Here is a 65,497-nt window from a genome sequence, read left to right as displayed (position 1 = left end):
TGAATTGAAATTGAATCAACAATATTTAAGATAAATAAATTAAATGAGAACTAATATTTCAAATTAAAATTTAACCATATATAGTTAATAAAAATATATTGTATTATAGTTATTAATTTTGATAATGTTAGGTTTTATAACGATTTTTTCCATATTTTAATGATTTCTATATATATTTTTATTTTTATATAATTAAATTATATTTAAATTACAAAAATAACGCAAAAATAACGCAAAAAAAAAAAAAAAACAACAAATAATTATCAAACAAATTTTTGTTTTTATTTTTATCTTAAAATAAAAAGAAACACAAATATTTATGAATAGTGCCTTATAACTAAAAGTAAAATTTCATTGGTGCCATTAGCAACAAATAAAGTAAAAAAATCACAAGTTAAAGAATAAATAAAGTTTTAGTTTAAATATTAATTTTAGTCATTTCCGAACTATTCCATAATTCTTTTAATGTAACAGTTTTAACCATTTTTTTACTACGATTCCAACAAAGCAATAACATAATATAAAGTAAGTGAAAATATTATTTTAGTGTATATCCCCTAATATTTGTTTAATTTTAGTTTGTGTAATTTCAAAAATTTAACTGTAGTGTTTATATTTTTAATGAATATTAATTTTAGACTCTCTAAATTATTATTTTTTATTTATCAAATTTGGTTAAATAATGATGATAATGTTTATGGAAAAGAATAAAATATATTTGTAAAATAAATTGTAAAAAATGTCAGAAACAATTGATCAATAAAAAATCAACAATGAACTAATAATAATAATTAAATTTAATACTAAATAGAGGTCCGTTAAGTAAAATTAAACATTTAAAAGCATAGGTTAGAATTAAATAAATTTGAAGGTACCTAAAACAAAATGAGTTACCCTACAAGATATATGCTCTTATACATAAACATATCAAGTAAACAAAACTTTAGAAAAACAATATAGAAAACTATAAAAATTCAAAATTAAAACACTTGAAGTGTGTTTGAAAGTGATTTTGATCACTAGAAAAAATGCTTATCTAATACATAATTTTGTGTAAGTTTTTTATAATCTTCTAATTTGAAATATTGGAACAAGAGATATATGCATTGTCTGTCAATAAATCATATGCACGAGATTTGGGTCACAACCACTGTACCAAAGTAGAATATTCTAAAAATAAGATATTATTTGAGATATATTGTAGTTTAACACTCAAAAATTAGGAATACAAGGGACGTGCCTCCTAGCCCCTTAATAGATTCGTCCATGTTTTTACCATAACTATTTAGTTAAATAATTATTTATCAAATATGAAAAATAGCATATTCACTTGCGCTATTTTATCTTGTTTGCAAGAAAAAAAAATCTCTCTCACATTGGGTTTGTCTCTTATCAACGACCCCTCTCTCAATCTCCTTTTCTTTTCTCTTATAAAACTCAAAAGAAAAATATTCAAATAATTGCAAAAATGCCATAATTACATCCAAAAATTTAAATTCAAATTGGTATTTAAAATATATATTTTATATTATTTAATAAATTATTTAAGATATAACAAATTTGAAAATATTGTATATATATTTCCCATTATTAGGGAGTTTGTTATAGCAACAAAAATAGTCGGTTAAGATTTAGCAAAATTGAACGCTGTTAATAAAAGGTTAAGATTTAGCAAAATTGAACGCTGTTAATAAAAGGACACAATAATTTGAAATATAAATTGAAATAACGATGTATTATCTAATAATTTTTTTTAAAAATAATTTAAAATATAAATCACAATTTAGGGATTAGATTTCATAATATTTGAATTTAAAACACTATCAATTTTAATGGAAAGTTAAAAATCTTTTAGCAACTTTGTTGGAAAAATATTTATTAAACATAAGTTTTATGAATCAAATAAATAAGCATTAATTAATTTAATTTAAATACTAAAAATTCAAAAATTTGTAATAAATTATAGACATATATTCAGAAGATAGCCGTAAATACCATAAATTAGTTAATATTTTCCAAACGTGATCGTAGTTTACAAATACACTGTATATGTATCTGTGTGATATTTAACAAATACACTAAAACACATATTATCCTAACATAAATGGTATAAACAGATAATTTCTTTTTTAAACATTATGTAATCATCCGTTTTTAATATTGTTCAGATTTGCTATTTTTATACTAAATTTTGACATTCTCACGGTCACATGTTTTAATCTCCTAATCACACTTTAAAATTGAAATTGGAAGCCCATGTTTAACTATCTAAATAAAATATAATATAATAACTGTTTCTATAACTACAATTAAGTAAATACTATTTAATAATCTCTCTTTACTAAATATTGGCTATTTCTCATTTATCATCTCCAATCATCCCAAATTATAATAACTATCATTTTAAAAAGAAATTGATGTACATCATAGATATATTAAAATTATGTTTTTAACTATAATCATAAATATATACATTTTTTTCAAAAGTTAATAAATAATATAAAATATTTATACTTATATATAATATTTTTTTTGTTTCCATTAGATGTAAATAGATTGTCAAAATTTTTATATTTTACAAAAGTAAAATTATAGAAATTCTGATAAAATATTTAAGAGTAAATAGTTTATCGATTTTGGAAAAACTTTCTTATTTTAAAGTTTTCTATTTATAAATGCAAGGTATTATTAGTTTGTACATCCAAGTTATATAAATTAATTTCATTTTTATCCTTATTCTCTTAGAAACACTTAAGTAATTTTTTAAAACGTAGCTTTTAAACTTTCAAATGTTGACTTATATATTTAATTATAGAAAAATGGAAGCTTAAAAATTAAAATAGTCCATTTCTAAATTTTTATAGAATAAAATATACATTTTAAAAGTAACAAAAAAATAACATATATCTACGAGAAAAATGAATTTACGAACATGTACATTTTACAAGCCCAAAAGAAAAAAAAGATATAAAGGAAATAAAGAAAAAAAAACGAAAGAAAAACCCTAATTGGAAATATATATATAAAAAGAAGTAAAAAGAAAAATAGGGAGAAAGAAGGGCAGAGTAGGAGAGAGAAGAAGAAAAAAAAAAGCTGATAGTGTAAATCTCTCTCCCTTTCTCTCTGTTTCTCTCTCTCTCTCTCTCTCTCTGTTTATGTAGCAGTCTCTTTGATATCTCTTCCTCTATAAATATCAAACCAAAGCCATCATTTACTCGAACAAATTCCTTCCTTCCTTAATCTTCTTGCCTCTTTGCTTCTAACGATTCACAGCTTTGCATCGTTTTCTCGTACCAAACTCCAATGGATGCTTATCCTTTGCACATGGCCGTGGCGGCTCTGATAGGAGCCTCCGTCGTTGCTGTTTCCGCCTATTATATGCACCGGAAAACCCTAACTCAGCTGCTGGAGTTTGCCAAGACTGTTGAGAGAGACAGAGAGCGAGATGATAATAATTTCGATGCTGAGTCACCCAGGCATTCCAAGAAGCAGCGTGGAAACTATGTGCGCCGGAAGGGGACTGGTTATAATCGGAGAGCATCCGCTTCGTTGCCCGATGTTACTGCTATTTCCGGTGGTGCTGATGGTGATGATAAACGAAATGGACAGGTTCTGTTGGACGTGATTCCTGCTGGGCTCCCGAGGTTACATACACTCCCTGAAGGTATGGATTCTATGGATATCTGCTTTGAATGCTTAAAAACTATTCGGTGGTGTATAGTGGTTTATGTTTCATGGTTTTGTTGGATTTGTACGGGAATGCTTTGTTGTTGTTGTTTTTTTTTTTTTTACTTGTACTGGATGCTTATATGGTGCCTTTGGTTGTAGAATAATCGAGACGGATGGTTGTCACTGCTTTGTTTCAATTTATACGGCTGATGTATTGCTTTTGGCTTTATAATCATGATTAACTATTAAGTTCTGATGAATCTGTTTTCTTAATACGATTCCATATTTGGGAGTATTTTGATCTTCATATGATCCACAATATTGCAGATAGCGCGATTCTATAAGGTCACAAGCTTTCTCTTTCCGTATTTGAGGGTCTTATTCAGTTGATTAATTCTTAGGCCTTGTAATCCAAGGAGTCTCGTGTCGCGTGTTTCAGAATCCCGTTCATAACTCTTGTCTTTCTATAATTTTCTGCATGTCTGTTACATAACCCGCTAAACTTGAGACTATATGTGATTCTTCCATGCTTATCTTGATAATTCTTTTCTCGCTTCTTTTGGAACAAAAACGGGTTATCCTACCATTTAGATTATTGAAAGACTTTGATATGATTATTCTAATCATAGAAAATGGATCGTGATAAAGTTTTGACTTTTTCTCATTAAAGAGATAAAGCCTGAAGCTTTAACAAACTTGGTAATCTAAGTTTTCCAGTCAATGTGTTGAAAGATGGTATTGGTATTGCATCAACTTTGTCAATGTTTGGCAGGAAATCACTCATAGGCTTAGGAAATTTGCTCCATTTCGTTTCATTCTGGAAATATAATTTCACTTTATTTTTAGTCTTTGTTTTAAGAAGTGCCAAGGATATGGGTAACCCATGGCTTTTCAACTAGGCTGAAAAATAGTTAGCATGAATATGTTAATTCAACTTTTTTGTTTTTGGCTCAGGTATTTACTACTCCAACTTCAAAACCCATGATTTCATTCTGTCAGGAGGACTCCAGATTATCTGAATTATCCTTGCCATTATTCTGACTTTATTTTTCACCTATCAATATTAAGATTGAAAGGCTGACAACGTTTATTAATATACTTATCCTTCCAGATAATCATTTGTATCAGGTAAAAATTCTACCAAGAGATCAATGAGGCCTACTTCACCGAAGTCCCCCATTGCAAGTACGAGCGCATTTGAGAGCGTTGAAGGGTCAGATGATGAAGATGATAATATGACTGAGGATACTAAACTAGGTTCAGGATATCTGCTTGCTAATGGAAATGCAGTGAGTACTCAACACCCTTGCATGCTCTTATTTTTGTTGACACCTAATGGTTTTTGGTGCTTGGCAGTACTTACAGTGTTGTGTTTAACTCCCATGTGCAGGGTCCAGAATGTAAGGGTATATTTGAAAATCTTCCTGATCACATTAATGCCAATGGAGAGCAGATTGCTTTGGCTGCTTCAAGTATGATTCGATCACATAGTATATCTGGCGATCTACATGGTGTTCAGCCCGATCCAATTGCAGCTGATATTTTGAGGAAAGAGCCTGAGCAAGAAACTTTTGTACGGCTCAACATTACCCCATCTGGTATTGCTAGTTGGAACTTTCATGTGACTTGTTTCTTTATTTTCCCTTGTATTTAGATAATATTACTGTACAGTCATAATTGTAAGGTGCTTAACATGGTGGCATGGTCTTATTTGTTTGTGTTACGTATAAGTGATTGTTAGACGTAATATTATGTCTTCTATAGTTGAGGTAAGCACGCCATTTTTTTTGTTGTGTTGGATGGATTATTAGGGATTTTGTTCATATGCAAGCTCAGCGGTCAATAGTTGAAGTACAATTGAATTGTATTTTTCTTTCTGACATCCATGCAGATTTGATTTTTAATATGCTTCTATTTGTCTGGTGATTTTCTAGAGGTACCGTTACCTGATGAAGTAGAATCATATCTGGTTCTTCAAGAGTGCCTTGAGATGCGGAAAAGATATGTATTCAGCGAAGCTGTTGCTCCATGGGAGAAAGAAATCATATCTGACCCCAGTACACCAAAACCTAATCCTGATCCATTTCAATACACTTCTGAGGGAAAGTCTGATGTGAGTGTTTCATCATTGACAAATAACTCTAGTATGTCGGGCTGCATGTTACTAATTTTGCTTCAAACGTCCATTGTTCTCATAGTTATTCATGTTATTCTATTGTTCCTCTTATTCGGATTTTTTTCTTTCTGCAGCATTATTTTGAGATGCAAGATGGGGTCATTCACGTCTATGCAGACAAAGATTGTAAGAACATGAGAGTCCACACAAACTTTTGATGTCTCTCTCTCTCTCTTTTTTTTATCTTATGAGTTTCATTTAAATTATTTGCAGCAAAGGAAGAACTGTTTCCTGTTGCTGATGCAACCACCTTCTTTACCGATCTTCATCACATACTTAGAGTCACTGCAGCAGGAAACATTAGAACTCTGTGCCATCGTCGACTGAATCTTCTTGAACAGGTATATGTCCCATAATGCTTTAGTTATTGAAATGTTTGTTAAATTTTCCATTTTGCATCCTTGAAAATAAGCCCATATTTATGTCATTCAGAAATTCAATCTCCATTTGATGCTTAATGCGGACAAGGAATTTCTGGCTCAAAAAAGTGCTCCACACCGTGACTTTTACAATGTCAGGAAAGTTGATACTCATGTCCATCACTCTGCTTGCATGAATCAGAAACATCTCTTAAGATTTATAAAGTCTAAATTGAGGAAAGAGCCTGATGAGGTAATGAATAGGACTTTTGATTTATTGACTAGTGTTCTTCCTGTTTCTATTATGATTGTAAGAATTGATGATTTACATCTAAGTCATTCGGTAAACTGCTTCTAGGTGTTCTCTTTCTTATATTATTTTTCTCTACCTAGGTTGTGATATTTCGGGATGGTACATATTTGACCTTGAAAGAAGTTTTTGAGAGCTTGGACTTATCTGGGTAAGTTTTTTCTTATCCGTTTTCTTTCATAATGTATAACCACTTATATTCAACTTCCAAAAAAGAAAAACAAGAGATAGTGATTTCATCAATTTCAAACTTCTATTAAGTATGTCCCAGCCTGGAATATTGATTTCTTTTGACATATGGAGCACAGGTATGACTTAAATGTTGACCTCTTGGATGTTCATGCTGACAAGAGCACATTTCACCGCTTCGATAAGTTTAATCTTAAGTACAACCCCTGTGGTCAAAGTAGACTAAGGGAGATCTTCCTAAAGCAGGACAATCTAATTCAAGGTATATGTTGCTTACTTTATAAACTATTAGATTTGACATGAGAATATTGTGACGTTTGATTTTGTTTGCACAATCTTCTTTGTTGCATATTTGGTTGTCAATTTAGGGATTTGGGATTCTGATTTACATACTTGAAATTAATTTAAGGAATAAGGAGAATTTATAATCTGCAAGCCAAAACCTGCATTTGCAGTAGATGTGATGGTTTTTTTCAATGGTTTGATGGAAGTTCTTTCTCTTTCTTCTTTTGCCTGTGGAAATTCGATGGTTTTTAAAGCTCGAGGTGCAGTGAAGTGCAATAGTTAAGCTCAAGATGGGAAAAAAGTATGGGTTTCTTTTATGAGGGGCACAATAGATAAATGTAAATTAAACTTTATAAAAGAAGAAATAATAAGCCTTTAGCCTCAATTTTATTCATCTGCATTTGGGGGGTGGGTGGGATTCAAGAACTTCCTAATCTTTCCCTAATTCTCCAAGAGACCAATTACAAGATAACTACTCCTCCCCACACCAAAATATATAACGGCATTGTAATTTCATGGATTATAAATCTTGTTGGTTGCAAAAAGGAAAAAAAAATTACATGACCTTACTTGAACAGGATCTGGTGTTAACTAAAGATAAATAAATGATTTATGAAAATGAAGTTTTTATTTGAGTGTAATAATAATATTCATGCGTTTCTTTCTTAAAATAACTTCATATTCCCTACATGCGCATTATGACTCTATATGTCCTTTGTCCGTCTGTTCATCCTTTCATCAATAGATCATGATAGCATGCAAGTGTTTTGTTGCTGGTTTTAATTACCCAAGATGTGGCTGTAAATATGGTTCTGTAGACTACAGTGTCATCCATTTGGAATTCTTAAGGAACTTTCCTTGACTGTTCCATTACGTAAGTTTTTTATATTTCTGATGGATGTCTCTTTGAAGGCCGTTTCCTTGGTGAGCTGACCAAACAAGTATTTTCTGATCTTGCTGCAAGTAAATATCAGGTGCATCATTCTTCCTTCTTTATAGTTAGATATACTATTCCAAGTTCATTTTCTTTATGGTCTGGATTAATTTCTAGCATATTCTAGGTATATTTTCAATCTTTCTCGTATTCACAGTTTGGTAAATGTGTACATAGCATGATTTTTAGAGGAAGGGAAAATGCACTGATGGTTCGATTATGTCTCTGCTTTTAGTAATGTCCAATGTCAGCTTCCTACGTTCGATACATTAGCCCCAACGTGATACTGGTTGGGGCTGGTAGAAGAAAGTAAATACAACCAACACAAGTTACAAGAAAAAGATGTAGTAATTTGTAATAAAAGAAAAAGAAAAAATCACAAAATACTCGGAAGAAAAGACCAAAATGGTGGTATCCAAACAGCTAGATTCCAGACATCCTCCAAGTGTCCTCTATGCGTCATAAGTTCTCGTTTGTTTTTAATCAGATGTATCTAAAGGTTGATAGAAAATTGGCATGCCAGGGTAACTTTACTTCAAAACTGGAATTTAGACTTATTTCCATGGGTGGGCTGTAAGTCTGACAATTGGAGGGATACACTTGGGAAAACCCAAAAACATCCGACTATTATGGTTTTCCAATTCAGAGTTTAGGGGATTCGTATTTTGTTGAAAAACGAATGATTTCTCAGGTGATGAAGCTTGCCTGTCTAGTTCATCCTCAACCAAGGAACCCAACAAAAAATTCAACCTAAGTTGTTACTCTTAAAGAGAAGTAAAATTTTACTTCAGCCTGCTCTAAATACTCATCTTTTCTTCGATTTTGATTTGGTGAAGTTCAAGTATCAATGGACAAGACATTTCCTAACTCATTTCACCATTCTAAATTTTGTATCTACAGAGCACCCTTTGGACATTTAACTAGTCGTGGGAGCTTTGGTACAAAAGAATAGGAGAGTAATTAATATTAGTGATATGTATGTCCTGGGATCGTGTACGATAGTTGAAAAATTACATGTTCTATGATATGAAGTAAGCATGTGAGTGGGTTTGTATTTCTGTCATTTAAAAAGAAAAGAACATGGAGAAAAGCAGGAATGGGACATACGGATCAACTTAGAAAAAAACATTGCTGTTCCTTGATACTTGATAATTGATCGGTTGCACCATCCTTCTTATGCATCAGAATATCCTCGATGGGTTGTGAGCATCTATGGAATAATTAAAGATGCTCATGAACAGTTTTTAACAGCCAGTTTTATGGCTCCATATGAATCTTTAGATGATGTGGATGTATGAAAAACAAACTCACGATAGCTGTATCGAAATTTAATGTTGTTGAAAACAATACATTGTTCGTCCTACTTTCTTTTAATGTTTGAGGTTTTTCTCTGCAGATGGCTGAATATCGGATATCTATATATGGAAGGAAGCAAAGTGAATGGGATCAACTTGCAAGTTGGATAATTAACAATGATTTGTACAGTGAGAACGTCGTATGGTTGATCCAGGTAATGCAGCCTTCAAAAGCACAAAAGAAAAGGGGATCCTTTTGGCTTATCATATATGCCTGCCTTGTCATGTCAAATTTGGTTCTGGTGTACTGTAATTGTTTTCTAAGTGGACTAAAGTTGAATTATTTCTTCAAAAATTATTAATCACCAACTTTATGTCATAGTTTTTGACTTTTTACCATACACTGATTGTGAAAATTTGGTTTCTGTGGTTTATAACTTTTATGCTTCATTAAGGAACTGTAAATTTTCTTCATTGGCATCCTTTGAGTTTCACTAATCTTTTAGTTAGTAAGTTTAAAAATGGCGTTACTATATTATCTAGCACCCCTCTTTCTGTACATGTCAACAAGGACACTGAGAAGTGCTTTCTTTTCAGAAACTTGTTACATTTTTGTATCCGATGGTCTAAATTTAGATGCTATTGTTTCTATCTTATTTTATTATGGTTTGCATTTCAGCTGCCAAGACTTTACAATGTGTACAAGGAAATGGGGATTGTGACATCATTTCAAAACATACTTGACAACATCTTCCTTCCATTATTTGAGGCCACGGTGGATCCAGATTCACACCCGCAGTTGCATGTTTTCTTGAAACAGGTTTGTTATCTCCCAAAAATATTTTCAATTTATCTCACTGGAGCTTATCATTTTGTTCTTTAAACGACAGTGTCTAAATATGTTCTATTGATTTCGGTAACGTTATATATGAAACCATTCTCAGCAAAATTGTTTTCTCATTTATTCTGCCATTGTAACTTATGTTTTATGTATTTTTATGAGGAAGTAACCTATGTTGCAGGCACCATAAAAATCGTTGACTTAATGTGCCAAAAATTTCAAATTTATTCTTTTTTATGAACGTTTCAGGTTGTTGGTTTGGATTTGGTTGATGATGAGAGCAAATCTGAACGACGCCCTACCAAGCACATGCCAACGCCTGCTCAGTGGACAAACGTCTTCAATCCTGCATTCTCATACTATGTCTATTACTGCTATGCCAATCTCTACACTCTAAACAAGGTTTATGACGCCAAAATGTTCTTGAACTCGTTATCTTGTGCCATATCTTTGATCAAATTCTGAAAGTAAATGACAGTCCGTTACTTGAATGTAGTATAAATATTCCATTTAAAAATTTTGTACTTGCTTTTACAACTTTAGACGAGTCTGTTTTAAAAATAAATTATATGTATTCTGTGCGGCACAGTATAAATTTGTTTTTATGGGTAGCGTTTTACATGTATTTCTATTCCTCAGTCTTATTGGGCTTTCTCAATGTTTCTTGCTTTTTACATGAAGACCGAATGCTATGGTTTGTGCTTTTTCCATGCTAAAGCTTTTTAATGGTTATAATATAATTGTTCGAATTTTCTTTTCAGCTTCGTGAATCGAAGGGCATGACCACTATAAACCTTCGTCCACATTCTGGGGAGGTACGTGGCAAATTTATTCAAATTCAATGCAAACATTTTTTTTTCTGTTCAACTAATGCATAGGTTCCTTTTTCAGGCTGGCGATATTGACCACCTTGCTGCAACTTTCCTAACTGCGCATAGCATTGCTCATGGAATTAATTTGAGAAAATCCCCAGTGCTTCAATATTTGTATTATCTAGCACAGGTAATGAAGCAGACACCAATTCCTTCCCATTAAACTCACATGACTTTTATTTTTACTGTCTTATTTTGAACACGCATGCATCAACAGATCGGTTTGGCCATGTCTCCGCTTAGCAATAACTCCCTCTTTTTGGACTATCACCGGAATCCATTTCCCGTGTTCTTTTCTCGTGGTCTAAATGTCTCTCTTTCTACTGACGATCCTCTTCAAATCCACTTTACAAAAGAGCCTCTGGTCGAAGAATATAGCATAGCTGCTTCGGTGAGTTTATCTTTCCTTGACCTCTTACCCCTTCTAACTTTCTTCCGAGATCTGTATATAAGGTGGTTTCATTTCTATACTTTCATGCATCACAATATGGACCAGATTTAATGAAGGCTTTTGTTTTTGTTTTTAATTGTTTTCCTTGTACAGCTCTGGAAGCTAAGTTCTTGTGATCTATGTGAAATAGCTCGCAATTCTGTCTACCAATCAGGTTTCTCTCATGCTCTGAAGGTACATACAGAACTTTGGAGCTATATATATTATTTTACTTAATCTCCCACCCATATAACATGAATTTTTGAGAGAAAATACTCTATTTAATTCCTCCACCCACCCGCATATGGTGCATCCAACTGTGATCTAAAATATGTTCAATGGACAACATCCATATTGTGATCTCACTATGGAGAGAAGGACAACCAGCAGCAACGGCCACAAATGAATAGGAACTATTTTATCGGTTGGGTTTGTTTTATAGGTTGTAAAACCCAGGCTGTAGAATGACTCCTTTAGAAGCAGTTGATTAGTGTAAATTGAGTCCACACTTAATAGTTAATGAGATCACCAATACGTTTCCTAGTGAATGTGCATTTTCTCAAAATTCATATACATAGAATCATTGATATCTTCAAATTTCTTTCCTTTCCTGGACCCATTTGCAACAATTATCAATGACTGCTGGAATTTAACCTTAACCTTTTTGTTGGCAGTCACATTGGATTGGAAAAGAATATTACAAGAGAGGACCTGCAGGAAATGATATTCACAGAACGAATGTGCCACACATTAGGGTCGAATTCCGTGACACGGTATATACCTTTTTTTTCTCTTTCACTGCCCCTCTTTTTCCCCCTCATTTAAAAGATTTCCATTATCACCTAACACTTTCATGCCCCTTTTCTTCTTCCTTCCTCTCTTTAAAAATATTATATTACAAAAAACAAAGATCTGGAAAGAGGAAATGCAGCTGGTTTATCTAGGAAAGGCCGACATTTCAGACGAGATTGAAAAGTGATGAGCAGTGGAGAAAAACTTCAGGAGACCACACTGGAATATGTGATATTTCAGGTGGTAAGTTCGTCGATTATTTGGATTAGTCATTTGGTGATTGCCTCAACAAAGAAAGGTGTATTTCGATAAATTCATGTGGTTTGCGCGCCTCAGACGACAAACTCCGAAGTTGGGGGAAGGAAAAGTATATACAAATTGGAAATGGTAGCCTGAGTGAGGGGTGGTTTGTCTAGCCGAAGCTTTGATGTGGACATAATTTTAACGTTGGTCGTATGACAAAATAACAATTATTGGGAAGAGATCGGGCAGTTTAGATCCCTAAGACAATCTACTAAGATATATATATATATATATAATATATATATATATATATATATATACATACGTAGTAAGCCTAAATAAATCAATTATGGTGGGAAATAATAAGAGAACGTGATAATAAGGTTAAAGTGTTTTTTCTTAGTTGGAAGGGACAAAGGGCCCCGTCTCTAAAATCCAATTTTGACTTTCATTGGATTTATATAAATCTATAATTTAAAGCCTTTGGTTATGATTTTGTGGTAATGTACAATGGCATTACTGGATGAACAACTTCCTTTAATGGAATTCTCTAATTTCATTTACCAATTTGGTTGATCTCAGACGTGAAGTGATGAGTTTTGCCTTGCCTCTTATCGTTAAGTAAGCATTGGATGTAAATGTGAAGGAATACATTATAACAGTTAAATAACCATGTCTTGATAAAAGTTGAGATAAATACTCAAAAGATGGGATCTAGTATTTATGGTAACCTCAAAATGCAAAAAACTGGACTCTAGTTTTTGTAGCAAAATAAACTCTACAAACTTATTTTACTATAGAAATTATATGAGTTTTATAAAATAGGATTAGTCTTTACTAAGAATAAGATCTAGATTCTAACTTCTTGTGGATTTATTCATTGTCTTCACCAAGAATAAGATCTACATCTTAACTTTTGTCGATTAAGATCTAAAATCTTTACCAAGAATAAGAATCTAACGAGGTTTATTCAAAATTAAGATTCTAACTTAAGAATTATTAAATAAACAAGGTTTTAAAATATTGATGAGATTTAATATGAATGATGTTTCTTAAAAAAAGATTGAATGATACAAGCGTTGTGGTGAGTTTTGAGGCGATTTTAGAGAATACTGAAAACATATTTTGGAATGGTTTTGAATGATTTCTACAAGTTTTAAAATTATCTTCGAACATATTCACATATGATCTGAACTTGGTTGTAGCTCTTTGAGTGTTTAAAATAATGTACTACCATGAGCGCATTTATGACCTATAGATTAGTTGAATTTGGTCAGTATACAATTCCTCAAATTATCGTCTTTGCATATCGTATCAAGTTTTGGTTGAATAGATTTTAAGAAGTCGAGAAAAGGAAGCGACACTAAATACGGTAGCGAAACTTATTTTGTAGATTAGCAAATAACAAACAAAAGTTGGCTCCCATAGTTCATCTCTAATCCCATAATCGATCAATCTAAGTGGCTAATCCCACAAGTTTTTATACAAATTCTAAACTTTCGCACAAAATTGGTCGACGCATGAAAATTAAGCCGGTGATAGCAATCAAAAGAATAGTGAACTTATTAAGTCATTGAATAACAACAATTCTCTATAATTAATGAAAATCAACTTTCGTAACTAAAGAATGAAAAGCTGAGATTTAGAATATGTAAAAGAGGGGTTTGAATCGCTAACAGTATGCCAATGGCATTATTATCAAAATAAGTCGGATCAACGTTCAAGAAATGCTTGGTGAAAGAAAAAGAGAAACCAAGACAAAACATATATCAATAACTAAGACAAGCCTGTTGTTGTAGATACCATCATCAACCTGGTGAGTCCACAGAAGCCAAGCAATGAAAATACTCGGAGAAAAAAGTAACCAGTTTGAATTATCAACTAACCGTATTAAAGTTGTATAACTGAACTTGGTTGATCAAAATCTTTCTATTTCTTGTACTGCTTTATCTCTTTGATAACACCATCTGCAAGCGAATCAACGTCGTTGTTTTTCCCAAAAAATTTTACAAATTCCATCTTCTCAGGACCCATTAAGTACCTGCACAAAATTTTCCCATTGGATTGTGATAAAACTTAAACGTGTGATGACAGGCTCGATTTCAAGCAAATTGGAAGAACTTGTACTTACATCACTATGGAGTGATCAACAAGATAATCTGAGTCTTCCTCTTCTGTCTTCATATAATAAACTCGATATGCTCGAGCTACATTTCGTATCTCATCTGAAGATCCAGTAAGGCCAACCAAGTCCGGATGGAATTCTGTACCATTAGAGAAAAGATTATATTAATTTGGTATTGTCTGAACAATTGCCATTAGCAGATTGAGAATCAACTCCTACACACCTTTGACATACTCCCGCACTTGTTCAACTGTATCTCTCTCAGGATCAACAGAGATGAAAACAGGCACAATTTTTATTCCTGCCTTTTCTGTGAAATAATAAACAAACATAATTTGCTAAGAATAAATCAAATGTCATAACAGATGTAGAAAGTTCAGCAGAAAATTGTCACAACAGTGTAAGAATATTTGAGAAAATAATAAAATGGGTCTTGTTGGAAGTATGAAGGATGCGGGAAATAGCTCTTGTTGGAGGATATTTTTGCCAATCAAAGAAAAATATCAAATGATAAGCGGCAGTCCTGAGCTAAAAGCCACGCATCTTTATAACAACTTACCCAAAATCCAATAAAAGGAACGGTCATTAAGATGTCCCAATAAAACTACACTAAGAACTTTTCATTTCTGCCATCATAATATTTTGTTAATTGATGAAAGACCAATGCATTTTATGGAAGACTAGCTGAGAAAAGTCCCCTGTTTTCAAAAAAATAATATGAATTATTTTGAGATGTCTATTCATAAGTCCATAGTTTCGATTGCAAGAAACAAGAAATATGGAACAATAAGCTGATGAAAATAGATGTTTCAGGAAAATTTACTCCAACTTAGTTGCAGTGAGCTTTACTTAGAAAGACGAGAGTATTTTGAAACTCGTTTTGCAGACAAGCACTGAGAAGAGTGAAAGAACAAATGACTAACTGATTTTATCAACTGCGGCAGCTAGCTTTTGTAGCTCATCTGGGCAGATATCAGGACAGTGAGTGAAGCCAAAATATAACAATGTCCATTTCCCAAAAAAGTCTTTTTCTGTGACCTGCTTCCCATCATGATTGACAAGTTTAAACGGACCCCCAATAGCTGCTTTTCCAACTGACGGTCCTTGTTTCACTTCTGTGGAAGCTTTGTTTATTTCTGTTAATTTCAGAAGAATGTCAACCACGAATGCAGATTAAAAGGAGCAATATTGAAATAAAACTGCACATGCACAATCTAAAGCAAAACATTATGCCCTAACTACTAAAAACAACCCATTAGTCTTGCTATTGTGTTGCATTAAATTTTCCAGTGACCTGACCCTTAATAGTGGGATAGTTCCAGCTCCTAAAAATTAAAACGACTTACAAATATGCACTCAGAGCTAGACAATAGATGATATCAAATAATGAAGCTGGAAATGAACCATGAAACTAAATAACTACCCAAATGAATGCAGCAACGTAACAAAAGAAACTGGTCAGGTCAGTCAAGTGTCTCATTTCATATGAGTAGCACATGCGTAGAAAATACTAAATAGAGCTAGCTCACGTGTCTGTATTAGAAGGAAAAATTAATTGAAAATTCTTTACTATATAATACTAATAGTTATAAGTCACGATATGCTTTGATAACAAAACACGAAAAATAACAATAGGAATATACAACATATTAAAGGGCAAACTCCCACATTTTGTTTGTTCAAGAGACCTCTTCGAATAAACATTACTTGGAAGATTTTCTTCTCTTAGAAAATATGGGGAAGAATATTTATTCCACTCAGGCACTCACCATAGTAGTCTACCTTCAATATGACGTTTCTTTTCCCTGTCATAATAGAAAACCAATCCCGCTCCAGTGGCAACCAGCAAAAGAAAACTCAGCCATGATACCGGCTGCAAAGAGAGAATCAATCAACTCCAAACGATCAAATTTCAAGAGAAAGGCTACAGATGATTATAGAAAGCTCATTCGAAAAGAAAAAGGCAACCATACCCCACCACGAACAGGTTTTCCGGCATCCTGGCCCTCATTTGAGTTCCCCGATTTATCCCCTTCACTAGAATTGGACTCTGCCGATTTCTCGGAGGCTGCGCTTTGAGAATCAGCAGTAGTAGAAGTGGTACTATAAAGCCGCCTCATATACGTAGCTAAAAAGTTCATTCCTGGCCCCTAAGGAAGAAGATGGAACCCGAACAGATAGAAAAATACTCATAATTAGAAATGCTATACACAATCTCGTTATATATAACCTCTATAGACGGTGACAATTGAGAATTTATAAGAAAACAAAGAAAAAGAACTCATAATACCGTCGGGCCAGGAATACTATAAAAAAAAATCCTCATTATTTCTTCCCTATCATCAACCAAACATTCTAGGCCACCAAATAAGGTAGCTTACAACCTACAAATATTCACTAACTTGCTGATAGAAGCGAGTATCGTGTAAATTTCACTGAAAACCGACTCCTACACAAACATTATTACAAAACACAGATCGAATATTAGAGCGGATAGTTAATGATTCAACGAAGAAACCAACCGAATGAAGGGGAAAAGCTGGATCATGAAAATTTGCGCCTGCTAGAACAGAGGACGAAGTCGACGGCGAAGGCGAAATAGAATGTAACCTCATCCGGTGCAAAGAGAAACTGAGATTTGCGTAGTGTAAATGCTTCGCACTCCTAGAAATAATGGTCGCCATTGTGAACCGTAAATTCTCGTAAAACCCTGAAACGTGGAAATGGCCTTCGGAAACCCTCGTCGCCGGAATTTGGAGGGAAGGCGGAGAGCTATTTATGTAAATAGCTTTTGGATCATTATGAATGGGCTTTTTTAATGGGCCCGATCCATTTAATTAACGTCTGGTCGAAAATGTAAATTATCCAAATTTTTTACATAAATATATCCATTTGATAGATTTCTAAGTTCTACCAGTGGCATAGTCTATGACTATCTAATTTATAAGTTAGTTATCATATTGACACACATTTCTGTCATAACACAATAACCTATCATTTCTATTACATAATTTTAATAATGATTTTCGACTTTCTAACGGTTTGAACTCGGTTTATGGATAATTTTGATTACGGACGCACGAAAGAGACAATATCAAACTAATTCAAATCCATAAAAAAAGTTTGGTTGTTTTTCATTTCTAGGTAACGTATGACACCTTTATTTATATATAAGAAAATCAAATATATTTGGATATATATATAATAAAACATTTGTAGCAACCTTTAATAAAATTTACAAATATAACAAAGTCAATCGACAACATTGACAGATTTTAAGACGTATAATAAATTGAACTAAAGTTTCTAAAACCTATATGAGTAAAAGAAATTTCTAAACCTACAAGAAAGAAAATTAAACACTTACAAAATCATATAAATCAAATTATAAAAAAAACTCAATTAAAAATATAACCCTTTTCAATAAATAAATAATTTACACATTTTGACAAACCATATTTCAAATTCCTTATCATATACCATAAAAGAAAAAGCCTCGAAAGAAAAATTAATTTGCATTTGATCCTCCCAAGACTTGGTACAAAGTTTTTTCTTTTGCCAAAAGGGACTCAAACTCTTGTTTAATTTGGTTTGGTTTTATAACTTTAATATTACAAATGTGCGAAAAGAATTTGATTCCAAGTATCGGGAACGCCGGGAAGGCACCAGTGGATGCAGTCGGCGTGGTGAAGAGGATCGGCTTTTTGCTCCGGCGTGAGTAACTTGCCGCCGGTTTCGGTGAAGATGGAGGAATGGGCGTCGATACGGTAGTCAGAAAGCTGGGTAATGTTGATAAAAGTGACCGGAACTTTCATTTTGTGAACTATTTTAGAGACCACACTCATTATTCCTTTATCGGCTCCGCTCCCCCAAAATTTCTTGTTTTTGATTGGCTTTGTTTCGTTGAAGCATTTGCTCCCATTCACTCTCCCCCAATCCATACTCCTGTGATTGTACAAATAAAATCATCTTTCTAACACATTGGAAAAAGGAAATGGGCGGAGAAAGGGTAAAGAGAAAGACCTTGTGTGAGTTGGAGACATAGTTGTAAAGAAGACACGTGTGATATTGGGATTGACATTTGAGTCAACCCAATTGGCCCAAGTCTTTAATCCCATTGTATATGCAATTGGTGTATCAAATTCTTCATATCCTTCTTCTCCATTCTCAAACGATCCCCATCTACACATCATTTTAATTTTCTAAATTAAACTTAATTCCTTTTTCAATAACTTAAAAGCAAATGCAACTCATATTATAAATAGAGGGAGAAAGAGAGAGGTTACAAGGATTTAATTCTAACGCCACTCATCCACCAAACGTAGGTATTGAAGACAAGAATGTCAACATTAGTCCAATGCTTGGAGTGGTTTGCAACCGAGTCCACTCTCAATATTCTTTGCCTTGGATCTCCAATGATGGGATTGTCTGAATTTGAGTGCACTAGAAATGGAGCCCAATAGAACTCTATTGTAGCCTTGTATTCCTGAAACCATGCCCCCATCATCATATACATGAATGATTCAACCATATTTACCTCAAATAAGTTTTATTAAAGAGTTGTTTTTAGATATAATCAAATAAATCTAAATATTTATAAATATAGTAAGGATAAATAACGATAAACACCGATAGATTATCATTATCTATCATTGATAGACACGTGTAAATGTCTATCATTGATAAAATTTTGCTATATTTATAAATATTTTTAGTAGATTTGTTATTTACACTACAATTTTTCTATTTTAAAAGTACCAATACTAAAATTGTAGGTTTGAAAGCACAAACACTAAACAAAACAAATGTCAAAATAGAATTAGATGTAGTTTTTATTTGATTTATAACTCTAAAAATGTTACACTTTTAGTTATTTGTTTTGAGTTTGATTTTGATAAAAGGTTCTAAATTTAAAACATTTTTACCATCTTAATTTATAAAAAAAAATCAAATTTTGGTTTAAAGAAAATAAGAAAAGAGAATGAGAAGGTACCTTAATAGTAAAAACAGAGTGAAATCGGCCTCGCTTGAGAGATTTTTGATCTTCAGGAATCATCCACTCAACCATACAAACAAGTGATTGCCATTGCCCACGCTGTAATGAATCCCCAACGAACATTAGCCTCTTCCCTCTAAGCTTTTTCAGTGCAATTTCTGCATTAAATCTGTCATTTCCAAACCAATTTCTTTTAACTTTACTTCTCTGTTTTACTTCAATTCATCACCAAACACAAACTCAAACCTTGGCAATCTGCATTCATCTGGTTGCCACTCCCAATGCCGGTAATCCGAATCCTCCCGTCCGTTCTTCACGCATGACACTTGCCGGTCTAGATACGGGCACGATTCGTCCGTGTACAACGGCTTGATCGACCTGTTAAAGACCCACTTCCCGTTCACTACGCTGCATTCCTCTGGGTCAAACTCGAACCGGTCGTCCATCAATGGGTCTCTCCACTGCTCCTCTGCCTTTGGCTTCTCCCCTGTAAGGAAACTAAAGGGGTCAAGGATGAAGTAATCGTGAGTGCAACTGTATAATTTGACCGTTAGTTGAACTGCAATCATTTTTTTTTCAACTAGAATTATAAAATTCAAAGTTGGTTTACTCTATGTCTATTTGAATATTTACGTGACTCCTCGTTTAGCATTGTATTCTTTCAATTCCATTCATGAAAGAATGCAACTCATAGAATTGAAAGAACTTAACCAAGGAAGAGTAACAATATTTTATTAGGACGATAATAAAACCTACTTGTCTTGAAAGGGGTGGATTTTCGAGGACAGGACTTGAGTTTAAAAATGGAGGCGGAAGAGAAGAAAGTGATGCGCTCGGTGTAGAAGAGAGCAAGGAAGGCAAAGGCACAGAGGACGACAGTGAGGAAGGGGAGGTGAGGCTTGAGTCGGGCGACCGAGGGCGGTTTGGCCATGAGGCCCGAGGGAGAAGACGCCAACAAGCTCATAGAGGGCATGCAAGAAGAAAAGAAAAGAAAAGAAATGTAGTTAGGAAAGGTTGAGGAGAGAATGAAGAAGAGGAGGAGGTTATTTTAGGGGAGTTTAAGGTAATATTTTATGGATGGAGTGTTTGAGTAGGAGTGAAGCTAAAGAAAAGTGTGGTTGGCTTTGAGTTTTATTAGCTCTTCTTTATGGAGGTTAAGAAGGGTGGGGGTGGGTGGGTTTGATACCCTAATTTTAATTTTTGTTTTCATTTCTTCACATCTAATTGGTCAATTTCTCTCTCAAAGCAGATTCTGAATCTTTTCATTTTGGTGAATTTATAAATTTTTATGTCTTTTTTCTCTCTAAAAGATTTCAGGTCAATTTATGAGATTATAGATATGTATAAGACAAACATTCATTCTCTATAATATAAATGTAAATAATAAAAAGAGACACAAACGTACGCCATAATTTTTTTTATTGAGTCAGCAAAGTTTTTCTTCTTTTGGAAATCCTTTAAGAAATTGTTATTTTATTCCTGCTCCAAAATAGTACTCAATTCATTACTTTTATAATTATTCCTTCATTTTTTTCAAAAAAATATTCTCTAAACGAGATTTTTTTTTTATTTTAATGTAGAAAAATGAATTTATATTTCTCAAATTTCAACAATTAAAGTTTTAATTTAATTAGTATATCGGTTTATTATTCTAAGCTTTAATAAGTGAATAGATTTATTAAACAATTTGTTGGCTATTTTCATTAGAATCTAAAATTAAACGAGCTCAAAAATCATTTAAACTCAATATTTCACAAAAATAGCAAAAAAGAAAAAAATATATATTAAGCAATTATTTCCAAATAATTTAAAGAAAAATGGACCAAATTTCACATTTTAATATAAAACTATATATTGATTTTATTATTTCACTCCAATTTACATTTATTCTTGTATTTTTCTTTTTCTTTTTAAGATTTTAATTCAGAATTTTAAGTGATCCAAATCCTTATAATTTCACTTGTTTTTTTATTTATTTTTTAGGAGAGTTATAAACATAAAATTTATGTCTAAAATATTTTTTAATATAACTGAATGCAACCAAAACTTAGAATTTACTATATTTACAATTATTTATAAATATTATTGTACAATTCATTATTATTGTTCTTAAAGTGTAATCAAACGCAATTACGTCCTAATTATTTTTATATATTTATGTGCCGGCACGTGTTGTTTTTATTTTTTCTTTTCTTTCAATAAATGATTTATTTATTACTTTTTTTTTTTAAATTATATGAATTTGTGAATGATGTTAACAGAAAAGGATTTTGGGATAATATTGATGAAAAGATTCAAGAAAATGTTTGATGAAATGTCTATTGAAGAAAAAATGGAGAAATTATGTTTTCAAAAAAAGAAAAAGAAAAGGAAATTTAGGATATGGATTTTATTTATGGACAGTTCTAAGTTTTCATGATTTAGAACCACCAATTCACACTAAAAAATGTAGTGATTTGATTTCAATTCGTTAGTGATGTTTTAATCATGGCTATTAATGAGTACGACTAGAAGATCAACAATACATTAATAATATTTTATTTAATTACTTGAATTTAAAACAACAATTATTATATTGAGACTCCATTTGTATTATTATTATCTAAATAAAATAAATATACACACATATATATATATTTTAACTTGATCACTTAAATATTTTCTTTTAAACACGGTAGAAAGTAGACCACGTCACATATTTGACAGTATTTAATAGGTCGGATATGCTAGAGATTCAAATTTTCTCAACACGCACGTGATGTTTGTTATTTAAACGTGTTAGACTGATTTTATTTGAAGGCAAAACTTAAGTATCATGTTGAACAACATCTCAAGAAGATACATAATATATAGTTGTTGGCATAATAATGGTAGCAAAACATTCTTTTCATATATAATTGTGGAATTTATAGATCTTTTTTCTCAGGTCGTACTTACCTTCTTTATTCTTTTGCAAATAATATATATCTCCAAAATGTATTTTCATAGCTAGCCATATTTATATTGTGTTCTCATAATTTATTTTTAGGGTGAGTTGTCTCATCGGTAAAGTGTGTGAATTGAACGTTTTGAGCTTAAGGTTTGTCTAAGCCTCAACCTTCCTGTATTGATATTGAAAATTTGTGCTTGTTGTTGAGAATTTTGATTCGGTAGCCATTGTAGAACTTGAGAAGAGTTTGATATTAATATTTTATTTTAAGAGGAGTCTAAATATAGTGAATATGAGGGGATCTCACTCTTAGGGCAAGCCTAAGTATATTGTATTGAGGGACCCAATTATACAAAGCTTGAAGAAGCATTTTTGTGGAAGTTGAGAAGCTCAAACTTAAGGGAGCTTAAGTTGAAATGTTGAAGAGCAAACTATGTAGTAATTACTTAAGGCAGAGTCTAGCAGAAAAAATACTTTTGTTGTAATTGCTAAACTCTTTATATAGTGAAGTTTTGCTCCATCGAACACAGTACTGTTCTCCAAAAGTAGGTGATTTTTCATTGAATTAAATTATCATTCTTTGTGTCGTTATTATTCTGTTTGCTTTTGTGACGACCCTTTATTTTTTCATCCACCTCTCTCTGGTTGTCTTTTTTAAAAAAACAAGCTAAACTAGAAAAACATTAAAAAAAAAAAGTAGTTTTTTTTTTATAAAAATTATAATTTAATTAATTAAGAATAATTCAGACGTTTCTAAAAAAAGTGAGAATCATTAGTGGAATCTAGGGAAAAAATAAACCTAAATTAAGAAAAAAAATTCAAATGATGCCTTGCTAATTACCAATTAATTTAGTGACTAACTTAAGTTGATTTTGATGAATCACAAACAAATTCAATAAACACAAAACACTTAGTTAGCATCTTAAAATTAGATAGTTCAATCTCTTAATTACAAAACTCAATCACTCTCTTCAACTCTCACTACAAATGACACGCCTTCATTTAAAATAATTAACATATTTACATCGGAATAGTATAAGAACTACTTGTAGACAACTATCAATTGTGCAATATCATACAAAATACAAGAGGAGAATGGGTTTAGGGTTTAGCAAAGTTTGAAAATAATAACACATGAAGTGTTTAAGAAAAATGAATTGAAGGGGAATAGAAAGATGAGAGAAATAAGTGAGAATAAAAAAGGAAATGAATTGGTAATGCAGCATTGTATAATTAAAAACCAAAGCATTAAGCAATACGCAAACCCCATGATTTCATTTCTCAACAAAAGCAATGATTGATTAAAAGCCAAAAAAATATAGATATAAATATATTCATTGAGACCCCACGTCGAACACACCTTGTGCTCATTCAAAATGGACCAATTAACCCACGCACCTTTCATATTTTTTCTTCACCCAATCTCATTCTAAAGCTTCAAACTCAAGCTTTTCTTTCTTTTGGTTTTCTTCATTGTTCTTTCAAAATCTGATAACGTCATTCTGCCCATCACACACACAAAAAAATCCCAATCGAGCCCTTTAGTTTTGAGCCTTCATTGGAGGCGACCATATATTGATTTGGGTTCAACTTTCCAAAGGGATATATTTGTTGCAGTGTAAAAGATAAAAGGGAATGATCTTGATTTGAGGATTGTTGTTATATTGTTTAGGAACCATTCCAAAAATCACTCTTCAACTATTAGTTTAATAAAAAGGTGTAACTATTATTCTATACGACGGTTTCTCTCTCTACGGAATAATTCTAACTAAGATGAAGATCAAGATTAACTATTAATGCTTCATTAAAAAGAAGCTAATCTTGGATCTTTTAGAATATCATGGACTGTAGAACATCAAACTTCTGATTTCAAAGTTGATAGTACGTGTTTGATGTCAATTGAATTAAACTTATTTTGATTATAAAATTCAATTTTGTGTTCAATGAAAATCTAACTTCACAATCTTATGATTAATATACATGAGGGTAAAAATATGTAAAATTGTAGATCGGTGATCACTTATCTGATACAAAAAACATCTAGTATCTACATTTTTAGAAATTTAATGAATGAAATTGATTGTTGAAGAATGTATTAGACTAATCTTTAAAGTTCATAAACATATATATAAGATACTTTTAAAATTTTATAAGCCAAATATAATAATCTCCAAAGTAAAGGTAAGTTAGACCTTTTTTTCATCCAATATTTTAAAAGATCTCTACTCAAACATTTCTCTTTGAAACGTTTATAAAATACCAATACTCAATTATAAATAAATAAATAAACAATTGCTGTACTTTTTGAACATATAATAATCTTCAAAGGTATTTTCATAATTTAAGCTTTTTATATATATATATATATATATTATATTTGTTTCTTTTTTAAATGATTTATTTTTATCATTTCCCAATTGTGATATCAATTATTTTGACAGACACGTTGATAACTTATAATATACTATATATAAAATCTTGATGGTTATTAATTGGTGTGTTGATATATAGTATGATCATATCATGTTTCTCACTTTAATGGATTTGTCCCTTTCTTCATTTTACCTCTTTTCTTCAAAAAGACATTTAGTACTATAATCGATGTGCTATTCATTTATATTGCCTACAAATTAAGGAAAATCTTATACAATGAATGAAATTTATTATATTGTTAGTCCTTTTCATTGTTAACTGCACTAAAAAAAATAACATGAGAAATGTTCACTAATTCTGACTTAACTTTTTGGAATGGGAATGGAAATGAATTAAACAGGCTGATGAAGATAAAATATTTTCACTTGAGTGGGTGAGGATTGAGTAGTCTATTCTATCTTAGCCATACCTCGTTGCTATCTCTAATAATGAAAAATGGTCAATAATCAAAATGTATTACGACCACTAAGCATGGAACAATCAAGATAAAAGATATCTGAACATGGATGGAAATTCAAAATCTATAAAAGCATTAAAATTCCCTGTAACTCTATGATCATATACTTGCAAAGAGACCTGCATATGCAACTCTTATTAGGAATAATGAGTTAGTCCCCTCTCTAGCTATCATGGGGTATATATGAGGCTAAATTAGCATATAACATTTTGAAGATCATAGGTTTGTATGTATAAGATTGATCCTTAATGCTAGCTCCCATAAAGAAAATTTTGTTTACATGAAAACGCACCAAATGATCATTTAGGTATGTCAAATTATATCTACTTGAGCAAATAATTTAATTATTAAGAAACATTATAGCAAAATTCTAAACTATTATACATTTAACTAAGGAAAACACAACAATTTAAATTTTAACATTTTTAAAAAAATTATATGCAAATGAAAGGTAGCCCATATATCCAATGTAATTAACATCTACAAAATTATTGTGTTATAAGAGATGAAAGAAAATTATTTCAAGTAAAAGTCAATCTCCCAACTGATATTTACCATTATTTACCATCATTCTGATTCTAAATAACACATATCCTAAATTTTCTTAATTAAATTAATTTCTATATTTGTTTTATATATCCTAGAATAACTTATGAGCTTTTATATATATATATATATTCAATCAATAATCAACTTGGGATAAATTGGTAGTCTACTTGTTAATAATTCATAGATACATAATTACATATACCTTTACTTTAGGTGGAAAAAACATATGCATACCTTTATAGAACATTATTTAAAAAAAATGAAAAATCATAATTTTTTTTTTTTATAAATGATAAAATTTGTATCTTTTCCCCACATCTAAAACAATGCTATGTTCTTAATTAAGAAAATATCTTGATAAAGATTAGAGAGAAGATCATGAAGATCATTTTAATTGAACGACATGCATATTTGAATTTAAGTGTCATCATTAAACAATGATTCAACTTACAAAATAATTCAAATTCTTATTCGGTGATACAAATTTCTAAGTTAATTTATAACCCCACTTTTGTGATTAAATAAGTCCTAAAAATGGCAATCTTAAATTAATTATACTATGAGATGAAAGAGTTGTTGAAAATTTTATAAAACTCAAATTCATGATTTAAATTATTGTTGAATTACCTGGAGCTTAGATCATAACAACCTTCAAAGAGTTTGTGGTCTTCTTCAGCTCTGCAACAATGGGGAAACCTTCACTATCAAATCGCAAATAGGTGTGGTTGGAACGCCATAGTATTTTGGGACTGTAAACTTTGCATGTATGAATTAATTGTGTTGATCCTACAGTTGTACATAACCTCCTAAGAACAGTAATCTGGTCTTTACTCAACAAATCACACTTGTATATACAAAATTACGGGTCCATAATGAATTAGATCATGTAATAATATATCCTTTAAGTTGTCCAAATATATAACTTAACTGTTACTTAATTTTGTTACCAAATACCTTCAATAACCTTACCTTAATTACGTGAGGTTGGTCAACAAAGCAGAGATCAAAGCATCTGTTTTCTGAGCTCTTGCTTCTTCTCTTTCCCTTCTTTTGTCCTCACTTTCTCTCCATAAAATCTCCATCATCATTTTCTCTCTCTCAATGCCTTCCATTTTCATTCTCCATTCTTCCTCTTTTAACCTTCTCTCTTCTTCTCTAACCCTAAATGCTTCTCTCCATTCCCTCTCCATTTCCATCTCTCTTTTCACAAAATCCTTCAATATTTCCTTCAAATTCCTCTCATGTTCTTCAGGATTATCCCTTTTCCATTTCCTCTTTTTTGTGCCATTTTTCGTTTTTGTTTTTTCTTCGTTTTCTAATTCCCTATCACCATTGGGATCCTCGTTTGGTTTCCTTTTCGAGCCTCCAGATCGGTTTTCGGCTTCGACCCACCAATTCTTTTGCATCCTTGCAGTAAAAATTGTATGAAGGTCGTCGTAAAACGGAAATTGATGCTTTAGAGCTTTGGGATCCATAGTTTCACAACCCTGTATGTGTAAAAACTGCTGAGAGTTAGTAAAGAGAATAAAAAAAAAAAAAAAAACGAGAAAAATTGTTTCATAGTTAACACACAGTGCCTTATTTTATCTTTGTCTATTAACAATTTACACACACAAGTAATATACTTGTGATTATGTTTGGTAATTAACAATTTATCTTTGTTTTTTTTTTTTTTACTTAATTCTCTCTCTTTTTTTAATATTTTTATAAGTTAATTTGTTTGTAATTATATATTTAAAATATTTAAAGAATTTTCTCCCACTCGAAAATGACTTGATAGTTTTATATAAATTAATTTCAATTGTTATATAGAAATATATTGATTACTTTAGTTAGAGATTTGAAGTACGTGTATTTCGGTCTTTAGCACATATATCAATTAAGTTTCTAGTTGACAATATGTTCTTCTTTTTTAGAGAGAGAAAATTTAGGAATATTTCATTGATATGCAATGTCTTTTCTTATATGATTAATGTGTCAAAGTTCTTTATTTATATTATAAAGTTTATTGTTATACTATATAGAAATTATTTAGCGAGTAACTTGTACACTTCCTTCTCGAAATTAAATATCACACTTTAATTATTCTATTACTTCATGGCTGCAAAATCCTTTGTCACCATTTTTTTTTTATTTCCCTGTTTCTAAAAAATCAAATCAGTACACCAGTTGTTAATAATAATAATAATAATTACAATAACAAATAAATCACATGCCAAGTTTCTAGATTAAGCTTATAAATGTTATTTCTATTCATCCTTTTTTACCTTTTGATTTCAAAATTCCAAGAAAAAATAATTTTAAGTTTTTTTTTTTTTAATTTAGTTAAGAATCCAAATTTGATGAAGACTATAGTGAGAATCCTAAACCCTAAGCTAATTAAGCATTCCAACATTGTATTTTTTTTTTCAATTTTTTTGACGATAGGTCCATTTAAGATGGTAAAGAAAATTTGTTAGATTTGATGCCTTAACTCCTCAGATTTGACAAATAATTATTCATATTATTTTTTTAAGAGTTTAATTAGTTTGATGACAAAACTGTGAGTTTAATTAAGTTTAGTATCAAATTCTTTAGGCTTTGTGTTTATTTAGTTATAAAATTTCTATATGTATATATGAACAATACGTGAAAGGGGAGAACTAGAGAATATAAAATATGACGATTCAAAAATATTTAATAGATGTATAAACTTTTGGTTTTGTATTTGATACAACTCTATATCTTCAACTTTGTAATTAATAATATGTCTAAAATTTTCATTAAATTAAATTAAATTTTGTGTATATTAAAATTCTAAACTCGACTTTTTTAAAATAAAATTTTAATAAAATTATAACGGAGAAAATATTTTGTTATATAATAAATTAAAGGTAGCGGTTACATATCAAAAACCCTAAAAAAAAGAGTATTCATTTGATTACCTTATAACGAGTGACGAGATTTTTCCATTTACATTTACACTGCTCGTCGCTTCGATTAAAGCCTTTAGCCTTCATCTTTTCGGCCACCGAAATCCAAAGCATTCTATTCTGTTTCATCTCCGAGAAATTCTTATCCAAAGCCGCTCTAATCGCCAGCAATTCCTTCGTCTCCAGTACACTCCACGGCGGAAACCTATCCCCCGCCGCCTCCGCATTAACGCCGATTCGATGAAAAACAGCACGGCGGAGATCGCAAAAATCTTCCATAGCGCGGAAAATTCCGAAAAAGATCGGGGCGATTATTAATGGATATTTGGTTATGAGAGAAAGAAAAGGAGAGGAGGGAGGAATTTGAACGTCAAATAATGGGTGTGAATTATAGCTGGGATGTTGTTTGTTTGTGTATGAAAGCGTAAAAATATTATTTGAGGGATTTTTTTTTTTGTGCGTGCGTGTGTGTGTAGAGTTTTGTTAATTGAGTATAGTGGTGCAGTGTCGTCTTTATCCTTTCACGCGATTTTAATTTTGTGTCATTGGTATCGTCGACATGTCGTCACGCTTACAACAACAAACAAAAAAATGATGGATACACCTAATTATGGTGTGTGTGTATGTCCACACTCCACACCCACCAAAACTCTCTCTTAACTGTTTTTCTTTTTCTTTTTCTTTTTTAAAAGAAAACATAACACTCAATTAGATCCCTAATCTTTTATCACACTATTCATTATTCAAATTATAAATATGCTCATATGCATGTGTGTGTGTTTATAGTCTTCCTGGGTTAGTGGGGCATAATTTCTTCATATACAATATGTTTAAACTACAGAATCACCAAAAGAAACCGAGATTGAGAATAAAAATACCAAAATATAAGTATACTTACATATATATATATATATATATATATATTAGTTCAAAGGTACAATATATTGTGGTGGAGAATTTAGTCATGATGCCCAGTTGTGTACTATTTGATACCTGAGTTTTTACTTTTATTTCTTTTTCTTTTCTTGATCAAACTGTGTGAGTTTATGTTAATATTTGGAAATAAATATTATCTTTTTGTTTGTCGGGGTTTGTTAATTAATTTCTCTAAGTTTTATACATTTGTTTTGTCTATTTAATCTCTAATTCACTATACTTAATGGGTACTGTTTGTTTTTTAATTTTCAAGTAAAGTTCATGAATTTTCAAATTCATTTTACTTAAATATAATAGTTTCTAAGGGATATTTTTGGATATAGTAAAATCAATTAAAATAGGGTGAAATTTTATATTCGATTAATGTATAATGGTGACATCTAAAATTTTGAGTTATTTTTATATTTTTATCATTTACAATTATTTTCTTGTTTTGACGTGTCTAAAATATTTGGAGGACTCGTTATCTAATATTCCATCTACTTTATAATTAGAAAATTGGCCTACTTTTAAATACTTATATTACTTCGTTAATTTAATGTTCATGCTAGCTATCAATCAAATCTGTATATTTTGTACTTACATATTTTTGTTTGCAATCATTTTATTTTATATTTTATATTTTTATATATATAGCAACATAACGTAATATTTATAAAATATAACAAAATATCACGATATATCTACGATCGACGATAGTAGACTCAAATAGATTACTATCTATGTCTATCTCTAATCATAAATTTGATAAATCGTGATTGACTATATTTATATATAAGGTAAGTTTTGTTATTTAAAATAATTTTATTTTTTTAGGGCAAGTTTTATTTAATTTATTTATTATTATTATTTTGTGTAGGTCTATATATCTCAACAGAGGAAGCTTGTAAGTTTGTGCTTGTATATGTTCTTATAGAGTCTGCCTAGAAAAGTCTTTAGTGTAAAAATAAAAGAGCTTTGTATTGTGAATATTTTGCAATAAAAGTTTTCTTTTCCCAAGATTCTTATCTGAGTACAAAACTTTATTTTCCATCAAATATCAAAGTAAAAGTATTTATTTTTAAATGCTATCATATCTTCACAACTTTTTACAATTTATTTTGTTTTTCTAAATTCACATGACATTCAAATGTCTTGAATTCACTATTTTGGTAGGAAAAAATATCATCCTCCCTCCATCTCATAAATTGCTTTAATTTTCCTTTAATCACTTATCGTTTCTTCTTCTTCCCTTTATAATCACATAGTTAAATCTCCAAGAGCGCATAGATATATTATGAAACTCGAATGTATAGGATAAATAGTATTTTTGTTTATGAAGTCTAAAAGTTAAATGTTGGCGCGTTAAATATTTTGATATATACATAGTTAATTATTAATATTTCTAGAATGTGATTTGATTTTCAATATAACAAAAGTATGTATTTTTTTTTATAAAGAAAACATAAAACAATATGAACATAGAATTCACTACCAATGTGTGCCCCTCTCCCTTGTTTTTAACTTTTTTTTCTTCAATATACACTTGTATAATAATTAAGAGTTATTCTTTCTTTTAAATTTAAAACAATATATATATATATATGTTGAAAATCGACAATTTTTGTACTATAGAATAACAACAATTTCTACTCATTATATAGAAGAAAGTAGAAAAACAATAATTAGATATATATATATATTCCTCCACGCCAATGGCCAATATCTTAATAATCAAATACCTATTAAAAGAAGTATTCAAATAATAATAATCACCTTTTTTTTTTTCTTTTTGTATATGTCCCAATTTAATAATTAGGCGTAACATAATTATGGTCACATTCAATTAAACTATCTATAAGAAGAAGAAAAAAGAGAGAGTGAAATAAAAATAAAAATATTATAAACATTATTTATTTAGAACTATTATTTAGTGGACCGACATTTTAAAATTGTATATAAATATAGATTTGATTTTTGTCAAATTGCAATGATGAACAATTCTTGAATTCAAGTACGTGTTAATATTTCTGTAAGATTCTTTGATTGGAAGAAGGATTCGTTTGAACATTTGACCTTTTGTTATGATTGAGGTTGAGATTTAGATAATAGCTTATACAATATTCATTTATTGAGGATTATATTTTATTACAATTCCTTTGATATTTCATTTTTAAATACTATTTTGCTCTCTACCACCATCTCTTTAGTAAATACATTCACTATGGTATGGTATTATTTGCTTTTCTGTATGTATACACTTTCTTGCCTTTGTTTTTTGTACCCCTCCAAAACACACAGTAACAATGAGGATATATAGTAGTCTTCACTTATGTACCAAAGATTTATTCTCTTATCTAATTGATTTGGAACTTTAGCTGCACTGCAATCCCAACAATCATTCCCTCGAACAAAGTACCATCAATCTAGCTAGCCTCCTCTTAAATAGTCTTGCTTCTACCTAACTTTAATTTATCTAGGCTAACTCTTGTTCCTAACATACATCATCTATCCAATAGAGTTCGACTATAGATCTCATTATGATTAACGACTTTCGATGCTCTAACTACATCTTTGATTTTTGACATCTGTGAGGATCCTACTGAAATTATTATAAAGTTAAGGGGAATGACTTTAATATCACTCGTTGGGGAAACCCTTCTCACTTCTATTGCGGGAAATAATGAGGAAAATAATATAGAAAATTAAGAGAAATCAATAAAAGCTGAAAACACAAGAATCTACGTTGAAAACTGATCTCAAATTGGAGAAAAACCATGAAGAAAAAAAAGTCACTATATGAAAAATTGCTACAAAAAATAGTTTTCTCTATCTCAAACCCTGATTACAAGAAAACTCACTCAAAGCTTTTGACAAATCACACATTTTCCACTCTCCGACTAGAGAATATATACAAAAGAAATTTCTAATATTTAAAGTGTTTCTAACTAAGACAATTAAAAACCAAAAGCGTGGGCTCTTTTTACGGCTCATGACTTTCAAAAATCTTTTTAATGTAGGAAAAACTCGTAACTTTCCTAAACTCTTTTAATGTAAGACAAACCCATAATTTTCCTAATCCATTTTTACGTTGGACAACTACGTTTCTAATATTTTACCCAAAAAAACCTACAACAGTTATTTCTTAAATGAAAAATATTCTTATTATTTTATTAGTGGTAATAAAAATTAATCTTAAACAACTAAATTTAAGATTGAAGGGCTAAAATTAGACAATAAAAAATAAATGAGAATTATTTATTAGAAGTATAAAATGATATCTTCACCTTTAGTTTATAATTTGGGTTGAAATCCTTTCACTATAACCATATTTTTGTAAACATATAAATTCATCTCACTTCTCCAAATTAAATTATGAATATCAGGATTAGGTAGACCATAAATAGATCACGACAGATAGATATGGATAAATTATGATATTTTGTCATACTTGCAAATTTTGTTATTTAAAATAATTTTGTTTAATATAATTGATTGCCTATAATGTATATCTTGTTATATTTGTAAATGTTTTCACAAACTTTATCGTTTAAAATAATTTTTTTTAAATATAATTAAACGTTATTTTATATTATTAAAGATATGAGTGAAAAACAATACAAATAATATGTAATTAATTTAAAATGAGTGGTCAATAGAATCTGAAGGGATAGGTTTTGGAATCAACATTTGATTGTTATTAGGAGAGATGCAATTTGGGGCAGTTGAGTCCTTCACCAACTTAGCCAAGAAAATTTTTATGAACACATTATTGATCCCATTACATATCTAATGGTTTTAGTTGTATTGGTGTTTGCATTTCATGAGTGTTATCAAAATGAAAACTCAAGTTTTTATAGGTCTTTAAAACAAGAAAAGTAGAAAGTTCTAAGAACTTAATTTTCGTTGTTGGAAAAATGTTTATTATTTAAGAACATGCAAAAATTGATTGATACTACTTAATTTTATGTATTTCAATTTATCACATGAATCTTTTTTTCTTTTTATTTGTAGGTTTTTTCTTTCTTTAAATTAGGAATTGAAAGGAGAGAGATGGAATATGGAACATGTGGAGCATAATTGGAAAATTAAGTAGAGGATTGGTCCACACATCCACTTTTGGCCATGAAACATAACTTTTAAAAAATTGATAATAGAATCTATGTAATTTAAAAGTCGATAACCTTATGATTACTGTCTAATAGTCATATGATATTATTAATTTTGTCATATTTACAATATGAAAAAAATAGGTGTTATGAGCTTTTTTTTTTCTTCTAAATATTTTTCTCATTTGATGCAATTTTTATTAAATTAAGTAATTGTAATAAGTGATTTTGGACCAACTTAAAATGAAAATAACACGATAAAGAAAATAACATGTTTTTTCCCCAAAAGTGGCACCCTAAGACAAAACTAACAAGCTTTGGACCCAAATCGATGTCTTTGGCCTTAAACAAGTCTAACGAAATGACTAATGAAATATGTCTATTCATTCTTCGATTCATAAAGTAACTAAAGAGGCATACCCCAACTCGAAGGAGAATAAATTCTACGAAATTAAACATAGACCTAGGTAATATATTCTTGTAAATAAATTTATTATAGCTACGAGGAAAGTACAAGTCAATTCTCACTCTCAAATCTTAAAGTTTTCATGCTATTTCTTTTATCTTATTTAAAATCGGACGATAAGCATCATATTAGTTGTGTAGGTCTAACTTTCTTTTTCATTTCACATTCTAATTCCTTAATGTAAACAAAATTAATGTTGTTATGGTATGAAGGAAACATTTTACCCTAATCGTGAAATTTAAACCGCAACAATAAGCTTTAATAGATGAAATTTTTAAAAAAGATAAGTTGGCAAAATCGCAATTAGATTTAAAATATTAACATAGATAGCAAACATTTTATAAAAAAATGCAAATATAACAAAATTTATCAAAGTTTATCAATGTTGGAAGTCTATTATCTATAGTCTATTCTAAAGAAAATGTGTAAAAGTGATTATGAAATTGAAATGTTAATCAAATTTCATATTATTGGAAAAGTCTTAGAATAGAAGCATTAAAAAAGCTTCGAAGAAACTTATCTTCATTTTAATGTCAAGCTATATGCTTCAAGAAACAAAATCAATCTATATGCTACCTGTTCTTGTAGTTTTGTTTGGACACTCTTAAAGCAAAACAACTAAAAGAAGTTTTCTTTTATTTTCAAATATATAGTAAGAATAATTTTTTTCATTCTCATCTTTATACTTTATGTCTCATTTGATTTTTGACATTCTTCTAAATTTCTAAATAGTAACAATAACTTGTATATGATAAAATAATCTAATAGTCATAAAGCTAATTGAGACTAAATGATATCAATCAAATCAAATCAAATGGGTATAATCAAATAAAGTGTCTATTAGTAAAGAATACTAAGTTTATCTGCAGTGGTTCAAGTGTATCAACATATTGATCAAACATATCAAATTTGTTGAGGATACAAGTGAATAATCAAGTGTAACAGAGAGTATTAAGAATATCAAAGTGTTTCAGATATATCAAAAGATATCGAAAGTATTAAAAAGTATCATATGCATCAAATATATCAAGATCCAAATAGTATCAAAAAATCAAATGTATCAAACGAATCGAGTGTAACAAATATATATTAGTAGCAAGGACATTTGTGATATTTTACATCTTATATGTGTGATGAACTTTGATTTTGTCATTTTTGCAAACAGTAAATGTGTATTGTATAGAATTATTTATAACATATTATATTTTTTTTTTTGGAAGTGCCCCTTTTTTTCCATGAAATTAGATGTATAATTAAATATGCTTCCACGTTGGTTATAATTAAAAGATATACATATCTATCACACACTTAGGAAACTATAATGATATTGTTTCAATTAAGAAAATATAATATATTCTAATAAAACTTAGAAGTTATATCAATTTAAACGATAATTCCACTTTACACAATCTTTCAATTTTCTTTTGACAATATTAGTTATAAAAGTTATAATTTGCATCAATTTAATTCTAAGCAAATCAGGTTGTTCCATTCATTAAAAATATTTTTATGGTTCTTTGTATGAAATCATTCGTACATCCATTCTCACATGTTTATTAACTATTACACTATTGAGAAATGCTCTTCCCCACATTCATAAGATGAGAACTCTCTATTTCTTGATTATATGATTTTTGAATGGAATGATGTTTACTCTCAGCTGAAAATGAAAGCTCCCTTCTGACATTAGAAGAAAAGATTGTTGGGAGAAAAATCTTGTCTGTGTGAGAAAGTTGCTCAGTTTTGGACTTGATGCACATGGAACTCGGTGAAGGATGTGAATCAAAATAATCGATCCCAACATGTCTCAACCAGCAACAGACGATTCTTTAGATTTCTCTGGGACTGCAACCTCCTTCTCCGAGTTACTTGAATCCACCATGTTAGTCTGACTTGATTGCACCTGGCTTGTATTCTGAGCATCTAAGGTTATTCCTAGAACAGTCAACACAGCCCTGACAAAGAAGCAAATCTGTCTGTTTAACATAAGAAGCAAAAGAAAGGAATATGAAAATGCCATAGTTATGACAAAACCTTGGGAGTGTGGATCGGATATTTGGTTGGCTAGCATGAGCAACCAAAGGCGCCTTGAGTGCTGCAGTTTTGTTTAAAGCATTTTCGAGTTGTGTTGGCGGTAGCTGAAAGAACAAATGAAAGTCAACAAAGACATTGCTTTCATGTAATTAGTTCACGGAATAGATGGAGTACAACATTAGAGTGCAATTTGAAAGACCTCACGAACTCCCGTCCATAAAGCTTCGACCACCAAGGTCTCTGAGCATTTCGATCATCAGCAATATATTTATATAATATGTTGCTAAAGAAATTGAATGAAAGAAGCATTCAATGGAGGAACTAAAATTTCATTCCCTCACCCAACCAATTGGCCTTGCATATTTTCCCGGCTTCTGTGTTAGCCAGCTTCATTTTCAGCGACTTCCTCAAGCCCAAAGGCCAGCTTCATTTGAGATAGACTAAATCCTTGGCAAGGAAAGCTCATCCCTATGACGTGAGACTACTCTCCAAAACAATGTGTTCTACTTCAAAATAATATTCAAAGGTCCCCGTACAATTCTAAAAGTAGCTAATTATTTGTTAGCTTTTCAATAAATAAAATAATTATCTTATTATTTGTTTTATTATAGCTTTTCAACAAAATAAAACAAATAACTATTAAATCCAAAAAATACTAATTAAAGCACTATTTAATAAAAAAGTAACAACCAAACTAATAGTAATTGAACTGTATTTACTATCTAACACTTCATCAGGCCAACCTTTGATGTATGTAGTAATGAAGGTTTTGATCCCAAAGTCCGATTGGAGAGACAACCACCTCCCCCCCCCCCCCCCCCCCACACCCCCACCCCACCTCAAGGCCTTCTGGGCATGGATAAACAATACAACCTTCATCTTTTTGGAGAAAAACAGGTCCAGGCCAATCAACCACAGAACTTCTTTCTTACTCTCCTCAACAACAGAGAGATGGACAAAGAAATCACATATTCTCAAATTGGAAGGCATGATACACCGCTTTAGACTACCAGTTTCCAGCAAAATAGAGTATGGTCAGAAGTATGCCTAAGGTTTTCTGCCTAATCTAAAAAGATTTAACTTAATTAATCACTTAGAATTAACTAAGAATCAGAGAAAGGAGAAGACAGGCAGAGCACTTGTCTAATCAAAGTTGCCACAACAAAGGGGAATCTCAATCAAAGATAAGTCCTCCATCAACTAGTTGAACTTCTTCATCCTTCTGCCAAGTCTACCTTCAAGGATCTCATTGCTCCAACTACCAACATTCAAATCACCTCTAAAGAGCAGAAACCTAAAGAAATGCCAAAAATAGCTTTTGAACTCGGGCCATGGGAATGGGACCATGAATTCTTCTTCATCCTAGGAAGGACCATAGTGGACGAACCTGGTAGGGAAGATTGTTGACTGGTTGAAGTTTATTGGAAAGAGCTTGTTTAAGGGAATATCAACAACAGTAGCAAAAGATTCCTCCCACGATCAGAAGATTCAATCAAGGATAACCCTTCATCTCTTGAGCTCTAAAGTGATTTCTCAGTAACCCTGTCAAGTAGAATTACATTCCTGAAAAAATAACTGGATGGCGATACCAAATTTTTTAACAGTCTGCCAAAGATCAGCACCACGTTCTCTTTCTTTCTCCCTATCTCTATAAATGCTGGTCCAACCTGCAGAATTTTTTTGGACTGCATTGTACAGGATTTTTAAGGAGTTCTTCCAATCGTTGAGATGACAGACTTGTAAGGGAAAGAAAGGGCTCCATGATTTTTCTTTTTCTTTTTCTTTTTCCCTTTCAATATGAAACAGAGAAAGTGATAAGAATGACCTTAGAGTAATATTAAGTGTATATTAGTAATTAGTGGAGTAGTTTGTTAGGAAAGTTGGTTATAAATAGAGAGAAAGGGGAGTGGAGAAGATGGGCAACATTTCGACAGTGAATTAGCACTTGAGAGTTGTCTCAAGATTGGGAGGGTCCAAGTAACTCGAACTTTATCTTGTATCTTTGTTATCTTTTATATTTCAATACATCTGGGTTCTATCAGAAGATACATATACATTCATATCAGTGTGTTAAAAGGCCCTTCCACTTTCGGGCACATGCCTAGGCTTAAGGCACATGTATGTTCACTTTGCCTTAAAAAGGTGAGGCCTACAAAATAAGGCATGCCTTTATGAAGCCCCAAAGCTCAAAACCCTAGGAACAAGGGCTTGTTCATTACTTTAATAAAACAATAATAATTAAGGTTTTTCCTTTTTTACTAAGCTTAAATGCAAAAGTTATTGTGTTTAAAGGTCTTTTTTTTCATGCTTCCACTTCAACTATGCTATTTCTTCTTCATGATGCTTTTATATATAGTGTGCCTAAAACAACATGCTTTATTTTACACCTTGCGCTTAAGCCCCAAAAAATTATTGCACTTTATTGCATCTTGAGCTTTAAAAAACACTAATTCATATTGATTGACAGAAACAACAAAGTGTAGAGAGAACCAATAAGCTTGTCCATCAAATGAAGGTGAAGATACCATGCTTGAACTGGCTACATCCTTCGAATCCCTCTACAAGAAACCTTGCTTCTACAACTTTTTTGCACCATGGTAAAGTGAGGATTATGTCATATGGATCAAAAAGTTCAAAAACGATATAATCATGGATTGGCCTCAAGGAATGTGCGTAATAAAGGGCCAAAAGGCAATGAGTTCAATCTATGGTGACCACCTACCTAAGATTTAATATCTCCTACAAGTTTCATGGACAACCCAAATGTTATAGGGTCAGGTGCATGAAGTTGGCCCAAATAGCTATGGATATTTTAAAAAAAGAATTTAAGCAATCCAAATATAGATACTTTGCAAAAATCAAGTAATGGAGGTATGAGCCATCAAGTAATGGAGGTATGAGCCGCATCCTAATCCTCTCAGATAAAGAAAAGAGTGGTTGGTTCATTTTCTCTCTAATTTCAGACTGCCTAGGTCATTTTAGCAAAAAACAGAAAAACCAACACTGTAAGGTCAGACTAATAAGAGAAGGGGAAAGAAAGGCTTGTCCCTCGGCTCAATGAGGGCCATTAATGGGCTGTGGAGTTGGGCCTAAACAGAAATTGTGTGGTTGGTTAGTAGAATATCAAGTGGGAGCCAGAGGGAAGGTATGCATCACTGAGAAGCTGTCTAGGCATTGCTGTGGAGGCTGGAGAGTATGGATCCCTCGAATACTCAAGTTCGTGTTTTTCCTTTATTGTTTTTTGTGATCATTTCAGCTAGCTACTTTACCTGATTTGGCTCATAATCATTGAAGGGAACTATATATTATAATTTGACGAAGTTCAATAAACAGTATTGTCTTGTTTATGCGTATGTGTGCTGGGAATTGCAATGGCTGTTTACAGGAGATACCTTACAAACACAGGCAAAGAAAACCACATAACCCTACCAGTCAGTTCCATAAGGACGCAACCTCATATATGATATACCCTATCAGTCAGTTCCATATGGATGCAACCACGCAGCACCCCTTGCCATAGACAATAACATCAGCTAGAATCATCATTTCCCAATGATGTCATTGATTGGAAGGAAGCTTTCATAGTCTAATGATTTGCCCCATCGAGGGATGACTGGCCAATCAACAGAGCCGCTATAAGTCAAGCCATGACCACCGGATGCATCCTCAACCACTTTCAAGACACCAAGGCGCTCATAAAATGTTATCAATATAGTTGGAGTCCGTTTCTTTAAAGTGCTTTCTTTTTTGGGAACCGATCATTTTTATGTCCATGTATTCTTTCTTTCTTTCTTTCTTTCTTACTTCTATCTCAAGGAAAGTTGTTTTCAACAAATTAAGAGAAAAATTCTTACCAAGAAACAATAAATAACCACATAATTCAATACACGTACGGAATACAGGAAAAAATTACTAAAGTAATGCTACAATTGAGACGCACCTGCAGCAGCACATTAAATGATTGAGGCTTTGTCAAAAGTACACACTTCAAAAAGCCTACCCACAACTTGGGATATTTCCATATCTGCAATAGCCCATCACCAGATTAAGAATGGTTAAACCTTAAATCACAAGTGATCGAAAAGTGGAAAAATATTGACCTGTTTGCCAACAAGACGTGATAGAATCTCCATTATAAAATCTACCTGTAGAAAAGAAAACAAAACCAGTATTAATAATTGGGAGATTGTGGAAGAGAAGAAAGAAAACAACCAAATGCATTGCTTTTGTAGTTTTTAGGCAGGATTCCATCATTTCCTGAACCCTGCATTGTCCGTTTGCCTTTCTTCGGTCTCAACAGAACTCTCCTTTCTTTTCTATTTTCTTTTTAGTTATGAAAAAGATGAAATAAATGGATAATCTGAGATGGATCACACAATCCATAATTCTGAGTCATTACAGTCCAACATATTAGACTATTTTGGGAAAGAAACGTATCACAACCTTTTTAGTCCTTTAATTGAGTTTGAGATAGTACAAGGGAAAATATATTGATTATGAAAATCTAAATATGCAAGTTCAATATGAATACAAGCACCTTAAGTTTTAAGGTAAGTCCATGCTATTGACAAGGAAAAAGAAAAGCCAGAAACAACGATCAAATGGCTTTTCCATACCCACTATCAAATTGGGATTTTGCACGGAATAGACTAAACAAAGGAATTTTTTGTGTAATAAATAAAACATCATACTTCTATATTGACCTAGCAACGTGACAGATAGCATCTGTTACCCACCAAAACTGACAATAATCTTCACCACATTTTCATTTTTCAAAAATTAGTGACCAATGAGAGCAAGAGTCATAATCTTACCAGTGCTGGAAAAGTACCAATGGCTTGCAATACTGTGCGCATGAACAATAATGGAAGAGGGATCTGCTCAACCTGCAAAGGACAAGCATCTTGCTGTCATTTCAAAAAAGAGAAACTGTCTCCACATGCTATCGAAGGACTCATCATGATCATACAAACCAATTGATTCAAAACTTTTGCAATGATTTGCTGGGTGAAAGTTTGACGCTGCTCAAAGCAAGCATTGCAGGCATCTGTGACCTGAAGGTGAAGCAACCAATTGTTCAATAAGGAGACACGGTTATGTTATAGATAGAGAAAATGAAGAAGGGCAACCTTCTTGAGAGGAATTCCATCTCTGTCAGGATCAATTCCATGAATAGCAATTAGAACTTCAGCTGGATTTAGAACTGGCCCAGACTGAGATGATCCCTGAGTAGGATATTGAACGGAAATAAAATCAACGTGTAATTTAGAACATAGCTTCTCAATGTGGTTCCGAGCAAAATAAATGATTGACAATTTAATTTACGACAAAAAACCAAAGGTATCTAGATCCAGGGACTCAAATGTGAAGATGATTATATAGCCAAGCTAATAAAAAATAATAAATGAATAATTCTACTACTCGCAGCTTATATTGCTAATTTACCAAAGACCAAAGCTTTTCCTAGTTCCTAGTACATTCAATTTTTTCTTTTCAAGCATTAACGAAAATAGCTTTATACTTGGAAAAAATAACATTGTCTGTTAAATACTGCAAAGCTTGGGCATTAAACATATTCCCAGCTAAAACAAAGATCTACTTTAGTTGGTTCATGATGAGAGCCGGACTTTTTTCTCCTGGAAAACATGGAAGAATAACACCACTGCATATGCTGCCAACGAAGAGCGGGAAATTAATACCTGCAGTATCCGTAGAAGTGCTGCTTGGAATTTATCCCCTGGAAGATTCACAATATGTGGGAAGATCATCATAACCTAACAAAATAAGAAAATGATTTCAGGGGATTTCAACTGATAGTAACATTTTTTTTTAAAATGAAATTTTGAAATGCTGAAAAATGAAAGACAATCATCAAAGAAGTACATGGAGGATATCAAAAGGGAACTGCAAAGATTGGGAAGTCGGTCAGAGCTTTCTTCTGGTGCATATGGTCCAAAAGCAACTATCGGATTTTTTATGACACTCTTTTGCAACTTTTGTGAGAATTTTTTATTCGAGCATTTAACCAGTGCTAATATCATTGTTCACAAATTGCAGTCTAAACAACCTATTGATTATCTGGAACGCTTTTTATAATCTCTAGTTTTCTTCTATAGCCATTGGTCCTAGGTATTCATCTTATTACAGAAATAACTAACATTTGCTATCAAATGCTTGAACAATAAGTGATGGAAGATTGCTGAAAACATCTACGGTAATTGGTAAAATAACAAATTCAAATCTCTCATTACAGTCAAGCAGGTTCAAGAAATCTTTAGAAACTAATCCAGATTTATTGGAAGTTCATTGTACCCATTTGCAACTCCAGCCTGTCCTACTAAGCCAGGCTCTCATTCCTCTCATCCTACATAGCTTAAGTATGCTGAGTTTTCTTTTCCCAACTCAAAGGTGAAATTCTTGAAGAGTTCCCCGAGCAAAATCCCTCTCCATCCCTCTAGAAAAAAGGGGGAGTCCTCTTTCGACTCTCCTTTCAGCATTAGTAGTAAGGAATTGGAGCAATTTGATAAGTTAGCTGAGCTCAAGGGGAGCAACGTTTTGAGCCTCTAGACACAGATCTTAATGCCCTTTTCCAGTGCGACGAAGACCCAAATTTTGCAAATCTGTCCCCCTGCTACTGGCCCCTTACCCTAATCTTGCGAAATACCAGATCATCTAAAGCCAATAGTTGCTGATTGCGGAATTATTCTAGTTTGATCCTTAGGACATCCATTGCAGTCCCTCCAGATTTGAACCATTGCTGCCTTTCCGAGATTTCTCACATGGGTGGATGATTTTAAGCCTTGCTGTTTGTGGTAGCCTAGCCTGCTTGTCATGACTTTTGTGTTTAGATCTCCATTTTTATGGCTTGCCAAAGGAGAGTATTTTCTGGGGAGTTCTTTTGGAATCAGTTTCTGTTTGTTTTAGAATATATTTTCGAGTTTCTCTGAGTTATGGTTGGCACTGACAAGAACAGTTTTGAGGTGGCCGGCTGCTTCTCCTTGGCGCTTCTCTTTCTCCTCTCATATAGAAGATTTGGGTGTGCAAGTAATCATATTCGAATGGGCTCCTTTTGATAGAGTTAACAAGTTTTGCTTTGTATTTAGTGCTTTGTATTTAGCTTTCTTCAGTTTGTTTTGCATTGAAAAGGCTTTATTCTGTTTGTTAAGTTTTTGTTTAACTTCGTTTGTTTAGGTTGACTTCTTCTTGTTGCCTATGTGTTCACTTTAGTTTGTACTCTTTCCTAGTTCTTTTGTTCTTAGTTCAATACTCTTGTGCTTTGAGCTTAGGTCTCATATTCTATCATTAATAGAAGAGGCTTGTCTGTGTTTCAAGAAGAAAAAAACAAATTCAAATTAAAAAAATATTATCCACTGTACAAGCTCAAAACATAGAGATACCCAGATACACTTAGATGAAGAAAAGCCATAAGAGAGGAGGTTATGCACCTCATCTTTGGGTAGATATGGCAATACAGGGATCATAATCTCCACATCCTAAAAGCAACCAACACATAACAGCCATTAGCAAAATAAACACTTCCTTTATAGTGAGACTTTAAATCAGGACTTTAGGATCAGAACCTAAATACCCTGAAAACTTTGGCCAGATGTTACAATTGAGGAAAATATAATATAAAAATAAATCAATAAGGTTTAAGCTCAGAGCTTGATTGTCAAAATAGAATAATGCTTACCTTTAGTTTTGAATTGTATAGCTTGCTAATGGTAAAAACTAACTCCGATGACGGAATAATCCCATCCGTCAGTATATGCAAAACCTAACAGAGCAAAATATCAGGGAAACAAAAAAACAATTGTTATGCCCCCCATTTTGTTGGTCTCAGTGTATAATAGACATATAGTTTATTTGATAGAGGAAAACCTGCATAACAAGATTTTCACTTCCGCTTGGAGGATCAGTAAGAATTTCAAGAAGATCTGAGGATGAGCCCATTGTGCGGACAAGTATAGGGATATGGTCATGGACAGCCTATAAAAAATACAAGTGATAAAAATTTCAGAAATCAGAACTCGTGAAAAGAAAGAAAAGCAGCATTATAAAGTGGGACAAACCTGCTTAATTCCTTTTGAGGCATCTTTATACATGACAAAAATTTGGCGAAAAAGTGAGTGCTTCTGTATTTAGATTACACAAATAGACTATAAGCTTCAGAAAAAAGAAGTCATTTTCTTAAGACAAACTAAAATAACTGCATTTGATTAGACAACCTCAAACCTTTGTACAAAGTGCAAAATACAAGGACATCCGACGCTGGGCCTCAGAGATTGGAAGAGATGTGTCAACTTGTGAAATGGATGAAGGATGGGTATCAGAAGAAATATCTTTACCGATGGCACTAGATTCAACTAAAGATTTTTCTGGATGAGCATCCTGCTAAATAAGTAACAAATGCCAAAGTCAATTCTAAATTTCCAGACTGCCAAGTGACAACAAAGCTAATTAAATAGTTGAAACATCAAAAAGTATTGAACAACTAGAATTAGGTAAGATGTAATACTTGAGCTCCAGAATCGGGAATTCTAACTAAAATTTTGAAGGTTCTTATTCAACCAAATAAGACAACTAAAATTACAATTGTGTAATACTCAATTTTGGCATCTTATACTTGACACGACAATTTTCCTTTTTCTTTTTCCTTCTTTTTTTTTTTTTTTTTTGCATTGCTATATGAAAACAAACCTTATGTGATTCTGATGCTAGTCCATCAGCATCTGTCATATCTGTAGCAAGGTCACTAATGGCAGAAAGCAGCATTTCCTTGGAAAAATCTTCTATTCGTTGAGAAATGGATGGTATAGGATAAAGTTTGTTAGCAACCTACAAAAAGAGAGAACTTAAGTAACAGAAAACGATTATTTTGTTGTGTATTAAGTTGTCAGCAAATTACCAGACGAATTGCCTTCATCCTCACTTCCTCGGAGAGATGTACCGTGCTCTTTCATGGTAAAAAGAGAGTCAAAGTGAGATCAAATGACAGGGAAAAAGAGCAAAATGGGTGGAGGTGAAGGAAGGGAAGAACCCTCCAAACATCACATGCTTTAATAGAAACGTACAAGGCAATTACACAACATCAAATACTTAAAGACTTTAACAAGAAAAAAAAAAGGTATTACAAATGATTCAGATTAATCACAAGTAATAAAAAAATATTAGAAAAGAAACATCAAATATGAATTCATATCTAGTTCGTAGTTAAGAACAAACAAACCAATAGGATTTATCATCTGCATTTAGACAATAAATAATACTGTAGTCATGAACTCTTAACCGCTTACTATTGATCATGCTTAGTAAGTAAACATTAAAATTTTAAATAATGGATGAACAATCTGTGAACTAAAAGTCTACGTAACAAAGAAAATAACTGAAGTAGAACAGAAACTGAAATAAGTTTTGAGGAAATTAAAACCTGTAAGGCAATTTTCAAGCAGACATCACGAATAGGGGGTCTCAACAGAATCAAACTCCACACTGCACTAAGACCTTGAGTTACACGATCACCACTTAGAGTATCCTTATCTGCATTTTCACTGTTTCCAGGAGAGCACATGCATTCCAAGAGGTTTATGACTGACTTTGGTAGATAAGGAGCTTCGCCGAGTAACCTACTTAATGACTTGTCTGATGGAGGAAAAGAATCTTTAAGTGTTTCTGCCTGCATGAAAAATCAAATTATTCACATATATACAAAATAATACCTGCAAGAAATAGGGTCGCAAAGCACACACCACAGTGAGCAGAAATGTCTCATATACTGAAGCAGCAGTTGTAGATGTAAAGAAATCGTGTTCCTCTTCTGCTTCTCCAAATAACCTATACAGAACCCGCAAAGTCAACTCGTGTCCCTGAACCAATTGTTATAGTCAGCATGTATGAATTTAGTTGAACACTGAGAGAAGAAAATAAAAGATAAAGAGAAAAGAGAGAAACCAATAGACATCTCATTCAAGCTCGTGCATGATAACTTAGTTTACTAAATGAAACATGACTTAAATTTCTGGCAAACCAAGTACACAAACCAATATAATTTATTTTCCAATGCCAAAGGAAATAATAGCAGACTTAGTAACCAAGGCAGGAGTATACTTCAATAGCAGACTAGTAGGACACTTTTATTCAATAAGAATAAGTGGGAGTAACATTATCCAAATAGATGTAGGCGCAAACCCTAAGAGATTCAAGCTAGAGTTGCATTTGATCCATAGTTTTAACTTTTAACGTCTTTAACAACATTCATACTCTAGGCTTTATACTACAACATAGATGCAGGGAATAGAACTTTAGCAAGACTGAGGTTAAAGAATTGATGTTAACAAGAGCAGCTCAGGAGTACTTAAGGTACTTAGAGACCAAAAGGAAGGAATATATACGATAGTATAATGCCTTACTAAGCAGCATGGACACAACACAACACGTCAATACGCCAATTAAAAATAAAATAAACTAGGACACAGACACATTGGGGATGCTCTTTCTTGTTAGGGAAAAATACTTTTTTGGTCTCTACGTTTTGGATCTAGTTTTTGTGTAGTCCTTAGGTTTTAAAATGTTACTTTTAGTCTTCAAGTTTTTGGTTTGATTTTAATTTAGTCCCAAGTTTTAAACTATGACAATTTTGACCTTGATATTTAAGTTGTGTTTCAACTTGGTCCTTAGGTTTCAAGATTTACACTTTAACCTCAATTTTTCATTAAATACTCACTTTCAGTGTCTAGTGTATTAGTCTATTGATTAATTTAAAACAATTAAAAGAAGTATATTAATTAAGTTTCATCATATTTGCAACACTGTTAAGATAAATTTCAAATTTTCACTTTTAATTAATTAGTAGAGATCAACACTAAGATAGAAAATGAGTATTTAGTAAAATACGGTGTTAAAAGTGTAAATCTTAAAACCTAGAGATTAAACTGAAACAAAATTCAAGGGTAAAATTGTATCATTTCAAAACTTAGAGACTAAAATGAAATCGAACTCAAAACTCAAGGACTAAAATTTCAACATTTTGAAACCAATGGACCAAATAGAAACTATACCCAAGACCTGGGGTCAAAAAGGTACTTTCCCCTTTTTATTATTATTTTTCTAGAATAGGTATAAATTCAACATAAAACACTAAATGCACTTCACAAAAGAAACATAAAATGTCAAGTCGATTAACAATGGTAACTTCAATTTTTTTGGTTAAGAAAATGAGCTTTTCTTTTGTTTTTGTAATCTTAGTTTAACATATAAATGATTTGGACTTTAAATGTGGATCCAGCGTAAAAGGTAGGACCATTTTCTCTTTTAAGAAAATTCAGTGTTCAGAAAATGTCCTAAACGTATCCACATATCTGCAATTGAAAATAAATGTATAAAAATAGGGCACAGAAATTTGAGTGTCGGACACGTATCCAAAGCATTTTTTAAGTGTCCCTGTCTGGCACGAACACTCCCCCTAAAATGAAGTGTTTATGCTTCCTAGAGGTCTTGTATCTTTGCAAATGCTGACAGTTGCACATATTGCAGATAAGGAAAAAAAATAGCAATTGAAGTCATGAACCCATATGGATTTAAGACATTACTGTAACCACAAAAAGATGTTTTATACAATGACAGAGCATGAAGAGAAGGACAAAGGGAAATAGAATGTTAAACGTGAAACTGCAAAAATTTCGTAGAAGCCTTATTCTAAGAAAAATCCTCACCTCATTATTTACATAATCAGCCAATATATGGTTTTGCAACACTTTCCATGCCTCTAATTCCAAAGGATACTGCCCAAGAAAAAACAAACAAAAAAAGTTAAAATTTTATGTCTTTAGATAGATAACTATTGCAAAGAGATAAGTATAGAACGAGCACAATCTGAAATAAGATGAGCTTCCAACCAAATTGAATGAATCAAACCATGGAATATGAAAATCATAAACTTGGAGAACATCTCAACATTTAAGAAACTACGACACACACAAAAGAAGTACAACTGTAAAGTTCACTATATCATAGCTTGAACAAAAGTATCAGTATAAGTTCAAAAAGTGTTCAGTGCCCATCAGGAGAAATATAACTGTAAAGAAACACTATTTAGGAGAATTTTACTTTCTAAATTTGAAATAGAGGTTGTTATTATAAGAAGAAATTTAAAAATAAGATTTGTTGCATTCCAATTCAAATGTATAAATCTGCCCTTATGATCAATATGTGACAAGAGAAACTCATTTTGGTTGCCAAGGCCAAGGTAATGGAATGGTAAAAGAACTTCCCAAGCAACCTCACTCTCATAGTATATGGTAGGTGAAGGGCATGATAAATCAGCTAAGAGTTATCAAATTTGAGAACGTGAACATGCTGCATTAGTAACAGTTAAGTGTATGATATGAACAGAGAGCGTTGAACAAAATATGGATCATTTAACCAGACCAGCCTGGAAATCAAATTCAATTTAAGGAGAAACATTTCTCATAACCAGACACAAGAAAAAACCAATACCTCCACTCCTAAATATGCCAAAAGAGAAGAGCGGGCTTGTGATCCTCCAGCAACTGCTATTTGCTTATATGCCTCAACAATTCGCACAAATGCCAGTTTTAGTAATTCATCCTTCTCTTCATCAACAAGGTCAACAACAGGTGCTGACATCTTGGGCAAGACCAACTGAAAAGACACCGCCGCAGAAGTTGCAGTTGAAGAAGCCAAGCTGTTGACGTCTGAAACAACTGCCTTTGGACTAAGCTCCTCTGATTTTTCTCCTGATAGTTTCGAAGAGGTTAGATCCAAAGTTGAAATGTTCTCTTGATTAGATTCATCAAAACCAGATGATGCAAGCGAGGGAGTAACAGCGGTGTCTGACATCCCATCACTTTGAACAGAAGAATCAAGTCCAGGTATCCCACTGTCTAAATTGCCCATATCATGTATACTAGATGGAATGATTGAGCAAACTTCTTCCGCTTCAGATATTGAAGCTTTGGAACCAGGTAAATTAGTTGGTGTAATGGCATTTTCAAAATCATGACTTGTCCCAACGCGGTCAACAATAGGAACTGGAACTGCATGGTGGTCTTCTTCCTCTTGAGGTTTCTAGGGATGAGATTAAAAACGAAAATTAAGAAGAGGACAATGCAAAAGAAAGAAAGAAAGAAATTACATAAATAACAACCTAATATAACATACTCATCATCAATAAAGAAAATAATCAAACACCACAAAAAATTTGGCCCAGAATTCAAGGTAGCGTGTCAGATAAAATTGTACTACCATGTGATCAGATAATGACCTAGAAGAATCCAACAACGACGCAATTGGTGGGAAGGTGCTAGATAATGAAAGAACATCTGCAACAAATGATGATGGATATTTGGCTTGAACGTCACTACCAACTATACACATATTCTGCAGAAGTTCTCCACCTCCTGTATCAGGCTGATGAGGAGGAAGGAAACGCATATTAGCAATGACAAGCTCAGCAAGCAAGTCAGCAGAAATACTAGAGATAAGAATCTGTAAGGACCCAATAGCTTTTTCTCCTTGAGCGACTAAGGCACCAAACATAGTTACAAGTTGCTGCGCTGGTCCAGTATCCACATCTTCTGTTGGCGATGTTCCACTTGATGATGCATTCTGTTTAGACACGACAGTACTCCTCCCTATTTCTTTAGAAGGTTCCTCGGTGTCTGAGACATTAGTTGTTGGTCTGGCACGTTTTCCAGATCCATTTCCGTCCTCTGACAAATCACAGCTGTCTGGTTCTCCAGCTCTCTTCCTCCCCAAATTATTCTGCATAACACTAGAAGTACTTAGAACAGCAGCCTTCTCGTCCTATAAAAGATTAAAGTTGTAGTCAGATCTGCTCACTTGTATGCCATATCTCAGGCGGCAAACCTTTAATAATGACTCCATTCATAAATATTTAACTAATAATGGGCAAAGAAGTTGGCACTTACCAAATGGCCATCGCCCTGCTCCTCCTTTACAGATCCATTATCTGTTGAAACTTGATTAAGGGATGGGTCAGCCCCTCCCCTAACTTTCATCTCTCTCACGGCACCAATTAGAGGATCCCGCCACTACAGTGACCACAATTATCTCCACTATCAATTCAATCTATACAAGGTGAACAATTTCTGATAGTACATTTACTATACTATCCAGCAAAGAGAATAAATCAAATAAACTGCACGACTTCGCTTATAATAGTTGTGGGCATGCAAGCTAGTTTATAGACAACTTGATTAATTTTACACGACTACTTCTTAAATCTACATATGGCATAGAACTTGTACAATATTTTCCTACTCTGAGCAGCCACCTTTGTTTGACGATAAACCCATAACCTCAAAGCTACCAAGACTTATAGCTCAGTCCTACGATCATCAGGTCACCAACCCAGCAAGGTAAATAATACATCAGATATATCATATTCTTTATTGAGTTAATATAGACTACAGAAGATGTGTACAAATAGAACTTGTAAAACATATAAAAACATGTAACAGACTATTAAAGAAAGGAAAAGATGTGAATAAGGCAGAAAACACAGCAAATTCACCTAACTATAGAAGGATGCCAATTTTCTTTTGGGTGCAAGGTTCAAAAAGTTAAATTTTAGTCTAGGAAATTTACCGGTAAAGCACCAGGATGGGTACACTTCAAGCAGTTGAGAAATGCATTCTTTAAAGCAAAATGTACACCAGGAGCATGCAACCCATTAAAGATAGTGCCTGAGCGATCAAGGCCAAGTAATACAGGCAGAATTCGGCCATAAAATGCAGGCCTCCTATTTGCAATTGTTGAAAGACTACGAAGAAATACAAAAAGATGAGTCAGAACTGTAGGTTCTTGGAGCCAATAATTACAAGTCAATTTTTCTTTCATTAGTTAACTAATATAGAGACAGCTTAAGAATGATATAAGAAAACTAAGGGTTAGTTGGGTAATTGGGTAATATTCTAGGTTAATTCCCTTTTTACCCCCAATTGTAACATAACTCTATCAATAGGAGTCTTCTCCTCTAGTATGAAACACATTATTCATTCTAATAAAAAATCCATAATCTTGGTTCTTGGAGGATTTCTCCTTGAGGTTACTTAGATTACATCAAATTGGTATCAGAGCTTCACTGATGAAGGGAGTTGTGACCGACAAGAACACCTCTGACTAGGGAAAGGATCTTGTGCCTGATGAAGAGGAGATCTCATCCCCACGCACTTCCATAAACAATGTTGGAGTTCTGATCCAAGTGATTTGGAAGAAGAATTTCAACATTCAAATTTTGGCCATGCTCAATTTTCTCAAAGAACCTATCATCATCCAAATTGAAAAATTGATTCTAGTGATTCTAGTGACTCTGGTGTTTTTAAGACAGTTTGGGATAGAATAAGAAGGCGGCTATCAAAAAATGGCCCACGATCCAATCAAACTCATTTCCCAAGAAATCAATGTTCATTGGGGAAAATGACTCAACATGTAGATCAACCATCAATTTATTTGCAAGAGTCCAAGAACATATTTGTTTCATATACAAAAAAATAACCAAAGAAATCACAGTGAAAATTTTCAAATAGAAAATCATGAAGATAATGTTGAAGAACAAGAACTTGAAAGTGTTGATTTGGAAATGGTAACATGTGAAGAAAAATCCAACAAAAAGGATGAAAAAGAAGTATTAAATACCGAGCAGAACAACGACACATAGGTTGCGGTGGAATTGAATCTTCAAACCTTCGAAGAACTTGAAGTGAATGATAAAGAAAATGTGATTCTTGAAGGATTTTCTTCGAAAGCTAATTCTTTTGAAATTGATTCTTTGAATATGGTTTGAGTGAGATTGAAGGAAACATCTTTTTGGGTTTACGGCCGATGGAGAGGTTAATCTTTTAGTGACCATATTTGATTTTTTGTCTCGATGTTATCCCTTCGATCATAATATTTTTGTTCAAAATGTAGGAGGTTGGTTTGGTCATACTCCATTGAACAAGTTCTTTTTTTTTTTTTTTTTTTTTTTTGCTTCATAAATTTCTTCTTTTTAAAACTCGAGACGAGTTTTCTTTTGGAGAGTTGGAATGATGTAAGAAGAGTAAGGGTTAATTGGGTAATATTCTAGGTTAATTTCCCTTTTAACCCAATTGTAATAGAACTCTATAACTAGGAGTATTATCCTCTTGTATGAAACACATTATTCATTCTAATAAAACATCCATCATCTTCGTTCTTGGAGGATTTCTCCTCGAGGTTACTTAGATTACAACAAGACATTTTTGTTTAATTAATATGTTTTAAAACTCAGAAGTTTATCTTCAAGTGTTTAGAAAATGAGAAATAAATGAGTAAAATAAAATAGTTAAATGTTAAATCCTGTAGGCAGGGAAATTAATATAACCTATTAATAAGCACAATAATCTTTGTGTTATTGAGAGATTTCACTTTTGGGAATCTGAGTTGATCTAGCAACAAACCCAAACTTTGACTAGCTTCAGTTGATAAGTCCCGAATCTTGAGTATAGGATGACCCCCACGAAGCCATGATATATTGAAATCGACAGAACTTTCTGCACAATAAGAGATGTTTTCAAAGGTCCGCGACAACTCAACTCAATTTAGTTAATTTATTAAAATAAAAAAGGCCAAGCCTCTCGAGCATCAATGGACCATGCAAAGCCAAGTACACAACAACTACCTTCACAAGCAGGAGGCTCTGTAGAGACACTGGGATCAGGTGTGTAAAGTAAAATTACTTCTACAACAAACTTGAGAGCTAGCAAACTCATTCCACCATTTCCCTACACAAAAATGTGTATTTAAAACTCAAGTAAACAGTTGTACAATCTATAGAACAGATCATGTTCAAGTAAGGTCTCGCAAAAATGTGTATTTAGAAACATGGTAACAAAATGAATACAACCAAATACATAATAATTTCTGCTTACATGAACGGCTATTGAATATATCTCTTCCTTGAACTTTAACATCCATGTCCACAGTGATTGAAGTGAATTGTCCATCTCGCTAGAATATAGACCCTGTAATATATTAGAATTGAACCTAAAACAGTGAGTACCTTTAAAGCATGAGAGTGACTTAAAGCTTGAGAAATGAAACTATGCTCAATTGTCTTAAATACAGATTGTTGGCTAATAAAAGTGAAACACGATCATTCATAGAAAAAATAAAAATGAAATTGAAAAGTCTTAAATTTTCACTGGACGCTACAATCTACAAAATAAGTTGCAGCGGCAGAAATAAGGAGACGCTTTGTGATGAGAGGCATTGCACAGAAAAACTATAAATTTAAGCACCTGACAAAACATGCAGATATAGTTACCTTCATCGCAATTTTCACAAGACTGATGCGAAACAAATCAATGGCACAAGTAATGGACTGCCGAACAACTGCCGGAGTATCGTCAGTTAAAACTGTTATCAATAAAGGTACAATTTGAGGCAATAAGTCGATGTGCTTGAATCCAATTTCACCAATCATCCTACACAGTAACAAAACAATTAAATAAGTAAGAACCATTCCCAAAGCTATCTCATTCAGTCAGGACCAAATCACTTAATCCCAGTCTCCTAACAGTTCACCTACCAAAATTGATGCATAAGACCATTAATATGGCATCAAGATATAAATTTTAATACCATTGAGAGATAACCAATCAGATAATACCCCACAAATACTTAAATGAATATCGCAGCTATCTGGCAGAATTTAATACGAACCACCTCCACTCATTGACAAACCCATGATATCAATGAACATAAGTTTCACACCTGATGGGCATCTCCCGAGTATTTCTAAATTATAACGAGCAACTACAACCAAAATTTGTAGAGTTCAATAGTTCATGTGCGTGAAACACCTAAGTACCAGTACACCACCACCCAGCACCTTGTGGAGTAATAAACTAATTATCCAACGTAGCGAGCGGGGAAATGTTTTTCGTGTAGAGAAAAATAAAGTAAGTAACCGAAACGAAACGACTAGGAACGATCACCATATGTAATTTAGAATACACAACTATGGAAATGCAAGAAATTCAGACATTTCGAATTTGAGAGAAAAAAAAAAAGCATTCAAGTCCCAAAATCACAGCAAAAAAGAAAACAGAAAAACGAGGCACAAAAACCCGCATCTCCGTCACTTCATGAATGGAATGCAAAAATTGATATACATGCTTGTGAACTTAACCTAGAGAAAGAAGGGAAGCGTACTCTGTGACAAACTTGCGTATGGGGCTGAAGCGGTCTGACTGTAGCTCAAGGATGCGAGGGAGGAGTTCAGATAGTAAAACAGGGTCTTCCGGTAGCAAAACATTTTTCAATTGACGCAAACGAGCAAGTTTTGAAGGAATATCAGAAGCAATTTTGGTTGAGTTGATAAGACCATATAGCCTCTCCCTTGAATTAACAGCCATCATCATTCCGACCATAGCTTTGGAAGGAATGAAGAACTTCGAATTGCAGGAGTTACTACAGGGAATTAGCTCGCTGCTCGTCGAGAGCGAGAGAGAAGGCGAAAGCCTTGATTCGCTCTTTTTTGTTTTCGTCTTTGTTTTTGCGGCCCATTCTATATTTTCACGTATAATTTGTTTTTGGGTTATTTTCAAATATCCCACGATTAATCAAAAATATATATGTGGGTGTGTGCTCTTCAAAATGGGACTATTTGTTTTCCCTTTTGTTTCTTTAAATGTTTGATTCTACCAAATTTAATTACATTAAAAAGCTATCAAAAATAACGTTCAAATTAGGTATTATCAATTAGCCTCAAGAATTCTGTGGCGTTGTTAATTGATTCAAGGAAAAGAGAGATGTATTTTATGTTTTCAAATATATGTTTAGTGGTAGATTAAAAAACGTGAATCTGTTTTCTAAAAAATATTAAATCATAAAACTAGACTTATATAACCTGTCAGATTTAGTTTTAGTTGACAATAAACTATAATTTATTTATGAATATATTTTATGTTTACAAAATTAGTTAAATTATACATTTAGTTTCTATTGTTTGAAGAAAGCTAGAGTTTAGTCTATAATTTAATTTGAAAACCTCTGTGAATAATTTTGAGACTATTTTCTATAATTTTGTCAAAATAAAAGCAAATGTGTAGTTTAACCTAAAAAATTATATAACTATTAGTTTAATATAATTTGTATTATTATATAACTTATAATATATTACATAATACATATTATATTAAAATAAATGAATTGAGTTTATAACACAACGTATTTATTTTTAAATATTTAATATAATTATGTTTTTCAAAATGTAAAGTTCAAATTCCGAATACAATGAAATCATAAAATAAACAAATTTGCATTGTTTTGATCATAAAATATGAAAACAGTTTTTAAAGACTGAATTCGAGTTGTGTACTAAATGCATATTTGCCGAATCCAATGAATCTGAAAACATAAAACATAATCTAGATTCTCGGCCAAGCAGGTTCTCAATTTCCCTACAATAGAAAATGTAATGGATGTCAACCTAACAAACTCACCCTACCAACCAATATTCTATTGTTTATTTTGAATTCCAATTGGCATCAAAATTCAACTTCCACACGAGGGAGGGAGGCAATCATATTGTTTAGAAGGAGAGGAAGAAACTCAAACTCACACTCACTAAGAACCAATCACTATTCATACGCTTGTGCAAGTGCTTGACAATGCATCTGTCTTATGGAAACAAAATCAATCATCAGTCCCTCAAACAACAAACTGTTCCTCATCTCCCTATTTTGCCAAACAAAATGATATATAGTAGCTTTGTCCATATCGTGCACTAAACATCTCTCAAGAACTCAATGTCGTTGATCTTGATGCAAAATATAAAGTTAAAAGAGACAGCCACGAGGCACTTTAAAAACGAGATGTAGAGAATAAAACAACTATAAAAAATATCAGGCAAAAAGATTTGAAGCTAATTCTATTTGGTCTCTAAAGTTTCAAAATGAACACTTTAGTTATCGAAGTTTGATAAATAATTATAAATGATCCTTAAAGCTACATAGACAATTAGTTAACTATCAATAACATTACGTTGATATTAAACGATGAGTTAACAATTTTTATTAATTTGGTAAAAAAATGTTAAACATACAATTTTGTGTCGAACCAATGTTTCAAGGATAATTTCGAGGAAAACAAAATTAAAACAAACCTCAAGTTTTGAATGTTCATTCCGTTTTTGTTTGAATATGAAAACTCCAATGAACCCTCATTCTTCTCAAACACCCAAACCTCACAACATAAAAATCAAGATAACAATCCAAAATGATGGGTTTAGGAGTTATTTTCACATAAGAGGAGAAATGTTTTGAGCTTGGAGTTAATAGTATTCCACGATTAAACAAGTTGGAAAGAATGGATGAGGAAGAAAGCTATGTGGTAAAATTTGAAGCTCCTGCGATTGAAAGCTCGGGCAGCCACGGAGGAACAACTTTACTTCAAAGAAATGGAGGGGAGACAAAAAGGAGAGTAGGAGAGAAAGGGGAAATGGTGAGAAAATAGAGAAATGGTGAGAAAATAGAACTAAAGTAAATGTTAATAGTAAAATTCACTCAACCTAAATAAATTAATGTCAAAATTACCACCTCATTTAAAATATGTCAAATCTATGTCTAGTCATTTTTTCATTAGGAAACTAGCTGCAAATTAGATTGGCTTGTCCCTTTCAAACTTTCAAATATGAAATAGACACTAATCTCAAATTTCAGAAATCAAATAATCTCAAATTTCAGAAATCAAATGTGTATTTTGTCCAAAAATATTTAATCAAAATCACATTTAAAAAACCTTAACAACATCTTAGAATCAAAACATTTCATTAAAAACGGTTAAATGATAAATAGCTAATTACATTAACTGGTATTTAACTATTGATTAATACACACTCACATTTTAGACGTACAACATTGTTAAAACGTTTAAGTTTAAAGACATTGTGGTGGTTTCATTGTTATCTGTAGATAAACAAGTGCCAAAAAAAGTTAAGAAGACGGTGAGTGAAAGTGTAGTAAATAAGAGAATGAGAAAGAAAAGAGAATAGGGAAATGTGTTAAGTACTCGAGGTGAGTTTGAGGTGCAGAGTGAGTTATTATAATTTGTGTTTGGAGAACAACATATTATACTATGGACAAATTATTATAGTTTTTATTATACAATGTTTTTTTTTACTAATATTTTTTGTATACATATATTACGTACATGAAATGTCTTCCATTAACTTATACAAACTAGTTTGTTATCGTTGGGATGCATGTCTTCTACAATTTTATAAAAATTGATATAATTAGGTTGTTCATTTAATAAATTTAACTACCATCTCCATATACAGCTATTAACAAGTAGATAAAATAATTTTGCAAGAAAAAAAAAGCATAAAAGAAGTGTATTTTAAAAAATATTATTATAATTAAAATAAAAGTATATTTGGAATGGCTTAAAAAGAGTTTTTCAAAAACTCATTTTCATTTAAATATTTTTCGTAAAAAAAATATTGAATTAAAAACACATGTTTTTTTTTTTTTAAGTATTTGTATATATACTAAAAATACTTTTATTAAAAAATTTAAAGATTGATTGGTGGTGACGATCGCTAGAGTTGGTTGTCGAAAGTTCGATGGTAAAGTAACCGTAGGTGGTAGTTGAAGATTGATTGATGACAATTACCAAAAACTAGCATAAACCCTAACAATATTTTCATAAAAAAAAATTAAGTTGATCATAAGCGACGATTATCAAAAGTTCATCGGTGAAGTCATCAAAGATGGTATTTGAGAGTTGGTCATGAACTTTCCAACCCTTGAAATAAATACCCATAGATTATTTCAAGAAGCAAGGCACCTGAAATGAAACAAGTCCAAAAAAAAAAGTCATTTGAAATCCTAATTAAAAAATCAGAGACTAAGCTATTTTCTAAGTAAGATAGTAAGATGAAAATGATATAAATAAATAAAAATACTGCAGGCTGTGGGGTTCGAACCCACGCGCACTTATGTGCAGAAGATCTTAAGTCTTCCCCCTTAACCTCTCGGGCAAACCTGCTAACTGTTTACTTTGCCTGCTGATTAACTTAATATACGTTATATTATACAACATTCGAACCACTAAAAGAAAGGAAAAGTTACCCTTTTTTCAATTTATATGATATTTAAATATTTGGTTGTTTATTTTATTACGTATTGTGAAGTTTTCACAATATAATGAAGTATTAACTGAAAATACGTGGTAAAAAAAGTAAAAACATATTTATAACGTCAAATAGTGCATAGCTTAACTAAATTTTGTATACGTGTAAGTGGTCATGAAGTCTATAGTTTCTATAATTCAATCCTGGTTAATACTTTAAAAAAAAAACATATTCACAACAAATAGATTTATTGTACCCTAAGAATTTTTTTATCTAAAACAAAACAAATATATGAATATTTTTTTCTTCTAAAAAAGCAATTAAATTAGAAGTCAAAAGACACCCTAACATTCTTATAAAAACCCTTAAAAAGCATTACAAAATAACTGTCTCAAAACAAAATTAGGAGATAAGAACGAAATATGAACCACTTACTACAACTAACAGTCATGGCTAGAAAGCCAACTAGCTCTCTATTTCTATAGAAACTAAATCCGTTACAAAAATTAAGTCCTTATAAAACCAATTGTATAAGTAAAAAAAACAAGTCATTCCAAGAAATTTTCAATAAGAAGAAGAAAAATTAGATTGAAGTATACTCTACCAATAAAAACGGTTGGAAGCACTTTTATGAATGGGGAATGTGGAAAAGCATATAGGCAAAAACACTCCAAGTTTCATGACATTTAAATCATTTTCAGAACATGGATGGAAGGTTGTTGGAGTTTGCAAGAGAGGTTGGTATAAGCTTCGAGCTACCCTAAATATATAGCTTTTCAAGAAGACCATTGATTTATCTTATATAATATATATATATATAACTTTAGCTGACATCGATTCAAGAAATTCGTGTTTTTGTTTCTATCGGTTGGTTGGTGTTTTAGGGCTAAAGTACTGATCATTCAAATGATAATTGAAGTGTACTACATTCTTTAAGATTGAAAATTCAATGTTCCATATCCCATTGTTATACAATTTAAAAGGGTATTATGTTCTAAGGTTGTGTGGAAGACACATGCAATCACTTGGAGTTGCTAGAATGATTGTGTGATTTGATGTTGTTAGACTGTACAAGAAAAATGAAAAATCTATGGTTGTGTTATGGATTTTATGATTGGGAAAAGGAATGGGAAGTTTTTTTTCTCTTCAAGGTTGACCCAAATTTCATGTCCAAAATGTTGTTTGATCCCTATATTGAAAACAACGAAGAGGAGGGCTAGCACAAGAGCGTGAAGGAGATAAAAGAAATCATAAGGTAGCAAGGGTGAGCTATTGGTGTTGAATTAGCTGAACGCAAGCACGAGTTGGCATGTAAGAAGAAGAAAAGATATAAATGCAAGGAATGTAAGTGAAAAGCTTATATGCCCTAATTTTAAAAAGAACGAGTTAATTGTCATTCATCAAATGAACTTTGGATCATTTATACAAAAATTTCTAAAGTTGGTCACATCAATTAACTTTACGGATTCTTTTTCCAGATTATTTATTTCTTTGATATGTTCATCAGTAAGATATATGACCATCAACTTATGCCTCTATCGCTGCAAAATGCAAGTTGCAATGAAAAACCAAATTACAATTATATTTTCAAGCAAGATGATCTTTAATTTACATTTAAAGTATATAAACCATTGATTATGTTCCACGTTTCAATTATGTCTTGTGCCTTTATATTCGTTCAGTACTATTGAACTAATCGATAATCATTTGAATTTGAAAGTTAAGCTTGCAATCTTTACTTTTGTTAAACAAGTATTTTTTTAATCTATTTTTCTTTTATTATTTTACATAATCAAACCAAAAATTAGGAGGATACAAAAATAAATAACTAAATCATTAACAAATAAATAACTAAGTTGTTGCAATTTAGCAAAATTTGCACATATAAATATGATGGTAATTGTAACTACGTCTTCAAACTTTCAATGATAAAAATTATATATAGGAGCTAAAGTTATAATCTAAAACTTAATAGGATTGTATAAATTTCAAGATTCAGTTTTTATAATTCATAAGTCTAATTGCTACAACTATTGTAAATTTAAGGCTCTAAGATTTGTATAATGTCAATAGCTCAAATTTTACAATTGAAAGATACTTCATCGTGATAGTTACAATTAATACACATTAAGTAAAAGTTGCAACAACAATCTAAAATCAAATTCAATAATTATTAAAAGTTTATATAGTAAAACATTGGCATGATACCGAGTTGTATGGGACAAATTTTAGGGTTTGTGATGTTTGTTATCCTGTGATGTTCGTACTATCTCTCACTTACATCGATGAATGAATAACTCAACGCGATAACTTTTACATATGTTTGTTTTCTTGAATTTAAGCTGGTTCAACTTTTCATATATTTGTAAAAAAATGTTGTTTTTAAAGTTAGAACAACTTCCTCACATGGTCACGACCCTTTGTTTCGGTCATTGTAGCACATGTATCACCTAGCTCAACATAAAGTCGAACATGATGACATATATGACTTACCATCGGTAGTATACTCACAGTATACCTCGGGATCTAACATCAATGATGACAATTAACTAATCATGGTGGTTGTGTACAATTGAATACAAAACATAATAAAAATAATTTTTTAAAATGAGAGACGGGATCGAATACGATAATAAATCACCACTATTTTTACAAATACTTTATAAATACCTTAATTTTACCCATACTTTTGAAAACTACCCTAAAATGACACTAAATTCATAAAATAATCTACAAATAAATATTGGTTTGGACAATATCCTCATTGCAATCTTTAACAAATTAGAGGGGATATAATTGCTCAAAACTAAAATTTTGTTATAGGTGCAACCAACCTCATAGTTTAGGGATGGTAAATGCAATAATTTCATCCAAGAAAAAAAAGAAAAAAAAATGGGGTTATAGTGTTTGTAATATCCTAGTTGATTTTAGTTAATTAAAATGCATTTATCTTGAAATAGTTAATTAAAATGCATTTATCTCGAAATAGTTTTTCAACTACGTCCAAAGTCGAATGAAAAATGCTTACCAAACCTTGAACATAGTCTGTCACAATCTCTCGACAATTTGTATATTAGTAGTTTTGTAGGGTGTGTTTGACCCATAAAGTTAGAGTAGTGTATGAAAGTAGAAGTTATAAACTTCAATTCTTGTTTGACCTAAATAGTTGGTAGATCCATTATCAAAGAAGATTAATTTTATATCTTATCAACTCTTAAAACTATGGATTATAGAAGCTCACACTCCCTAAATTTTATATATAACCACCATTTTATTTTTAAAAAAACCTATGATATTTGTAATAATTGCAACCCTATATATATTTTGACTTTGAAATAATTAAGTTCTCGTAATTTCATATTCGTTTCCATTACTTGTATTATATTCCTATGCTATTTGTGTGTGCTGTGAATCTGTTACATTTGCAATTAATTTTTTCCTTTTGATGTTCATATATATGTGCTCGTCTTTTGTTCTTGTGCTCTGTTCTTCTGTTCACGTTGTATGTTGTTGTATACTAATTTCCCTTGCAGTATTGTTTGCCTAATTTTTTCTCTCTCCTGTACTAATGCTTTCGTCCCTTCGTACTTGTGTATACCCTTCATTTGCTTTCTATGGTATGACTATTGCATTAGGGTTTTGACCAACTTTTTTGGTTACCTGGTTTGTCTTTTCCCCTCTGTTTTGTGTTGTCTACTGTCATTGTCATAAATCTTGCTAAGATTTGTTTGTTTAGAGGTCTTCAATTCATCGTTACTTTTGCCCATGACCATCTATATAAACTTGCTATTGCATTATGCCTTTTGTGTGCCTCTTTCCTCGGTTCATCTTCTTCGAACTACCTTTCCATCTTTTTTGTATGTCTATTATGCATCCATGCCATTTAGATTTTCTTTTCCTTGCATTCTTTGTTACTATGCAGTAAAGTTGAAGGAGTTTTGTGTGTTTTTAAATGCATCCATAACTTATGTCTCATTAGAAGTAAGAAAACGCATTACCGATTCATTAGGTACACGTTCTTACTTCTTTAATTTGATGATTCACTGACATTTTGTATTCGAATGCGTGTTTGAAAATCATTTATTCTTTTGCATTTGTCATTTATTTGTTTGCAATCCATGTTAGGGCACTTTTCTGTTGTTTATTTGCATGCCTTTCATATCACTACTTTCATAGCATTGCATATTTGAAGACATTAACGACACTATATGAAATTTGATTTCAAATTATTGAACGAATTTCCTTCCACCCAAAATTTTAACCTCATTTACTTGTTTTTTTCTTGATTATTGTTAACAATTTTTTTCTTTTTCCATCGTGTGGGTACATTGTCAATGGGAAATGATATGTGCCTGCAAACCTTTTTTTTTTCCTACCTCCAAAAAAAAAACGCGTGTAACTAATATTTATTTTCTCATTCTATTTTGCAGTTAGCCCGTGTTCGTAATTTCAACTTTCGAAGTACTAGGGTTTCTATGTCTTGAAGTACTTTAGCTTATTGTGTTTGTCAATTTTTTTTTTTTAACTTATCACATTGTAATATGTAGGAATGTTACGTGAAAAAACACTAGTCCTATCAACTTTGCAAGTGAACTTTAATAAATTTTTATAATATAGTTTATAATTTTTTTTTCATGTCTTCTGTACATGTTTCATTCTTTTGTGTAATTTGAAACCTACGTTGCCAAATTAAGTGGGTTTTTCTTTTCAAAAGCACATGCATCACACACCTCGTTTGTGAAAAAAAAGTAGGGCACCATTTTGATTATAAACTAATGACACAGTTTAATGTAAACTACAACGTATTACAAATTGAGACGTTCATTGTAGCACCAATGCTGATCTTATGAAAATTAAAATATTTTGTTTTTGTTATTTTTCTTAAAAAAATATATGAATATATTTCATAATCCATGTTGTTTGGCAAAAAAAAAAAAAAACTTTTTTTCATTAATGGTATCTTTTTTTCCCTATTCTTTTATACTTGAAAATATAACTTCAACTCCCTTACAAAACCCCAATTGAACATCGACCGAAAAACCATCATATTTTTTTAAATAGTTTTGAAGTCACATGTTCTTTTGTAAATGGGTTTTAAAAGTATCCGATTGATAAGGTTGATTCGACATTTTCACCATGTTCATAAAAGGTTCATAACTAAATTGATTTCAACTTTTCATGTGAAATCGAGTGTAACTCAATTGTTATTGACACAACCTGTAATTATAATTGTAAAAATAAAACGTTTTAATTTAAACATATTGTCCATAGTATCACTAGTTCAAACTCACATCTCCAAACCACTTACACTTAGTATCAAAAAAGTTATGCTTTGAACAATGTATTGGTTTTTCCTTTAACTAGTAATACGAGATTGTGTAGTACGAAAGAAAAAACATTTAAAAAGCTGACATGATGCAATTTGTATCTTATAACATTTTTTTCACACTACTTGGATCATTTAACTCTAGTTTTTCACACTACTTGGCATTTGATGACCATGATGTTAAGTGCATAATTGTTGAGAAGAACTTGTTCGAAAGTTGGGTCAGGGTAGGAAAATAAGTAACTGTGAATCGTTATTAGTTTGTAATATAATCGAAAACTGATAATTACTTTGAATTATTTTTCACAGACCCATCGTGGAGTGAAGGGCCTCGTGAACAAGCCTTTCCCCTATTACGACGAATTGTCGTATGTGTTCGAGAAAGATCACTCAACGGGAGCACGTGTAAGAGAAATTCGCTAATGTCTGATCTGTTGGGCAGGTATAAGGAATTTCCACTTGAAGATGAAAACAATATGGAGATTCTTACTATGCACAACTAGGGACTTAACACGTCGCCCGATGACATAATGGGTGCACGACTTAGTCGCTCAACTGACTGTAGGACGAGTTCAAGCGGATCAAAGAGGAAGCGAGGAGGCCATAATGTGAAAATTGTGGACGTCATTCGCGATGCCATGAAATATGTGAATGACCCGCTAAGGACCATTATGGAGTGACCGAAGTTAGCATTGCAAAATGAAAGTGCAATCCGCCAGGAAGTTGTTAGACTGTTGCAGGGAATCTTTGAGCTGAGTATATTCGATAAGACGTGATGCATGCAGATATACTGATGCATAATTTGGCCGACGTGAAAGCATTCTTGGACGTATCCGAGGAGATGAAGATGGACTACTGCACGATCATTTACAAAATGACAAGATTACTGAAAACATAGACAAAATATAGCAAACTTTATATTTTATTAATGATAGATATTGACAAACTTCTGTTAATATATATCTATCGAAGAATCACCGATAGAAATTGATAAAAGTTCACAAGTGTCTATCATACTTGAAAGGTTTACTATATTTTATAAATATTTGATTGATTTTGTTATATTTAAAAAATTATAATTAAATTAATAACCTAAATTAAATATCTTCCATAAAACCAGAAGGATTGCCACGTCATCACAAGCCATATCATTACACAAAGCGTTTCCACTGTAGAAACCGTCCCAATATCCTTTCACAATTTTCCATTACCATGGCCTTACGGAGAAAAAAAACGTTTATTTCTATCCGACTAAATATTCTATTTTTCTGTTATACCCTTCGCGTCTTCGCTGTCAACTCTGTTTGATTCTAAATACATATTTTCCTCGAAGGACAAAATCGTAATTTCATCCTCCCATCCCTTGACTCGCTTTTTCTCAACAAACAATGTCATCGGAATTTCGGAATCTAGCCCTATTTTCCCATTTCCCCATTTTTTCCCCTAGACGAGCCAGATCCGCGAAGCTCCATTTCGAATTTTCGAAAGCGAACGAGGAACGAAGCCAGATTGTTTTTTTTTTTTTTTGTTTCTGTTCCTCTTCGATCTCTTCGATTCGATTTCGTACTGGTTTCGAATTCGAATCGAGAGCTCGTGAACAATGGGCGATTTCAATCTCGCTCTTGTAATTGTAGCTATTGTCGTCTGTGTTATTATATTCATCTTCAATGTTTACCTTTTGGTTAATTACCAGCATCCTGATGACAAAAA

General features: G+C 32.0%; 6 protein-coding genes and 1 non-coding gene across 19 annotated transcripts in view; 2 read left to right on the top strand and 5 right to left on the bottom strand.

The window, feature by feature from the left end:
• The first annotated feature begins 3,050 nt into the window (after positions 1-3,050).
• LOC101212419 (AMP deaminase) lies at positions 3,051-12,976 on the top strand. Of its 2 annotated transcripts, none has more exons than XM_004148565.3 (19): positions 3,051-3,664; positions 4,798-4,958; positions 5,060-5,267; positions 5,604-5,782; positions 5,920-5,971; positions 6,059-6,186; positions 6,278-6,457; positions 6,598-6,665; positions 6,823-6,965; positions 7,901-7,962; positions 9,319-9,432; positions 9,897-10,037; positions 10,308-10,460; positions 10,820-10,873; positions 10,950-11,060; positions 11,148-11,321; positions 11,475-11,555; positions 12,035-12,133; positions 12,271-12,976. In XM_004148565.3, exons 1-19 carry the CDS (start codon positions 3,304-3,306, stop codon positions 12,337-12,339), a joined length of 2,538 nt encoding a protein of 845 aa, XP_004148613.1. In that variant the 5' UTR covers positions 3,051-3,303; the 3' UTR covers positions 12,340-12,976. The 2 variants fall into 2 exon arrangements, with proteins under 2 accessions (XP_004148613.1, XP_031739818.1); XM_031883958.1 differs by having other exon boundaries at positions 3,530-3,664; positions 4,781-4,958.
• A 1,013-nt stretch (positions 12,977-13,989) lies between these two features.
• Positions 13,990-17,289, bottom strand: LOC101212664 (protein SCO1 homolog 1, mitochondrial). Its single transcript, XM_004148566.3, has 7 exons — positions 17,043-17,289; positions 16,494-16,670; positions 16,303-16,393; positions 15,444-15,656; positions 14,744-14,830; positions 14,527-14,659; positions 13,990-14,436 (listed from the first exon to the last, which is right to left on the bottom strand). The coding sequence occupies exons 1-7, from the start codon at positions 17,202-17,204 to the stop codon at positions 14,325-14,327; spliced, it is 975 nt and encodes a 324-aa protein (XP_004148614.1). The 5' UTR covers positions 17,205-17,289; the 3' UTR covers positions 13,990-14,324.
• Positions 17,290-17,918: 629 nt separating this feature from the next.
• Positions 17,919-20,587, bottom strand: LOC101212899 (protein trichome birefringence-like 3). The gene is made up of 6 exons (XM_004148567.3): positions 20,273-20,587; positions 19,763-20,003; positions 19,514-19,685; positions 18,807-19,006; positions 18,544-18,702; positions 17,919-18,465 (listed from the first exon to the last, which is right to left on the bottom strand). Exons 1-6 carry the CDS (start codon positions 20,487-20,489, stop codon positions 18,132-18,134), a joined length of 1,323 nt encoding a protein of 440 aa, XP_004148615.1. The 5' UTR covers positions 20,490-20,587; the 3' UTR covers positions 17,919-18,131.
• Positions 20,588-25,104: 4,517 nt separating this feature from the next.
• LOC101218250 (trihelix transcription factor GT-3b) lies at positions 25,105-29,261 on the bottom strand. Of its 5 annotated transcripts, none has more exons than XR_004215900.1 (4): positions 28,809-29,261; positions 26,854-27,371; positions 26,512-26,670; positions 25,105-25,454 (listed from the first exon to the last, which is right to left on the bottom strand). XR_004215900.1 is itself a non-coding variant. In XM_031883858.1 (3 exons), exons 1-2 carry the CDS (start codon positions 29,073-29,075, stop codon positions 26,859-26,861), a joined length of 780 nt encoding a protein of 259 aa, XP_031739718.1. In that variant the 5' UTR covers positions 29,076-29,261; the 3' UTR covers positions 25,105-26,690; positions 26,854-26,858. The 5 variants fall into 5 exon arrangements, 3 of the variants coding, with proteins under 3 accessions (XP_031739718.1, XP_011653700.1, XP_031739717.1); XR_004215901.1 differs by having other exon boundaries at positions 26,512-26,562; XM_031883858.1 differs by having other exon boundaries at positions 25,105-26,690.
• A 6,487-nt stretch (positions 29,262-35,748) lies between these two features.
• On the bottom strand, positions 35,749-54,910 carry LOC101213136 (symplekin). 8 transcript variants are annotated; one of them, XR_004215818.1, is made up of 29 exons: positions 54,537-54,910; positions 53,647-53,806; positions 53,252-53,344; positions 53,002-53,104; positions 52,705-52,873; positions 50,949-51,123; positions 50,270-50,392; positions 49,584-50,144; positions 48,816-49,406; positions 48,032-48,100; positions 46,070-46,186; positions 45,751-45,996; positions 45,229-45,276; positions 45,021-45,158; positions 44,556-44,714; positions 44,393-44,455; positions 44,202-44,309; positions 44,014-44,097; positions 43,766-43,813; positions 42,020-42,094; positions 41,450-41,545; positions 41,294-41,374; positions 41,135-41,206; positions 40,421-40,465; positions 40,261-40,344; positions 36,662-36,801; positions 36,498-36,560; positions 36,321-36,424; positions 36,067-36,241 (listed from the first exon to the last, which is right to left on the bottom strand). XR_004215818.1 is itself a non-coding variant. In XM_011655394.2 (27 exons), the coding sequence occupies exons 1-27, from the start codon at positions 54,752-54,754 to the stop codon at positions 36,094-36,096; spliced, it is 3,936 nt and encodes a 1,311-aa protein (XP_011653696.1). In that variant the 5' UTR covers positions 54,755-54,907; the 3' UTR covers positions 35,749-36,093. The 8 variants fall into 8 exon arrangements, 4 of the variants coding, with proteins under 4 accessions (XP_011653696.1, XP_011653694.1, XP_011653695.1 ...); XR_004215820.1 differs by having other exon boundaries at positions 36,662-36,860; positions 54,537-54,909; XR_004215819.1 differs by lacking the exon at positions 36,067-36,241 and having other exon boundaries at positions 36,520-36,560.
• A 3,383-nt stretch (positions 54,911-58,293) lies between these two features.
• On the bottom strand, positions 58,294-58,376 carry TRNAL-UAA. Its single transcript has one exon. It is a non-coding gene; the product is annotated as a tRNA-Leu (tRNA).
• Positions 58,377-65,198: 6,822 nt separating this feature from the next.
• The window catches only part of LOC101213381 (LIMR family protein At3g08930), a 5,873-nt gene continuing 5,574 nt past the window's right edge, over positions 65,199-65,497 (top strand). Inside the window, exon 1 of the mRNA XM_004148568.3 lies at positions 65,199-65,497. This exon is cut by the window's right edge and continues 240 nt beyond it. Within this exon, the coding sequence (XP_004148616.1) occupies positions 65,388-65,497 (110 nt within the window). The 5' untranslated portion in view covers positions 65,199-65,387.

This window comes from Cucumis sativus, chromosome 4, assembly GCF_000004075.3.
Source record: "Cucumis sativus cultivar 9930 chromosome 4, Cucumber_9930_V3, whole genome shotgun sequence".
In the NCBI taxonomy this organism is placed as follows: domain Eukaryota; kingdom Viridiplantae; phylum Streptophyta; class Magnoliopsida; order Cucurbitales; family Cucurbitaceae; genus Cucumis; species Cucumis sativus.
The sequence above is the reverse complement of the archived record's forward strand: the minus strand, read 5'-3'. Positions and strand labels throughout refer to the sequence as shown.

What these genes read in the sequence shown, in the direction of transcription:
- LOC101213136 (XM_011655392.2), bottom strand. Translation starts at nt 54,754, where the DNA reads ATGGTCGGAATGATGATGGCTGTTAATTCAAGGGAGAGGCTATATGGT. An exon ending in ATACGCAAGTTTGTCACAGA is followed by an intron (nt 53,807 to 54,536) that starts GTACGCTTCCCT and finishes GTTACTGTGTAG; the next exon opens with GATGATTGGTGAAATTGGAT. An exon ending in TTGTGAAAATTGCGATGAAG is followed by an intron (nt 53,345 to 53,646) that starts GTAACTATATCT and finishes AATATATTACAG; the next exon opens with GGTCTATATTCTAGCGAGAT.
- LOC101218250 (XM_031883858.1), bottom strand. Translation starts at nt 29,075, where the DNA reads ATGGAAGATTTTTGCGATCTCCGCCGTGCTGTTTTTCATCGAATCGGC. An exon ending in ATCTCGTCACTCGTTATAAG is followed by an intron (nt 27,372 to 28,808) that starts GTAATCAAATGA and finishes TTACACATACAG; the next exon opens with GGTTGTGAAACTATGGATCC.
- LOC101212419 (XM_004148565.3), top strand. Translation starts at nt 3,304, where the DNA reads ATGGATGCTTATCCTTTGCACATGGCCGTGGCGGCTCTGATAGGAGCC. An exon ending in TTGCTGCAAGTAAATATCAG is followed by an intron (nt 7,963 to 9,318) that starts GTGCATCATTCT and finishes TTTTCTCTGCAG; the next exon opens with ATGGCTGAATATCGGATATC. An exon ending in ATTTGTATTATCTAGCACAG is followed by an intron (nt 11,061 to 11,147) that starts GTAATGAAGCAG and finishes ATGCATCAACAG; the next exon opens with ATCGGTTTGGCCATGTCTCC.
- LOC101212664 (XM_004148566.3), bottom strand. Translation starts at nt 17,204, where the DNA reads ATGGCGACCATTATTTCTAGGAGTGCGAAGCATTTACACTACGCAAAT. An exon ending in CAGCTTTTCCCCTTCATTCG is followed by an intron (nt 16,671 to 17,042) that starts GTTGGTTTCTTC and finishes CTTCTTCCTTAG; the next exon opens with GGGCCAGGAATGAACTTTTT. An exon ending in AGTGCGGGAGTATGTCAAAG is followed by an intron (nt 14,660 to 14,743) that starts GTGTGTAGGAGT and finishes CTAATGGTACAG; the next exon opens with AATTCCATCCGGACTTGGTT.
- LOC101212899 (XM_004148567.3), bottom strand. Translation starts at nt 20,489, where the DNA reads ATGCCCTCTATGAGCTTGTTGGCGTCTTCTCCCTCGGGCCTCATGGCC. An exon ending in ATCCACCCCTTTCAAGACAA is followed by an intron (nt 20,004 to 20,272) that starts GTAGGTTTTATT and finishes GTTTCCTTACAG; the next exon opens with GGGAGAAGCCAAAGGCAGAG. An exon ending in GGCGTTAGAATTAAATCCTT is followed by an intron (nt 18,703 to 18,806) that starts GTAACCTCTCTC and finishes AATGATGTGTAG; the next exon opens with ATGGGGATCGTTTGAGAATG.